General features: G+C 44.9%; 2 protein-coding genes and 1 pseudogene across 22 annotated transcripts; 2 read left to right on the forward strand and 1 right to left on the reverse strand.

The window, feature by feature from the left end:
• Positions 1 to 23,849: 23,849 nt before the first annotated feature.
• Positions 23,850 to 28,853, forward strand: LOC103631799 (uncharacterized). Of its 21 annotated transcripts, XR_004852922.1 has the most exons (8): positions 23,872 to 24,195; positions 24,496 to 24,589; positions 24,744 to 25,183; positions 25,292 to 25,561; positions 26,688 to 26,769; positions 27,048 to 27,219; positions 27,955 to 28,017; positions 28,111 to 28,853. XR_004852922.1 is itself a non-coding variant. In XM_008653368.4 (3 exons), the coding sequence occupies exons 1-3, from the start codon at positions 24,048 to 24,050 to the stop codon at positions 24,854 to 24,856; spliced, it is 351 nt and encodes a 116-aa protein (XP_008651590.1). In that variant the 5' UTR covers positions 23,886 to 24,047; the 3' UTR covers positions 24,857 to 25,184. The 21 variants fall into 21 exon arrangements, 1 of the variants encoding a protein (XP_008651590.1); XR_555479.4 differs by having other exon boundaries at positions 23,857 to 24,195; positions 25,292 to 26,769; XR_004852889.1 differs by having other exon boundaries at positions 23,874 to 24,195; positions 27,925 to 28,853.
• On the reverse strand, positions 29,995 to 40,202 carry LOC103631800 (ribosomal protein SA pseudogene; annotated as a pseudogene).
• LOC100273257 (myosin-like protein) lies at positions 31,754 to 36,218 on the forward strand. Its single transcript, NM_001147699.1, has 6 exons — positions 31,754 to 31,947; positions 32,867 to 32,996; positions 33,088 to 33,148; positions 33,848 to 33,934; positions 34,987 to 35,513; positions 35,745 to 36,218. The coding sequence occupies exons 5-6, from the start codon at positions 35,266 to 35,268 to the stop codon at positions 35,947 to 35,949; spliced, it is 453 nt and encodes a 150-aa protein (NP_001141171.1). The 5' UTR covers positions 31,754 to 31,947; positions 32,867 to 32,996; positions 33,088 to 33,148; positions 33,848 to 33,934; positions 34,987 to 35,265; the 3' UTR covers positions 35,950 to 36,218.

Genomic DNA, 72,089 nt, shown 5'->3' on the forward strand with positions numbered 1-72,089 from the left:
CTGAATAGCCTTTTCATCTTTAAGTCGGCTTCATTTCGTTGCTACCACGCCGAAGCTTTCCTGCTCGCACCTTCGGTGCTGTATCAACCTTCGTATTGTTCTGGTTTGCTGTGATACCGACTTGAGTCCGAAGATACCTGTTCACACATTAAACTCCAGAAATACTGTTAAATCCTGTTTTTGAGGACCTTCGTAAGCCGAAGGCCCCCAACACCAAATTTGCTCCTAAGACTGTAGAAGGCTTTTTACTAGGATATGATTCAAACACAAGGGCATATAGAGTCTTTAACAAGTCCTCTGGACTAGTTGAAGTTTCTTGTGACATTGTGTTTGATGAGACTAACGGCTCTCAAGTAGAGCAAGTTGATCTTGATGAGATAGGTGATGAAGAGGCTCCATGCGTCGCGCTAAGGAACATGTCCATTGGGGATGTGTGTCCTAAGGAATCTAAAGAGCCACCTCAAGCACAAGATCAACCATCTTCCTCCATGCAAGCATCTCCACCAACTCAAGAAGAGGATGAGGATCAAAATGATGAAGGAGAAGATCAAGAAGTTGAGCCACCTCAAGAGGAGAGCAATGATCAAGGGGGAGATGCCCATGATCAAGATGAGGAAGATGAACAAGTTCCAAGGCCGCCACACCCAAGAGTCCACCAAGCAATCCAACGAGATCACCCCGTCGACACCATCCTCGGCGACATTCATAAGGGGGTAACCACTAGATATCGTGTTACACATTTTTGTGAGCATTACTCTTTTGTTTCCTCTATTGAGCCACACAGGGTAGAGGAAGCACTTCAAGATTCGAATTGGGTGGTGGCGATGCAAGAGGAGCTCAACAATTTCACTAGGAACAAGGTATGGCATTTAGTTCCACGTCCTAATCAAAATGTTGTAGGAACCAAGTGGGTCTTCCGCAACAAGCAAGATGAGCATGGTGTGGTGACAAGGAACAAAGCCCGACTTGTGGCCAAGGGATATTCACAAGTCGAAGGTTTGCATTTTGGTGAAACCTATGCACTCGTAGCTAGGCTTGAGTCAATTCAAATTTTACTTGCCTATGCTACTTACCATGGCTTTAAGCTTTATCAAATGGACGTGAAAAATGCCTTCCTCAATGGACCAATCAAGGAGGAGGTCTATGTTGAGCAACCTCCCGGCTTTGAAGATTGTGAGTACCCTAACCACGTATACAAACTCTCTAAGGCGCTTTATGGGCTCAAGCAAGCCCCAAGAGCATGGTATGAACGCCTAAGAGATTTTCTTATCACAAATGGCTTCAAAGTCGGAAAGGCCGATCCTACTTTATTTACTAAAACTCTTGACAATGATTTGTTTGTATGCCAAATTTATGTTGATGATATTATATTTGGGTCTACTAACGAATCTACATGTGAGGAGTTTAGTAGGATCATGACATAGAAATTCGAGATGTCGATGACGGGGGAGTTGAAGTACTTCTTAGGATTTCAAGTGAAGCAACTCCAAGAGGGCACCTTCATTAGCCAAACGAAGTATATTCAAGACATTCTAAACAAGTTTGGGATGAAGGATGCCAAGCCCATCAAGACACCCATGGGAACTAATGGGCATCTCGACCTCGACACAGGAGGTAAATCCGTAGATAAAAAAGTATACCGGTCGATGATAGGCTCTTTACTCTATTTATGTGCATCTCGACCGGACATTATGCTTTCCGTATGTGAAAGTCGCCTAGAGGGGGGGTGAATAGGGCGAAACTGAAATTTACAAAGTTAATCACAACTACAAGCCGGGTTAGCGTTAGAAATATAATCAAGTCCGCGAGAGAGGGTGCAAAACAAATCGCAAGCGAATAAAGAGTGTGACACGCGGATATGTTTTACCGAGGTTCGATTCTCGCAAACCTACTCCTCGTTGAGGTGGTCACAAAGACCGGGTCTCTTTCAACCCTTTCCCTCTCTCAAACGGTCCCTTGGATCGAGTGAGCTTTTCTTCTCAATCACTTGGAACACAAAGTTCCCACAAGGATCACCACACGATTGGTGTCTCTTGCCTCAATTACAAGTGAGTTTGATCTCAAGAAAGAATGAGAAAGAAAGCAATCCAAGCGCAAGAGCTCAAAAGAACACAACAAATCACTCTCACTTAACACTAAAGCTTTTGTGGAATTGGGAGAGGATTTGATCACTTGGGTGTGTCTTGTATTGAATGCCTAGCTCTTGTAAGTGGTTGGAAGGTGGAAAACTTGGATGACTTGAATGTGGGGTGGTTGGGGGTATTTATAGCCCCAACCACCAAACTAGCCGTTTGGTGGAGGCTGCTGTCGCATGACGCACCGGACAGTCCGGTGCGCCAGCCACGTCATCAGGCTGTTGGGTTCCGACCATTGGAGCTCTGACGTGTGGGCCCGCCTGGCTGTCCGGTGGTGCACCGGACAAGCCCTGTAGGCTGTCCGGTGTGCCACCCGCGCGTGCTCTGCTCCTCTGCGCGCGCTGGCGCGCATTTAATCCGTTGCAGTTGACCGTTGGCGCGAAGTAGTCGTTGCTCCGCTGGCTCACTGGACAGTCCGGTGAATTATAGAGAAGCGGATCCCCGAAGCTGGCGAGTTCAGAGTCGCTCTCCTCTGGAGCACCGGACACTGTCCGGTGGTGCACCGGACAGTCCGGTGAATTATAGCGAAGCGCCTCTGAAAATTCCCGAAGGTGCGAAGTTTGGCTTGGAGTCCCCTGGTGCACCGGACACTGTCCGGTGGCACACCGGACAGTCCGGTGCGCCAGACCGGGGCACACTTCGGTTATCCCTTGCTCTCTTTGTTGAACCCGTTTCTTGGTCTTTTTATTGGCTTAGTGTGAACCCTTGGCACCTGTATAACTTATAGACTAGAGCAAACTAGTTAGTCCAATTATTTGTGTTGGGCAATTCAACCACCAAAATCAATTAGGAAATAGGTGTAAGCCTAATTCCCTTTCAATCTCCCCCTTTTTGGTGATTGATGCCAACACAAACCAAAGCAAATATAGAAGTGCATAATTGAACTAGTTTGCATAATGTAAGTGCAAAGGTTACTTGGAATTGAGCCAATATAACTACTCATAAGATATGCATGGATTGTTTCTTTAATTTTTGACATTTTGGACCACGTTTGCACCACATGTTTTGTTTTTGCAAATTCTTTTTGTAAATCCTTTTCAAAGTCATTTTGCAAATTGTCAAAGGTAAATGAATAAGATTTTGCGAAGCATTTTCAAGATTTGAAATTTTCTCCCCCTGTTTCAAATGCTTTTCCTTTGACTAAGCAAAACTCCCTCTCAATGAAATCCTCCTCTTAGTGTTTAAGAGGGTTTTAAGATATCAATTTTGAAAACACTACTTTCTCCCCCTTTTGAACACAACAAGATGCCAATTTGAAAATCATACCAATTGAGAAATTCTTTTTAAAATTAGTGGTGGTGCGGTCCTTTTGCTTTGGGCTCATACTTTCTCCCCCTTTGGCATGAATCGCCAAAAACGGATACTTGAGTGAAATGTTAGCCCTTTATAACCACTTTCTCCCCTTTGGCAAATAAAATACGGGTGAAGATTATACCAACGATGGAGAGTTGCTCGGAGCGATGGCGAAGGATGAGTTACGGAGTGGAAGCCTTTGTCTTCGCCGAAGATCCAATTCCCTTTCAATACACCTATGACTTGGTTTGAAATTCACTTGAAAACACATTAGTCATAGCACATGAAAGAGACATGATCAAAAGTATATTTATGAGCTATGTATGCAATACATCAAAAGAAATTCCTAGAATCAAGGATATTTAGCTCATGCCTAAGTTTGTTAAAAGTTTGCTCATCTAGTGGCTTGGTAAAGATATCGGCTAATTGATCTTTAGTGTTAATATATGAAATCTCGATATCTCCCTTTTGTTGGTGATCCCTTAGAAAGTGATACCGAATGGCTATGTGTTTAGTGCGGCTATGCTCAACGGGATTATCCGCCATGCGGATTGCACTCTCATTATCACATAGAAGAGGAACTTTGGTTAATTTGTAACCATAGTCCCTAAGGGTTTGCCTCATCCAAAGCAATTGCACGCAACAATGGCCTGCGGCAATATACTCGGCTTCGGCGGTAGAAAGAGCTATGGAATTTTGCTTCTTTGAAGCCCAAGACACCAAGGACCTTCCCAAGAACTGGCAAGTCCCCGATGTGCTCTTCCTATTGATTTTACACCCCACCCAATCGGCATCCGAATAACCAATTAACTCAAAAGTGGATCCCCTAGGATACCAAAGCCCAAACTTAGGAGTATAAACTAGATATCTCAAGATTCGTTTTACGGCCGTAAGGTGAGCTTCCTTAGGGTCGGCTTGGAATCTTGCACACATGCATACGGAAAGCATAATATCCGGTCGAGATGCACATAAATAGAGTAAAGAGCCTATCATCGACCGGTATACCTTTTGATCTACGGATTTACCTTCCGTGTCGAGGTCGAGATGCCCATTGGTTCCCATGGGTGTCTTGATGGGTTTGGCATCCTTCATCCCAAACTTGCTTAGAATATCTTGAGTATACTTTGTTTGGCTTATGAAGGTGCCCTCTTGGAGTTGCTTCACTTGAAAACCTAAGAAATACTTCAACTCCCCCATCATAGACATCTCGAATTTTTGTGTCATGATCCTACTGAAAGTCGCCTAGAGGGGGGGTGAATAGGGCGAAACTGAAATTTACAAATATAAACACAACTACAAACCGGGTTAGCGTTAGAAATAAAATCGAGTCCGCGAGAGAGGGCGCAAAACAAATCGCAAGCGAATAAACAAGTGAGACACGCAGATTTGTTTTACCGAGGTTCGGTTCTTGCAAACCTACTCCCCGTTGAGGAGGCCACAAAGGCCGGGTCTCTTTCAACCCTTCCCTCTCTCAAACGATCCACGGATCGAGTGAGCTTTCTTTTCTCAATCACTTGGAACACAAAGTTCCCACAAGGACCACCACAAGATTGGTGTCTCTTGCCTCAATTACAAGTGAGTTTGATTGCAATGAAAGAGTCAAGAAGAAAGAAAGCAATCCAAGCGCAAGAGCTCGAAAGAACACAAGCAAATCTCTCTCTCTAATCACTATGGCGTTGTGTGGAATTTGGAGAGGATTTGATCTCTTTGGTGTGTCTAGAATTGAATGCTAGAGCTCTTGTAGTAGTTGGGAAGTGGAAAACTTGGATGCAATGAATGGTGGGGTGGTTGGGGTATTTATAGCCCCAACCACCAAAAGTGGCCGTTGGGAACCTGTCTGCTCGATGGCGCACCGGACAGTCCGGTGCACACCGGACAGTCCGGTGCCCCCTGCCACGTCATCACTCCCGTTGGATTCTAGCCGTTGGAGCTTCTGACTTGTGGGCCCGCCTGGGTGTCCGGTGCACACCGGACAGGTACTGTTCCTTGTCCGGTGCACCAGAATGGGCGCGCCTGCCATCTGTGCGCGCAGAGCGTGCATTAAATGCGCAGCAGGTAGCCGTTGGCGCGGAAGTAGCCGTTGCTCCGCTGGTACACCGGACAGTCCGGTGCACACCGGACAGTCCGGTGAATTATAGCGGAGCGACTGAAGTGAAATCCCGAGGCTGGCGAGTTCCTGAGGCCGACCTCCCTTGGCGCACCGGACACTGTCCGGTGTACACCGGACAGTCCGGTGAATTATAGCGGAGTCGCCTCTGGAAATTCCCGAAGGTGGCGAGTTGAAGCTGGAGTCCTCTGGTGCACCGGACACTGTCCGGTGTACACCGGACAGTCCGGTGCTCTCAGACCAGAGGGCCTTCGGTTCCCACAATGCTCCTTTGATGAATCCAAAACTTGGTCTTTTTATTGGCTGAGTGTGAACCTTTTACACCTGTGTAATCTATAAACTTGGGCAAACTTAGTTAGTTCAATTGTTTGTGTTGGGCAATTCAACCACCAAAATTAATTAGGGACTAGGTGTAGGCCTAATTCCCTTTCAATCTCCCCCTTTTTGGTGATTGATGCCAACACAAACCAAAGCAAATATAGAAGTGCATAATTGAACTAGTTTGCATAATGTAAGTGTAAAGGTTGCTTAGAATTAAGCCAATATGAATACTTACAAGATATGCATGGATTGTTTCTTTCTTATTTAACATATTGGACCACGCTTGCACCACGAGTTTTGTTTTTGCAAATTCTTTTGTAAATCATTTTCAAAGTTCTTTTGCGAATAGTCAAAGGTAAATGAATAAGAATTGCAAAGCATTTTTAAGATTTGAAATTTTCTCCCCCTGTTTCAAATGCTTTTCCTTTGACTAATCAAAACTCCCCCTAAATAAAATCTTCCTCTTAGTGTTCAAGAGGGTTTTGATATATCATTTTGAAATACTAATTTCTCCCCCTTTTGAACACAATAGGATACTAATTGAAAATATTCAACACTTAAGTTTTTGAAATTGTTTTTTTTTAAATTGGTGGTGGTGCGGTCCTTTTGCTTTGGGCTCTTTCTCTCTCCCCCTTTGGCATGAATCGCCAAAAACGGAATCATTAGAGCCCTCAAAGTGCTATCTTCCCCTTTGGTCATAAATAAATGAGTGAAGGTTGTACCAAAGACGAAGTCCGGTCCTTTTGCTTTGGGCTCATTTCTCCCCCAAAGACAAAGTCCTTTTGCTTTTGAATTCTCCCCCTAAAGATGGAGAGACGCTTGGAGTGATGGCGAAGTATGAGTTACGGAGTGGAAGCCTTTGTCTTCGCCGAAGACTCCAATTCCCTTTCAATATACCTATGACTTGGTTTGAAATAGACTTGAAAAACACATTAGTCATAGCACATGAAAGAGACATGATCAAAGGTAAATAAATGAGCTATGAGTGCAAGTTAACAAAAGAAATTCCTAGAATCAAGAATATTTAGCTCATGCCTAAGTTTGTTAAAGGATTGTTCATCAAGAGGCTTGGTAAAGATATCGGCTAATTGATCTTTGGTATTAATGTAAGAAATCTCGATATCTCCCTTATGTTGGTGATCCCTCAAAAAGTGATACCGAATGGCTATGTGCTTAGTGCGGCTATGCTCGACGGGATTGTCGGCCATCTTGATTGCACTCTCATTATCACATAGCAAAGGGACTTTGGTTAATTTGTAACCGTAGTCCCGCAGGGTTTGCCTCATCCAAAGCAATTGCGCGCAACAATGGCCTGCGGCAATGTACTCGGCTTCGGCAGTGGAAAGAGCAACCGAATTTTGCTTCTTTGAAGCCCAAGACACTAAGGATCTTCCCAAGAACTGGCAAGTCCCCGATGTGCTCTTCCTATTGATTTTGCACCCCGCCCAATCGGCATCCGAATAACCAATTAAATCAAATGTGGATCCCCTAGGATACCAAAGCCCAAACTTAGGAGTATAAGCCAAATATCTCAAGATTCGTTTCACGGCCGTAAGGTGAGCTTCCTTAGGGTCGGCTTGGAATCTTGCACACATGCATACGGAAAGCATAATATCCGGTCGAGATGCACATAAATATAGCAAAGAACCTATCATCGACCGGTACACCTTTTGATCCACGGACTTACCTCCCGTGTCGAGGTCGAGATGCCCATTAGTTCCCATGGGTGTCTTGATGGGCTTGGCATCCTTCATCCCAAACTTGTTGAGAATGTCTTGTGTATACTTCGTTTGGCTGATGAAGGTGCCCTCTTGGAGTTGCTTTACTTGAAATCCTAGAAAATACTTCAACTCCCCCATCATAGACATCTCGAACTTCTGTGTCATATCCTACTAAACTCTTCACATATAGACTCGTTAGTAGATCCAAATATAATATCATCAACGTAAATTTGGCATACAAACAAATCATTCTTAAGAGTTTTAGTAAAGAGTGTAGGATCGGCCTTTCCGACTTTGAATCCATTTGCAATAAGAAAATCTCTAAGGCATTCATACCATGCTCTTGGGGCTTGCTTGAGCCCATAAAGCGCCTTAGAGAGCTTATAGACATGGTTAGGATACTCACTGTCTTCAAAGCCGGGAGGTTGCTCAACATAGACCTCTTCCTTGATCGGTCCATTGAGGAAGGCACTTTTCACGTCCATTTGATAAAGCTTAAAGCCATGGTAAGTAGCATAGGCTAATAATATGCGAATTGACTCAAGCCTAGCTACGGGTGCATAGGTTTCACCGAAATCCAAACCTTCGACTTGGGAGTATCCTTTGGCCACAAGTCGAGCTTTGTTCCTTGTCACCACACCATGCTCATCTTGCTTGTTGCGGAAGACCCATTTGGTTCCTACAACATTTTGGTTAGGACGTGGAACTAAATGCCATACCTCATTTCTAGTGAAGTTGTTGAGCTCCTCTTGCATCGCCACCACCCAATCCGAATCTTGAAGTGCTTCCTCTACCCTGTGTGGCTCAATAGAGGAAACAAAAGAGTAATGTTCACAAAAATGAGCAACACGAGATCTAGTGGTTACCCCCTTATGAATATCGCCGAGGATGGTGTCGACGGGGTGATCTCGTTGGATTGCTTGGTGGACTCTTGGGTGTGGCGGCCTTTGCTCTTCTTCCTCCTTGTCTTCCTCATTTGCATCTCCCCCTTGATCAATGCCATCATCTTGAGGTGGCTTATTTGCTTGATCTTCTACTTCATCAACTCGAGCTTCATCCTCATTTTGAGTCGGTGGAGATGCTTGCATTGAGGAGGATGGTTGATCTTGCGCATTTGGAGGCTCTTCGGATTCCTTAGGACACACATCTCCAATGGACATGTTCCTTAGCGCGATGCATGGAGCCTCTTCTTCACCTATCTCATCAAGATCAACTTGCTCTACTTGAGAGCCGTTAGTTTCATCAAACACAACGTCACATGAGACTTCAACTAGTCCAGTGGACTTGTTAAAGACCCTATATGCCCTTGTGTTTGAGTCATAACCAAGTAAAAAGCCTTCTACAGTCTTAGGGGCAAATTTAGATTTTCTACCTCTTTTAACAAGAATAAAGCATTTGCTACCAAAGACTCTAAAATATGAAATGTTGGGCTTTTTACCGGTTAGGAGTTCATATGATGTCTTCTTGAGGATTCGGTGAAGATACAACCGGTTGATGGCGTAGCAGGCGGTGTTGACTGCCTCCGCCCAAAACCGATCCGAAGTCTTGTACTCATCAAGCATGGTCCTTGCCATGTCCAATAGAGCTCGATTCTTCCTCTCCACTACACCATTTTGTTGTGGAGTGTAGGGAGAAGAGAACTCATGCTTGATGCCCTCCTCCTCAAGGAAGCCTTCGATTTGTGAGTTCTTGAACTCCGTCCCGTTGTCGCTTCTAATTTTCTTGATCCTTAAGCCGAACTCATTTTGAGCCCGTCTCAAGAATCCCTTTAAGGTCTCTTGGGTTTGAGATTTTTCCTGCAAAAAGAATACCCAAGTGAAGCGAGAATAATCATCCACTATAACTAGACAGTACTTACTCCCGCCGATGCTTATGTAAGCAATCGGGCCGAATAGATCCATGTGTAGGAGCTCCAGTGGCCTGTCGGTCGTCATTATGTTCTTATGCGGATGATGAGAGCCAACTTGCTTTCCTGCTTGGCATGCGCTACAAATCCTGTCTTTCTCAAAATGAACATTTGTTAGTCCTAAAATGTGTTCTCCCTTTAGAAGCTTATGAAGATTCTTCATCCCAACATGAGCTAGTCGGCGATGCCAGAGCCAACCCATGTTAGTCTTAGCAATTAAGCAAGTGTCGAGTTCAGCTCTATCAAAATCTACTAAGTATAGCTGACCCTCTAACACTCCCTTAAATGCTATTGAATCATCACTTCTTCTAAAGACAGTAACACCAATATCAGTAAAAAGACAGTTGTAGCCCATTTGACATAATTGGGATACAGAAAGCAAATTGTAATCTAAAGAATCTACAAGAAAAACATTGGAAATAGAATGGTCAGGAGATATAGCAATTTTACCCAATCCTTTGACCAAACCTTGATTTCCATCCCTGAATGTGATCGCTCTTTGGGGATCTTGGTTTTTCTCATATGAGGAGAACATCTTTTTCTCCCCAGTCATGTGGTTTGTGCACCCGCTGTCGAGTATCCAACTTGAGCCCCCGGATGCATAAACCTACAAAACAAGTTTAGTTCTTGACTTTAGGTACCCAAATGGTTTTGGGTCCTTTGGCATTAGACATAAGAACTTTGGGTACCCAAACACAAGTCTTTGACCCCTTGTGCTTGCCCCCAACATACTTGGCAACTACTTTGCCTGATTTGTTAGTTAAAACATAAGATGCATCAAAAGTCTTAAATGAAATGTCATGCTCATTTGATGCACTAGGAGTTTTCTTAGGCAACTTAGCACGGGTTGATTGCCTAGAGCTAGATGTCTCACCCTTATACATAAATGCATGATTAGGGCCAGAGTGAGACTTCCTAGAATGAATTCTCCTAATTTTGCTCTCGGGATAACCAGCAGGGTATAAAATGTAACCCTCGTTATCCTGAGGCATGGGAGCCTTGCCCTTAACAAAGTTGGACAATCTTTTAGGAGGGGCATTAATTTTTACATTGTCTCCCCTTTGGAAACCAATGCCATCCTTAATGCCCGGGCGTCTCCCATTATAAAGCATGCTACAAGCAAATTTAAATTTCTCATTTTCTAAGTTGTGCTCGGCAATTTTAGCATCTAGTTTCGCTATATGATCATTTTGTTGTTTAATTAAAGCCATATGATCATGAATAGCATTAACATCAACATCTCTACATCTAGTACAAATAGATACATGCTCAATAATAGATGTAGAGGGTTTGCAAGAATTAAGTTCAACAATCTTAGCATGAAGAATATCATTTTTATCCCTAAGATTGGAAATGGTAGTATTGCAAACATCTAGTTCTTTAGCCTTAGCAATTAAATTTTCATTTTCTACTCTAAGGCTAGCAAGAGAAATGTTTAATTCTTCAATCCTAGCAAGCAAATCATCATTATTATCTCTAGGATTGGGAATTGAAACATTACAAACATGAGAATCAACCTTAGCATTTAAACTAGCATTTTCATTCCTAAGGTTGTCAATCATCTCACGGCAAGTGCTTAGCTCACTAGATAACTTTTCACATTTCTCAATTTCAAGAGCATAAGCCTTTTTAACCTTAACATGCTTCTTATTTTCCTTAATGAGGAGGTCCTCTTGGGAATCCAAAAGGTCATCCTTTTCATGAATAGCACTAACCAATTCATTTAATTTCTCCTTTTGAGCTATGTTAAGGTTGGCAAAAAGGGAACGCAAACTATCCTCCTCATCACTAGCATTATCATCACTAGAAGACTCATATTTAGTGGAGGAGTTAGATCTAACCTTCTTCCGTTTGCCGTCCTTTGCCATGAGGCACTTGTGGCCGACGTTGGGGAAGAGAAGTCCCTTGGTGACGGCGATGTTGGCGGCGTCCTCGTCGTCGGAGGAGTCGCTTGAGCTTTCGTCGGAATCCCATTCCCGACAGACATGGGCATCGCCGCCCTTCTTCTTGTAGTAACTCTTCTTTTCCTTTCTTCTCCCCTTCTTGTCGTCACCTCGGTCACTGTCACTAGATATAGGACATTTAGCAATAAAATGACCGGGCTTACCACACTTGTAGCAAACCTTTTTGGAGCGGGACTTGTAGTCTTTCCCCCTCCTTTGCTTGAGGATTTGGCGGAAACTCTTGATGACGAGCGCCATTTCCTCATTGTCAAGCTTGGAGGCGTCTATTGGTTGTCTACTTGGTGTAGACTCCTCCTTCTTTTCCTCCGTCGCCTTGAATGCGACCGGTTGAGCTTCGGATGTGGTGGGTTCATCAAGCTCGTTGATTTTCCTCGAGCCTTCGATCATGCACTCAAAACTTACAAAATGCCCGATTACTTCCTCGGGGGTCATTTTAGTATATCTAGGATTACCACGAATTAATTGAACTTGAGTAGGGTTAAGGAAAATAAGAGATCTTAGAATAACCTTAACCACTTCGTGGTCATCCCACTTTACGCTCCCGAGGTTGCGCACTTGGTTTACCAAGGTCTTGAGCCGGTTGTACATGTGTTGTGGCTCTTCACCTTTGCGAAGCCGGAACCGACCGAGCTCCCCTTCGATCGTTTCCCGCTTGGTGATCTTGGTGAGCTCATCTCCCTCGTGCGCGGTTTTGAGCACATCCCAAACTTCCTTGGCGCTCTTCAACCCTTGCAATTTGTTATACTCCTCTCTACTTAAAGAAGCAAGGAGTATCGTTGTCGCTTGAGAGTTGAAGTGCTCGATTTGGGCCACCTCATCCTTATCATAATCCTTATCACCTACGGACGGTACCTGTGCACCAAACTCAACAACATCCCATATACTTTTGTGGAGTGAGGTTAGATGAAATCGCATTAAATCACTCCACCTAGCATAATCTTCACCATCAAAAGTTGGTGGTTTGCCTAATGGGACGGAAAGAAGAGGTGCATGTTTAGAAATGCGAGGATAGTGTAGGGGGATCTTACTAAACTTCTTACGCTCTAGGCGTTTAGAAGTTACGGAGGGCGCGTCGGAGTCGGAGGTCGATGTTGATGAAGTGTCGGTCTCGTAGTAGACCACTTTCCTCATCCTCTTTTGCTTGTCCCCACTCCGATGCGTCTTGTGGGAAGAAGATTTTTCCTTCTTCTCTTTGTGGTGAGAAGAAGATTTCTTCTCCTTCCCTTTGTTGGAGGAGATCTTCTTCTTCTCCCTCCTCTTGGTGTGGGACTCTTCCGATGAAGTGCTCCCTTGGCTTGTAGTGGGCTTTTCGCCGGTTTCCATCTCCTTCTTGGCGTAATCTCCCGACATCACTTCGAGCTGTTAGGCTCTAATGAAGCACCGGCTTTGATACCAATTGAAAGTCGCCTAGAGGGGGGGTGAATAGGGCGAAACTGAAATTTACAAATATAAACACAACTACAAACCGGGTTAGCGTTAGAAATAAAATCGAGTCCGCGAGAGAGGGCGCAAAACAAATCGCAAGCGAATAAACAAGTGAGACACGCGGATTTGTTTTACCGAGGTTCGGTTCTTGCAAACCTACTCCCCGTTGAGGAGGCCACAAAGGCCGGGTCTCTTTCAACCCTTCCCTCTCTCAAACGATCCACGGATCGAGTGAGCTTTCTTTTCTCAATCACTTGGAACACAAAGTTCCCACAAGGACCACCACAAGATTGGTGTCTCTTGCCTCAATTACAAGTGAGTTTGATTGCAATGAAAGAGTCAAGAAGAAAGAAAGCAATCCAAGCGCAAGAGCTCGAAAGAACACAAGCAAATCTCTCTCTCTAATCACTATGGCGTTGTGTGGAATTTGGAGAGGATTTGATCTCTTTGGTGTGTCTAGAATTGAATGCTAGAGCTCTTGTAGTAGTTGGGAAGTGGAAAACTTGGATGCAATGAATGGTGGGGTGGTTGGGGTATTTATAGCCCCAACCACCAAAAGTGGTCGTTGGGAACCTGTCTGCTCGATGGCGCACCGGACAGTCCGGTGCACACCGGACAGTCCGGTGCCCCCTGCCACGTCATCACTCCCGTTGGATTCTAGCCGTTGGAGCTTCTGACTTGTGGGCCCGCCTGGGTGTCCGGTGCACACCGGACAGGTACTGTTCCTTGTCCGGTGCACCAGAATGGGCGCGCCTGCCATCTGTGCGCGCAGAGCGTGCATTAAATGCGCAGCAGGTAGCCGTTGGCGCGGAAGTAGCCGTTGCTCCGCTGGTACACCGGACAGTCCGGTGCACACCGGACAGTCCGGTGAATTATAGCGGAGCGACTGAAGTGAAATCCTGAGGCTGGCGAGTTCCTGAGGCCGACCTCCCTTGGCGCACCGGACACTGTCCGGTGTACACCGGACAGTCCGGTGAATTATAGCGGAGTCGCCTCTGGAAATTCCCGAAGGTGGCGAGTTGAAGCTGGAGTCCTCTGGTGCACCGGACACTGTCCGGTGTACACCGGACAGTCCGGTGCTCTCAGACCAGAGGGCCTTCGGTTCCCACAATGCTCCTTTGATGAATCCAAAACTTGGTCTTTTTATTGGCTGAGTGTGAACCTTTTACACCTGTGTAATCTATAAACTTGGGCAAACTTAGTTAGTCCAATTGTTTGTGTTGGGCAATTCAACCACCAAAATTAATTAGGGACTAGGTGTAGGCCTAATTCCCTTTCACCTACTAAACTCTTCACATGTAGATTCGTTAGTAGACCCAAATATAATATCATCAACATAAATTTGGCATACAAACAAATCATTTTCAAGTGTTTTGGTAAAGAGTGTAGGATCAGCCTTTCTGACTTTGAATCCATTAGTGATAAGAAAATCTCTAAGGCATTCATACCATGCTCTTGGGGCTTGCTTGAGCCCATAAAGCGCCTTAGAGAGTTTATACACGTGGTTAGGGTACTCACTATCTTCAAAGCCGGGAGGTTGCTCAACATAGACCTCTTCTTTGATTGGTCCGTTGAGGAAGGCACTCTTCACGTCCATTTGATAAAGCTTGAAGCCATGGTAAGTAGCATAGGCCAATAATATACGAATTGACTCAAGCCTAGCTACGGGTGCATAGGTTTCACCGAAATCCAAACCTTCGACTTGGGAGTATCCCTTGGCCACAAGTTGGGCTTTGTTCCTTGTCACCACACCATGCTCGTCTTGCTTGTTGCGGAAAACCCACTTGGTTCCTACAACATTTTGATTAGGACGTGGAACCAAATGTCATACCTCGTTTCTAGTGAAGTTGTTGAGCTCCTCTTGCATCGCCACCACCCAATCCGAATCTTGAAGTGCTTCCTCTACCCTGTGTGGCTCAATAGAGGAAACAAAAGAGTAATGCTCACAAAAATGTGCAACACGAGATCTAGTGGTTACCCCCTTATGAATGTCGTCGAGGATGGTGTCGACGGGGTGATCTCGTTGGATTGCTTGGTGGACTCTTGGGTGTGGCGACCTTGGTTCTTCATCCTCCTTGTTTTGATCATTTGTATCTCCCCCTTGATCATTGCTGTCATTGTGAGGAGGCTCATTTGCTTGATCTTCTCCTTCATCAACTTCAGTCTCATCCTCATTTTGAGTTGGTGGAGATGCTTGCGTGGAGGAGGATGGTTGATCTTGTGCATTTGGAGGCTCTTCGAATTCCTTAGGACACACATCTCCAATGGACATGTTCCTTAGCGCGATGCACGGAGCCTCTTCATCACCTATCTCATCAAGATCAACATGCTCTACTTGAGAGCCGTTAGTCTCATCAAACACAACGTCACAAGAAACTTCAACTTGTCCAGAGGACTTGTTAAAGACTCTATATGCCCTTGTGTTTGAATCATATCCTAGTAAAAAGCCTTCTACAGTCTTAGGAGCAAATTTAGATTTTCTACCTCTTTTAATAAGAATAAAGCATTTGCTACCAAAGACTCTAAAATATGAAATATTGGGCTTTTTACCGGTTAGGAGTTCATATGATGTCTTCTTGAGGATTCGGTGTAGATATAACCGGTTGATGGCGTAGCAGGCGGTGTTGACCGCCTCGGCCCAAAACCGATCCGAAGTCTTGTACTCATCAATCATGGTTCTTGCCATGTCCAATAGAGTTCTATTCTTCCTCTCCACTACACCATTTTGTTGTGGGGTGTAGGGAGAAGAGAACTCATGCTTGATTCCCTCCTCCTCAAGAAAGCCTTCAATTTGAGAGTTCTTGAACTTCGTCCCGTTATCGCTTCTAATTTTCTTGATCCTTAAGCCGAACTCGTTTTGAGCCCGTCTTAAGAATCCCTTTAAGGTCTCTTGGGTATGAGATTTTTCCTACAAAAAGAATACCCAAGTGAAGCGAGAATAATCATCCACAATAACTAGACAGTACTTACTCTCGCCGATGCTTATGTAAGCTATCGAGCCGAATAGATCCATGTGTAGGAGTTCCAGTGGCCTGTCAGTCGTCATGATGTTCTTGTGCGGATGATGAGCACCAACTTGCTTCCCTGCTTGGCATGCGCTACAAATCATGTCTTTCTCAAAATGAACATTTGTTAATCCTAAAATGTGCTCTCCCTTTAGAAGCTTATGAAGATTCTTCATCCCAACATGAGCTAGTCGGAGGTGCCATAGCCAACCCATGTTAGTCTTAGCAATTAAGCAAGTGTCGAGTTCAGCTCTATCAAAATCTACCAAGTATAGCTGACCCTCTAACATTCCCTTAAATGCTATTGAATCATCACTTCTTCTAAAGACAGTGACACCTACATCAGTAAAAAGACAGTTGTAGCCCATTTTGCATAATTGAGAAACGGAAAGCAAATTGTAATCTAATGAATCTACAAGAAAAACATTGGAAATTGAATGGTCAGGAGATATAGCAATTTTACCCAATCCTTTGACCAAACCTTGGTTTCATCCCCGAATGTGATAGCTCGTTGGGGATCTTGGTTTTTCTCATAGGAGGAGAACATTTTCTTCTCCCCTGTCATGTGGTTTGTGCATCCGCTATCGATAATCCAACTTGAGCCCCCGGATGCATAAACCTACAAAACATTTTTAGTTCTTGACTTTAGGTACCCAAATGGTTTTGGGTCCTTTGGCATTAGACATAAGAACTTTGGGTATCCAAACACAAGTCTTTGACCCCTTGTGCTTGCCCCCAACATATTTGGCAACTACTTTGCCGGATTTGTTAGTTAACACATAAGATGCATCAAAAGTTTTAAAAGAAATGTCATGATCATTTGATGCACTAGGAGTTTTCTTCTTAGGCAACTTAGCACGGGTTGGTTGCCTAGAACTAGATGTCTCACCCTTATACATAAAAGCATGGTTAGGGCCAGAGTGAGACTTCCTAGAATGAATTCTCCTAATTTTGCTCTCGGGATAACCGGCAGGGTATAAAATGTAACCCTCGTTATCCTGAGGTATGGGAGCCTTGCCCTTAACAAAGTTGGACAATTTCTTAGGAGGGGCATTAAGTTTGACATTGCCTCCCTGTTGGAAGCCAATGTCATCCTTAATGCCAGGGCGTCTCCCTCTATAAAGCATACTACGAGTAAACTTAAATTTTTCATTTTCTAGTTCATGCTCGGCAATTTTAGCATCTAGTTTAGCTATATGATCATTTTGTTGTTTAATTAAAGCCATGTGATCATGAATAGCATTAATATCAACATCTCTACATCTAGTGCAAATAGTGACATGCTCAGTGGTAGATGTAGAGGGTTTGCAAGAATTAAGTTCAACAATCTTAGCACGCAATATATCATTTTTATCTCTAAGATCAGAAATTGTAACATTGCAAACATCTAATTCTTTAGCCTTAGTAAGCAATCTTTCATTTTCATTTCTAAGGCTAGCAAGAGAAATGTTTAATTCTTCAATCTTAGCAAGCAAATCATAATTATCATTTCTAAGATTGGGAATTGAAACATCACAAACATTTGAAACAACCTTAGCACTTAAACTAGCATTTTCATTTCTAAGGTTGTCAATGGTCTCATGGCAAGTGCTTAGCTCACTAGATAATTTTTCGCACTTTTCTACTTCTAGAGCATAAGCATTTTTTACCTTAACATGCTTTTTGTTTTCTTTAATAAGGAAGTCCTCTTGGGAGTCCAAGAGATCATCCTTCTCATGGATAGCACTAATCAATTCATTTAATTTTTCTTTTGTTGCATGTTTAAGTTGGCAAACAGAGTACGCAAATTAGCTTCCTCATCACTAGCATTATCATCGCTAGAGGACTCATATCTAGTGGAGGATTTGAATTTAACCTTCTTCTTTTTGCCATCCTTTGCCATGAGGCACTTGTGGCCGACGTTGGGGAAGAGAAGGCCCTTGTTGATGGCGATGTTGGCGGCGTCCTCGTCGGAGGAGGAGTCGGAGGAGATCTCGTCCGAGTCCCACTCGCGGCATACATGGGCGTCGCCACCCTTCTTCTTGTAGTATTTCTTCTTCTCTTTTCTTCTCCCCTTCTTGTCGTCGCCCCTGTCACTGTCACTAGAAATAGGACATTTTGCAATAAAGTGACCGGGCTTACCACACTTGTAGCAAACCTTCTTGGAGCGGGGCTTGTAATCTTTCCCCCTCCTTTGCTTGAGGATTTGGCGGAAACTCTTGATGACGAGCGCCATTTCCTCATTGTCGAGCTTTGAGGCGTCGATTGGTTGTCTACTTGATGTAGACTCCGCCTTCTTCTCCTCCGTTGCCTTGAATGCAACCGGTTGTGCTTCGGATGTGGAGGGATCATCTAGCTCATTGATTTTCTTTGAGCCCTTGATCATATACTCAAAGCTCACAAAATTCCCGATTACTTCCTCGGGAGTCATTAGTGTATATCTAGGATTACCACGAATTAATTGAACTTGAGTAGGGTTAAGGAAAATAAGTGATCTAAAAATAACCTTAACCATCTCGTGGTCATCCCACTTTTTGCTCCCGAGGTTGCGCACTTGGTTCACCAAGGTTTTTAGCCGGTTGTACATGTCTTGTGGCTCTTCCCCTTTGCGAACCCGGAAGCGACCGAGCTCCCCCTCGATCGTCTCCCGCTTGGTGATCTTGGTTAGTTCATCTCCCTCGTGCGCGGTCTTGAGCACGTCCCAAACTTCCTTGGCGCTCTTTAATCCTTGCACCTTGTTATACTCCTCTCGACTTAGAGAGGCGAGGAGTATAGTTGTGGCTTGGGAATTGAAGTGCTCGATTTGGGCAACCTCGTCCTCATCATAATCCTCATCCCCTACGGATGGTACATGTGCTCCAAACTCAACAACATTCCATATACTTTTGTGGAGTGAGGTTAGGTGAAATTTCATTAAATCACTCCACCTAGCGTAATCTTCACCGTCAAAGGTTGGCGGTATGCCTAATGGAACGGAAAGTAATGGAGTATGTTTAGAGATGCGAGGGTAGCGTAGGGGAATCTTACTAAACTTCTTGCGCTCATGGCGCTTAGAAGTAATGGATGGCACGTCGGAGCCGGAGGTGGAAGGTGATGAAGTGTCGGTCTCGTAGTAGACCACCTTCCTCATCTTCTTTTTCTTGTCGCCACTCCGACGCGACTTGTGGGAAGAGGTCTTCTTCTCCTTCCCTTTCCCTTTGTTGCGGGACTCTTCCGATGAAGCTTTCCCGTGGCTTGTAGTGGGCTTGTCGCCGGTCTCCATCTCCTTCTTGGCGTGATCTCCCGACATCACTTCGAGCGGTTAGACTCTAATGAAGCATCGGGCTCCAATACCAATTGAAAGTCGCCTAGGGGGGTGAATAGGGAGAAACTGAAATTTACAAAGTTAATCACAACTACAAGTCGGGTTAGCGTTAGAAATATAATCAAGTCCGCGAGAGAGGGTGCAAAACAAATCGCAAGCAAATAAAGAGTCTGACACGCGGATTTGTTTTACCGAGGTTCGGTTCTCGCAAACCTACTCCCCGTTGAGGTGGTCACAAAGACCGGGTCTCTTTCAACCCTTTCCCTCTCTCAAACGGTCCCTTGGACCGAGTGAGCTTTTCTTCTCAATCACTTGGAACACAAAGTTCCCACAAGGATCACCACATGATTGGTGTCTCTTGCCTCAATTACAAGTGAGTTTGATCTCAAGAAAGAATGAGAAAGAAAGCAATCCAAGCGCAAGAGCTCAAAAGAACACAACAAATCACTCTCACTTAACACTAAAGCTTTTGTGGAATTGGGAGATGATTTGATCACTTGGGTGTGTCTTGTATTGAATGCCTAGCTCTTGTAAGTGGTTGGAAGGTGGAAAACTTGGATGACTTGAATGTGGGGTGGTTGGGGGTATTTATAGCCCCAACCACCAAACTAGCCGTTTGGTGGAGGCTGCGGTCGCATGGCGCACCGGACAGTCCGGTGCGCCACCGGACACTGTTCGGTGCGCCAGTCACGTCACCAGGCCGTTGGGTTCCGACCATTGGAGCTCTGACGTGTGGGCCCGCCTGGCTGTCCGGTGGTGCACCGGACAAGCCCTGTAGGCTGTCCGGTGTGCCACCCGCGCGTGCTCTGCTCCTCTGCGCGCGCTGGCGCGCATTTAATGCGTTGCAGTCGACCGTTGGCGCGAAGTAGCCGTTGCTCCGCTGGCTCACCGGACAGTCCGGTGTGCACCGGACATGTCCGGTGAATTATAGAGAAGCGGATCCCCAAAGCTGCCGAGTTCAGAGTCGGTCTCCTCTGGAGCACCGGACACTGTCCGATGGTGCACCGGACAGCCCGGTGAATTATAGCAAAGCGCCTCTGAAAATTCCCGAAGGTGCGAAGTTTGGCTTGGAGTCCCCTGGTGCACCGGACACTGTCCGGTGGTGCACCGGACAGTCCGGTGCGCCAGACCGGGGCACACTTCGGTTATCCCTTGCTCTCTTTGTTGAACCCTTTTCTTGGTCTTTTTATTGGCTTAGTGTGAACCCTTGGCACCTGTATAACTTATAGACTAGAGCAAACTAGTTAGTCCAATTATTTGTGTTGGGCAATTCAACCACCAAAATCAATTAGGAAATAGGTGTAAGCCTAATTCCCTTTCAGTATGCATGTGTGCAAGATTCCAAGCCGACCCTAAGGAAGCTCACCTTACGGTCGTAAAACGAATCTTGAGATATTTAGTTTATACTCCTAAGTTTGGGCTTTGGTACCCTCGGGGATCCTCATTTGATTTAATTGGTTATTCGGATGCCGATTGGGCAGGGTGTAAAATTAATAGAAAGAGCACATCGGGGACTTGTCAGTTCTTGGGAAGGTCTCTAGTGTCTTGGGCTTCAAAGAAGCAAAATTCCGTAGTTCTTTCTACCGCCGAAGCCGAGTATATTGCCGCAGGGCATTGTTGCGTGCAACTACTTTGGATGAGGCAAACCCTTAGGGACTACGGTTACAAATTAACCAAAGTTCCTCTTCTATGTGATAATGAGAGTGCAATCCGCATGGCGGTTAATCCTGTTGAGCATAGCCGCACTAAACACATAGCCATTCGGTATCATTTTCTAAGGGACCACCAACAAAAAGGGGATATCGAGATTCCATATATTAACACCAAGGAACAATTAGCCAATATTTTTACCAAGCCACTAGAAGAACAAACTTTTAACAAACTTAGGCATGAGCTAAATATTCTTGATAAAAGGAATTTCTTTTGATGTTTTGCACACATAGCTCATTAATATACCTTTAATCATGTCTCTTTTATATGCTATGACTAATGTGTTTTTCAAGTATATTTCAAACCAAGTCATAGAATGAAAGGGAATTGGAGTCTTCGGCGAAGACAAAGGCTTCCACTCCACACCATCGAATTGCTCATCCTTCGCCGTCGCTCCGAGCATCTCTCCAACTTTGGTATAATCTTCACTCATATGTTATTTACCAAAGGGGGAGAAAGTAGTTTCAAGGGCCTATATTTCACTCAAGTATCTGTTTTTGGCGATTCATGCCAAAAGGGGAGAAAGTATTAGCCCAAAGCAAAAGGACCGCACCACCACCAATTTCAAAAATATGTTCAAATAATGATAAAATTCTTCAATTGATATCTTATTGTATTCAAAAGGGGAAGAAAGTAGCATTTTCAAAATTGGTATCTTAAAACCCTCTTGAACACTAAGAGGAGGATTTTATTTAGGGGGAGTTTTGTTTAGTCAAAGGAAAAACATTTGAAACAGGGGGAGAAAATTTCAAATCTTGAAAATGCTTCTCAAAAACTTATTCATTTACCTTTGACTATTTGCAAAAAGAACTTTGAAATGAATTTACAAAAGAATTTGCAAAAACAAAACATGTGGTGCAAGCGTGGTCCAAAATGATAAAGAATATAAAGAAACAATCCATGCGTATCTTATGAAAATATTTATTGGTTCAATTCTAAGTAACCTTTGCACTTACATTATGCAAACTAGTTCAATTATGCACTTCTATATTTGCTTTGGTTTGTGTTGGCATCAATCACCAAAAAGGGGGAGATTGAAAGGGAATTAGGCTTACACCTATTTCCTAATTGATTTTGGTGGTTGAATTGCCCAACACAAATAATTGGACTAACTAGTTTGCTCTAGTCTATAAGTTTTACAGGTGCCAAAGGTTCACAATTAGCCAATAAAAAGACCAATAAAGGGTTCAAACAAAGAGAGCAAAAGACAACCCAAAGGCACCCTGGTCCGGCGCACCGGACTGTCCGGTGTGCCACCGGACAGTGTCCGGTGCACCAGGGCACTCGACTCTGAACTCGCCACCTTCGGGAAAATCAGAGGGCACTCCGCTATAATTCACCGGACTGTCCGGTGAAGCACCGGACAGTGTCCGGTGTCACACCGGACTGCCGGTGTGCCAGCGGAGCAACGACTACTTCGCGCGCAACGGTCGACTGCAACCGCATTCAATGCGCTACAGTGTGCGCCAGAGTCAGAGCACGCGCAGTTGGCGCACCGGACAGTCTACACGACTTGTCTGGTGCACCACCGGACAGCCCAGAGGCCCCACAAGTCAGAGCTCCAACGGTCGAACCCTAACGGCTGGCTGACATGGCTGGCGCACCGGACAGTGTCCGGTGGCGCACCGGACTGTCCGGTGCGCCATCTGACAGCAGTCTTCCAACGGCCATTTTTGGTGGTTGAGGCTATAAATACCCCAACCACCCCACATTCAATGGCATCTAAGTTTTCCATCTTCAACACATTACAAGAGCTATAGCATTCAATTCTATACACTCCAAAGAGATCAAATCCTCTCCCAAGTCCAAATACAACTCCAATCAATAGTGGCTAGTGAGAGAGTGATATTTGTGTTCATTTGAGCTCTTGCGCTTGGATTGCTTCTTTTATTTCTCATTCTTCTTGTGACAAACTCAATTGTAACCGAGGCAAGAGACACCAATTGTGTGGTGGTCCTTGCAGGAACGTTGTGTTCCGTTTGATTGAGAAGAGAAGCTCACTCGGTCTAGGTGACCGCTTGAGAGAGGGAAAGGGTTGAAAGAGACCCGATCTTTGTGACCACCTCAACGGGGAGTAAGTTTGCAAGAACCGAACCTCGGTAAAACAAATCATCGTGTCTTGATCTTTATTTGCTCACGATTTGTTTTGCGCCCTCTCATTCGGACTCGTTCTTATTTCTAACGCTAACCCGGCTTGTAGTTGTGCTTAAGTTTATAAATTTCAGATTCGCCCTATTCACCCCCCTCTAGGCGACTTTCACTGGGCCACCTCTTTGAACGATCGTCGCCCGGGAGGACCAGTGACCTCACCAGAGATGTCCGCTGGAACCGCCTCTAGAGAGACCAGACTCACCTCTGCCCACTGCTGTGCCTTGGACCGGCCAGCCGGCATGAAGGGACGAGCCTGAGGAGACAAGGCTGAGGGGGAACCCGGCGCCACGGGGGAGGGTGAGGTGGTCGCTGGACCCGGAGTGGGCACCGGTGAGAGGCTGGTGGGAAGGGAGGGGAGGGGGCGGGCGCCGAAGCGAAGGAGGAGGGAGAGGGAGGCGGAGAGCCGAGGAGCCATTGCTCTTCACAAAGGAGAGAAATTTCTTTTACTAGGGGGGGCATTTATTTGCACAAATAAAATGCAATTGAGAAAGGGAAGAATTCTTCAAAACTTAGAAATGCTTGTGAAAATTCAATTCTTATACTTTAGGCCAAAAGCAAATCACCTTGAAAAGTTTTTATCAAAAGTTTGCAAAATCAAATGCAAGTGGTGCATATGTGGTCCAAAATGTAAAATATTCAAAATAAATAAAATATTCAAGATCACGTTGAAAACTGCTTTCACATAGTATATTATGAACATCTGAAAGATTGCAAACTAAAGTTTCAATTCCAAAATTTCTATTTGCTTTGATTGTGTTGGCATCAATCACCAAAAGGGAGGGATTGAAAGTGAAATGGCCTTAAACCATTTTCTATATCGATTTTAGTGCTTGATGAACATTACACTCATATGGACTAACTAGTTTGCCAAGACTTTGATTCATATGTAGGGGTGGTACTGGATCACGATCCAAATATTTCTTCATCTGCCTCGGAACCCTAGCTGTGGCACGCACCCAGGTTGTCGTCCTCCCCACCGCACCACCACCACGGCCACTGCTGCGACGATGACGAGGGTGACCGTCGATGCCTGTCTGCTGCCACCTGACCAGTACGGTCGCGTGCCCGTCGACCCGGATCCGTACGCCCAGCTTTCGTGACACCGATGCGGCACCCAAGGAGGGTGCCTCGCGGGGGACCCAGACCTCCACCTCTTCGTCGTCTTCAATGGCTGGTTAGTTCAACTAAGATATTACATGTTTACAGACATGCTCTTTTCCCCCTTTTTCCTATTTAATTTACAAAATACTCAGATCTTTTAGTGAGTGCAATGTTAGCTCACAGTTTAGGGTTTAGGGTTTTCTTTTTGCACATAAGTTGTGGCTCATGAGTTAACATGTTTCTCTCTTCAGCGCTATCTGTGTTAACATGTGTGGTGCACGATGCCTAAATGCTTGCAGTGATAAAAATGTGATAGTTCTCCTCTTGATGACATATTTGTGGTTTCCATAATATGTGTAAATTAAATACAAAGGTAGTGATGTGGCGTCTCTGTTGCTGCAATTGCCAAGTGGATGAAACAGATCGGTGTGAGAGTCATGTCAAGGCCACAACCAACAAAATTGACGGTATGTTCATTTCAATGTACTTGTACCGTCTGTTCATACGTTCATAACTTGTTGCCAGTTACTAAAAATGTGAAACATCCTTATGCTGCTGTATTTGAAATTCCATCTTCTAAAGTCTACAGAAAATTTGATGTTATTGTATCCTTTTCTCCAGGGGTGACGAAGGGTTTGAGGGATTCTGCTACTGCAAAAGTCGAGCCACACGATGATGCTCCCCCTATCGATGTCGATGTTCTATCCTTGGATGATCTGATAAAAAATTGTTGACTTTGGTTCAAGAGCCTTGATAGGTGAAGGTATTTATGGGACATTGTACTATGCAACTCTTGGTAATGTAACAAAAATGACAGTAAAGAAACTTTACTGAAAATGAACCCATTGTCGAGTTCTTGGTCGAGGTTGGTGTTGCCATTGATTATTGATCACGGGGGTTACTACCAAACAATGATGCTTACTTCTGATACCAAGTCTCATTGGTTTCAAGGATGACACATGAAAACTTTGTTGACATGTTGGGGGACCGTATCAAGCGTAATCTTCGCATAGTATCCTACGAATTCGCGACCATGGGTTCTCTCCATGATGTTCTACATGGTATGATTTTGCACATCCTCTGCATCTTGCTGCATAACTCCACAGTTAATTGAACACTATTGTTTCGACTGGTAACTTGCAATATTGTTTTCTAATTCATGTCAATAGGAAGAAAAGTATTTCAAGGTGCTCGACCTGGCCCAACGTTTGGTTGGATGCAGCGAGTGCAAATTGTTGTTGACGCTACAAAAGGACTCGATATTTTCATGGGAAAGTTCATCAGTCCATTGTCCATAGGGATAATAGAACAATTAATATCATCTTGTTTGAAGGCTTCAAGGCAAAGATAGTAGACTTCAGATATGGCTGTCCACTTGCACTTGAACTCACATCAAGCCTTCGGATATCATGCCGCACAATAATAATCCTTTTTTTAAAGTAACTATTTGTGTTACTTAACTTTAGTTGTGCTTTCTGCTTTTGCATGTATTGTCTGATTAGTTTTCGATTAGGACAACAAGTTGGATGGTGTTTGTTTCTTAATTGTGTGATTATTTTTTTAAAAGCATGCCTTTTTATTACTGAAGTTAAGCATAAAAGGAACACATTATGATTTGTTTTCCCCTTCGATAGAATTTCTTATGATGTTAGATGCAGGCAATCTCGTTGTACAAGCAGGTGCTAGAAGCAAACATTTTGTTTGGTCCATAAAGTACGCAAACATTTACTATATTGCAATGTGGTATTAACTATATTCAGTGAAAGCCCCATTTATGTTGGGCAAAGGCTTTGGAACCCCTCCAACACCCAAACCCCTCACCAACGTCACCTCTATGACCAAAAGTAGTAGAGAAAAAAGATTAGGACACTGGCATAACTGCAATGACATATTTTAAATAAAAACTAGAGTCTAAATCCTGCTGAATAGTTGCTTTAGGAACAGCTCTAGGTGCTCAAATGATGCACATTGCCCTTGGTCCTTGTTGTTTTCCTTATAACTCAATAAATGTCAACTTTTTGCTTGTTCCTGAGCTCTAATCACAGCTTGTACAATTAGCTTGGCTAAACTGATTGCCTTGTGTGCAAGGAGGCGTTATTTTTACTAATATCATCATTTAACTATTGCGTGCGTTGGGTTAATTTGGTTCATTGATTCTTTTTCTTTTTTAAGCAATCAAGCTTAAATGATTAGCTTCATAGATTAGGCAATCCGTTCTGAACAAAGTTTTGCAAAAGGCCAACATCACATTGTCATTCTGTCATACACTTCATACAGGAAAGCATTTCGCTAGATCATGTTGCATTCCTTTTTTTGTTTAATTTAAGTTGGCGGCATAGTAGCAGTGCTTTTAGCTGGAGTTTCTGAAATTGCTAAGGCTTCATTTTTCACATGTCCTTTCTTCCACATTTATAGCTATGGAACAAACTGTGTCCTTTCTTCCACGTTTATAAGATTGATTGATTAGCAAAAAAACAAAGAACACTTCAATAAATATATTATATATGCGCTTGTCATGAATTCCCGTTGTATATAATGCCTAAACAGTACTACTTGCTTAATTAGGGCGATGAGGCGGCTAAACTAAATAGAGTGGGGTTAAGTCCCTAATTGCCTTGCCTGCAGTTGACTTGCAACATTTTCCCTGGTGAGTCTGTCAACATTCATGAGTTCAAGTATCCTTTGGGCACAGTTTCTGCATAAAAAATTAGATTGTAGAATAAACTATGGTAAATAACTTAACAGCAGCAAAGCTGAAAAAAGAACATCAGGTGGTAGTGGGACTCATTGTCAATTCCTAGTTGATTGGCATGGATGCCTTGTAGATATATAAGAGCACCACTGTATAAAAGCCGCATATTACCATCAACAACAGTGAGAGTCGGTCACCAGTAAGCTATAACATTTTGGACTTACTAATGACAGGGATGTCCATTTCAAGCCCCACAAGCTCTAGAAGCTTAAAGCCATCCATGTCTGGCATGTGCACATCGCTGATACAAGATCAAACAAGTTCTTGTTTTGACTCAACATGGTCAAGATCACAACAGTCTGATTCATCGTTGTGACTGCAAATACGAAACAATGTGTCTTACAGGTGAGTAGCTATAGCAAAAGCCAGAACAAGAATTTGTACATATTGCATGAGAAACTACCTAACTACTTGTAGTAAAAGCTCCCAAAAAATGCAGCATTCAGTTACATGGTGATAGTGTGATCATCAATTTAGTGCTTAAATATTTTGGCCATTTGATGCAAACAAATCTATGGTTGTGGGCATATAAAAGTATAATCTGCAATAAAACTTAGCAAATGGTTTATCAAGTAGAAATATTTGTTAATGGTAGTAGAATCAAACGAGGTACCTGTTTTTTGGCTGATCTCCATACACAACACTTCTATGAACTTGGCTAGAGAAGAAATAATAATATACAACTGGAGTAGAGAAAAATCCATTAAGATAGAAGCACGGTAAGTTGCAGTTTATGAGTTCAATTCTAAGCAAATAAGAAAACAATGGCAAATCTTGAGCAACGCCAACCTTCAATAAAACCTGGCATCAGCAAGAGGGTATAATAGCAGGGGGCTAGGAACTGTCGGATCCATCTATAGCCTATCCTGCATAAATTTAACAAGTTATTACAATAAACTGGCCAAAAGAATGTAGGCTCGTACAAGGTTGTCTGAATACACTTCCAATCAACTTATATCTAGAAAATATCACTTAGAACTTAGATGATGATAAATATAAAATGTCACACAAATTGTCTGTTTTTTCAACACGAGCATTCTTTCTACTCAGACAAATTTGCAAATGTCATTGAGCACGTAGGTGCAACAGGAGAGCAAGCAAAGCACAAGCAAAAGTGCAAAATTGTCCGAAGTCCAAGTAGAGGTTGCAGTACCCCAAGCAAATGCACGAGTTCCCAACAATTCAAATTAGCACATTGATGCATCATACATTGATCCATTGATGCATCTTCACCAGGAGAGCAGCGGAGTTGATGCGTACCCAAGGTAGCGGAGGAGGATCAGCCATCAGGGTGAGCCTCGTGAGTAGGAAGGTCTCGGCACGGCCCGACCGACTTCGCGACGTGGACCACGGCGTGGAGTGCGCACAACACAACATGCTGACTTGTACTTGTTTTGCTTAAACAATAAACCATTTCTCAATAATTTTCCCATTATACTGCTTATGAAATGTTCATTGTGCACATGATTTCCTGTACATCGGTTAGTGCTTATTTTCAAACGTTAGTACCACTCCTTGTGTTACCATGGTATCAAGATGATGTGAATGGCTATTTATCTTCTCTTCAAATTAGTTATTAGGAACAAAATGAGCTTTAGTGAATAGTTATGTCTTGGATTTTCTCCCCATTCAATAGACTTAGACTTCTCATTGTTCGGCCTCAGCAGCACACCTTGGTGTTTTATCAGGCCTCCAAGCCGTCCCTCCCTCTAGCTGCTTCCCGCCAAGCCTGATGCTCACAAGTTTGCTGTAATTCCTCATGCCAGCTGAGATCTTGCTCTGGAGCAAGTTGTTTGAGATGTCAAGATATCATAGCCGGTGCAGACTGCTGGCGCTTGATGATTGAAAGAAGTTGAAACGGCATGGATGCAGTGCCTTCGTTTGCTACTAGCACAAAGATCTGAACCAAGTATATTTGTATGTATATCAACAAGTTGGTTGCAACTACCTTGTAAATTGATCTATCTTCTTTGGCTGAATGTTTGAGTTTTTTTCGAGCCACAAACACCTGATTTTGAGAGCTATTATTGTGTCAGGTTCCTCCACGTTATCAGAAGTGTTGTTTAATCAATGAAACTAAAAACATTAAGTTCTACATAGTAATCCTACTTATATGTAATAATATCACTAAGCTTCCTAGGTGCGTTGTTACGGAATAAATATGTAATCCTACCTATATGTAATAATACCACTAAGTTCTACATAATAAATATGTAATAATATCAATAAAACAAACACCTGATTTTTTCAGTTTCTTGTTCAGTTCATCAATTGTAACTAGGTGTGTTGTTGCAGAATAAATATGATAAAATACATTGATATGCAAGAACACAAATTATTATTATATACTTTTATTACTATCACTAAAAATGAATGTTTGCATACCTTAAAAGATATAGTAAGGTGCTCGTGTGTTGCTACGACTATCTTATGTTTATATACATATAATTGTTTTGTAAACTAAATTGTTTAAAAGGAATCGACGTTATATGATACGCCCATTCTAATTTTAGAATTCGCATAATTGACAGAGCTGACGTAATCAGATAAGGACATGAACACATAGAAAGTTTCTCCAGTTATATTACCCATCCTCAAAAATTTAAACCAGCAATGATATCATACATACAAAGCAAAAAAAAAGATACCAACATACTTGCAAGAAAAAATCGTAGAAATAAGTAGTCATTGTCTCGTTGCAGTAACAAAGAAATCTAAACCCTAGAGCACCTTGTTGTATCTTTTAAGATATGTAGACCTACACTTTTAGTGATGCTAACAAAACTATAAAATAATAATTAGTGTTTTTATGTATCAATATATTTTCATCATATTAATTCTATAGCAACGCACAGACATATACCTGGTAATTTATTAATTAAGCTAATATCTTAAACATGATGGGTTATATATGCTAAATAATAAAAAGAATAACAAATCCACATAGTATATAATGGATGGTCTTCCCTTTGTATTTAATCAAAATTTAGGTATTACAAACCCTAAAACAAATATTATTTTGGGACAGAGGGAGTACATACATTTCTTGAACTTTACGCCTTTTATACTAGAACGGAGGGAGTATAAACAACATTTTCTCAATCGACAGAAGGCATATCATATAGAAGTAGAACATGGAACCATGAAACGCGATCAACACAAAACAGAAGGGCTACTTATACCACATCTTCACAAGCTCTTTCACAGCAGCAATTTTAAAAAACAAAACAGGGGCGCCAGTTCAACTAAAAAGCCCTAAAACAGAAGTGTTCAAAGCATAGCTAGTTAGCTACAAAAATGTTGTCTGACTTCGGACACACGTACTTTGGAATAATACTGAACTGAAGCCCCAGAAAAAACGTCTGAGTGATGACTCTACGCCTACTCCCAGCCTTGGGCAGTGGGCTGGGCTGCTTGATCCCAACCAGTAGGAGCAATCACAGGAGGAACAGCGCCATCAGCAGGTACAGGGGCCCCAGTTTGATCCCAGCCATCACCGGTAGGAACCGGAGCTGCAACAGAGAATGATAATCCTTCATGTTATCACCACAATGAAATTGCAGAAGAGTAACTCAGTGTAAACTACAATGTTTGTTATAGTGCTTGTCTAAACACAATAATGTCATCTAAATAAGTTTCATACCAAAGATGAGAAAATTCTATAAGCAGGTTACCTGGAGCAGCACCCCATTCAGCACCAGTAGGAGCAACAGATGGCGCAGCCACATCAGCGGTCCACTGGTCACCACCCACCCACTGATCAGCCCCTTGGTAATCAGTGATTGCGGCAAACTCAGGGGCCACGGCAGCTTCCTCCTCCTGTTCCTTTGCTTCCTCTGGATCTCTGTAGAAGAATAGATCAACCTGCAAACAACATTATTGTCATATAAGAATGCAGAGTTTACCAATAAAACCTGGAATCATCACAATGTCATTTTGAACAGCATCATAAGCTAGCATACCATGACTTCCCACTTGTGCCCAGGGAGGATAGTGCCCCTCATCTGCAAAACCATCCTGGCCAAAAGCCAAAACAGGCATCCAATGCTGTTCCTCCCTTTGTTGTTGGCTGGGATGCCGATATCAACATACCGCATGGGAGAGTCAGTGTCGCAGAAAGCAATGGTCGGGATGTTCCCCAGAGCAGACTCCTTGATTGGCTGCAAACAATTACGCATAACTATTAGTTCACCATCACAATGCAGCACCCACTCAATGCATATATTTCTTAAGAACTTTGAAACAAAACTTCTCTTCACCTGGTGGTCAGTCCTTGGGTCAGTAAGGATGAGCAGGCGAGGCTCACTGAAGGAGGTCTGGAGCTGATTGGTGAAGGTACCAGGGGTGTGCCTCCCAGCGATGGCATGGGCGCCAGTGTACTGTGCAAACTTGAGGACAGCACGCTGGCCGTAGGGGCGGGCAGACTGAACGATCATGTCTTGCGGGTTCTCGATGGCAACGATAACTCTTGCCGCGAGCTGGAGCTTCTCCCATGTCTTCCCAAGGTTGATGATGTAGATGCCTGGTAAAAAAATAGTAAAATGAATGCATATCACACCAAACAATTCATCTTGATTTTGAAGCGCTATTAAGCTGCTACCAGGGGCGGATGTACAGTGTTAGTTGTGGTGTCCCATGACACCAATAATTTTTCTAAGTCATGTGTACATTATAAAATTTGACTATGAAGGACACCATAAAAAAAATTAGGACACCATTAGCCATCCCTTCGGCCCATCAACAGGTGGTCGGATGTGGCGTGCGGACGCAACACGCAAGCAGCCCAAAGCATATTTTTTTATTTCTTCCTAGGCTCTCACCGTTTCACGCCTAGCGGCCTGCTCGACCAGTCGACCTGACGACCTCTCGGCCTCGAATACGCGTCTACGGTCTACCCTACTCGCCGCACGCCGCCGCAGACCGCAGACTGCAGTCCGCCACTCGCCGCCAGCCGCCAAGCCCTGCTCGCCGCACGCCGCTGCAGTCTGCAACCATCAGCCAATATCCAGCGCAAATAGCAGAGAACAACAGCGATCCGCGTTCCGCGAGACCAGGATCGCGACGAACGATCAGGTGAAAATTCTTTTCCCTAATCCCCACCAGAATCCCCAACTCGTTTTTTCTCAAGCGGTGCTAATGGCTTTTGCCTTTTGATCTTTATTAATTTTGTTCTTAATATATATATATATATATATATATATATATATATATATATATATATACTACTCTATAAGACAGTAGTGTAGACTCCACACCCGTGGTGCACGGTTCTGCCCCTCTGCTCCGCGATCCTCCCCTCCCCCGCATCGCGTGTTGCCCGCCGTGATTCCCGCCGGCGTGATGGCCATGCTTGCCCTCAGCCGTGACTCCCGCCGCCGTGATTCTAGGACCCGCCATCAGCTCCTTCCTACCGCGATTTCAGCAGTCAGATGCATGGTTGCAACTCTCCATGGAAGGCGACATCCTCCCCTAAACCTCGCCCCGGCTCTCTCCATGGAAGGCGACATCCTCCCCTCGCCACCTCCCCCGACCCCGTCGTGCCTTGCATCCAGGCCACCGCGCGCACCACCCCTCCCCCTCGACTGGTTGCAACTCTGTACCAGGCTATACCAGCAGCAGCAGAGCAAAGAGACAACATGCTTGAGACTTGAGAGAGGAAAGTGACCGGGGTGCCGCTCCGGCCAGGTCAAGGTGAGCCCCCATCCCCTGATCCGACATATCTCCCTATCCTCCCCTCCCCTCATCAGGACGCCGCCTCACCCCCGATCCCCTATTCCACCACCTCTGGATTTTGAATCGATCCACCCCTTCCGCCCCTCTCTTTTGGCGGATCCAATAATGAGCCCCCTTGCACTATCAGATCTTCCTGCCCTCGATCTTCTCTCTAACGGCTGCGTGGATCGGGCAGATCACGCGCTATGATTCACGTCCATCGTATGGTAGACTTGGGGTGAGCTCCGAGCGGAATGATCAACGGTTGGCGATTCTGCAGGTGGTGAAGGAAGTGGGTGCGAAGGAAGTTGGGGCTCGCGTTCGGAAAGCTTTTCAGCCTCTCTTCGCCAAGAAGGAGATTCCGATTTTTGGCGCCCACACGCATGTTGTACAATGGCTTGTTCGTTCTGGTACGCATGGATTTGATTGAGTTCGGTTAGTCGGCTCCTATTTTAGACTCAGTTAATTGGTTTGTTCATTTGGTGATGATTTTGGAGCCAGTTGCAGTATCTTATTCTTGCGGTTTCGGAATGTAATCCAGCTCTGATTCAAGATTTATTAGGTATGGCTTCTTGTTTAATGAGAATTACCTTGCCATATATGAATAGTGAATATTATACTCAAGGATATTGAAGTATGAATGTAATTACTTCTGGTTTGTTTGTTTCTATATATGTGAATTTGCTTACAAATAATTGCTACTCCAGTGGATGATACTGTAATGTGCAGCTTAGGTGGAATTTTGTTGGCATTGTAATTCCAAAATTTCTTTTTTGGATTAATTTGATAGCTTTTGAGATTATTTTATCGTAATATTGTATTGGTGAGCCATGGTTGTATGGTCAAACAGCTTGTCCAATGGATCAAATTATAGAAATGAAGTTGTGCTCTAAATGTATGCAAGCATATTGTTTGTACAAACCATCATTTCATTCAAATGGTTATTGGTTTCTACCTTTCAATGCTTCTTGGGTATTTGGATTGGCAAGCTAGATCATTTCTGCAGATAATACCACTCATTGCCTTTTTTAGCACCCAACTCTTGCCGCACTTTAAAAAGCTACATGTGGCTACACAAAGCTTATTCTGTTAAATTTTAGCTTACAACTAGAATGAGTTGATGCCTGAACCATATATTTCTTTTTCTTCGAATGACTGCCATTTCTATTCTTTTTGTACTAATTGTTGATAACAACATTCCCTACATATCTCTTCTTCATCATTAGCTTAACACTCTCATATTTTTATTAACATTTCCTAGGCTGGAGAGATTATTTCTCGCTTTGAGAAGACAAAGTTTTTGTTGAAATGCTAAAAACTTTTCCAGTGCACCAAAGACTTGGGTCAGGTTTGCTTTCCAAAACACATCAATACAATTTCTTTGAAGGAATAGAAATGAAGTTGTGCTCTCCTTTAACTGGAGAGATTATTTCTCGCTTTGAGAAGACAAAGTTTTTTGTTCACTCTATTGGATTTGGACATCATGATTGGATAGCTTGATATCTGATAACATCTGCTGATTTAATTTAAAGTGTAGTTGCTTTCTCTTTTTTGTGCAAACATTTTTACGGTTGTGCAATTTCTACTGTGCAACCTCCAAACCACATGATTTGTGATTTAGATAATCACACACTAATTTTGTAACCTTTTTTGCACAATCTTTTAAAGATTGTGGAACTTTTACTCTGCAGTAGGTTTTAATGATTTAGATTGTGAGATGTAGTAGGTTTTTTTAGTGTAATCTTTCAATGATTGTGGAATTTCTATTTAGTAGTCAACAAGCCACATGAATTACAAGTGCAACCAATATATAATTATGCACCTTTTTTAAGAACGTGCATGGGCACATGATTTATTTAGAAGGAAGCAGAGAGAACAAGCCCATTGTGCCCCTCTAAACAATGTGTTGGCAGTAGTTACAGTATGTGATTACACAAGGATGGATACAAAGCAACCCAGAGCAAAATAAGAGAACAATGAGAACATCAGCCCAGCAGTAGCGTATCTAGGACCTAGGCTGCGGGGGCTGCAGCCCTGGTCTTGGACAAGAAAAAACCAGTAGAGCTATTTAATAAAAGGTGAAGAAGTTATAAAATTACATAGATTGTTTTATGGTGGCAAACAGCTAAATGAGCTAATCCTTTAATTTATTGCTTTATGAAATACCAGAACTTCTTTTTACCTTAGGTGTGTTTGTACCATGTCATATCATGTTGTTTTGTGTACTGAAATGAAGTCATGCTTGTTTGGAAATGATACGCAGTTTTGCATATCCAGATCCACAGTCACATACTTATGTCATTTCAACTATTCAAGATAGTTTTATTTTTTTATCCCATGTTATTCAAGCATATCCATCCATTCATATGCTGTGGGTCCTCTTCTTTCACACCATTGCAGGCACCATCAGAAAACCACATGGCTCGGCAACCTTGGAGCAATAATGGTCATAGAAATTCCCCTTCAAATTCATTAGATGGAGGAGTTCCTGGACCCATGCCTCTGCTCCCTTTCCAGGACGAACTTGCAGTTGGTTGTTAAGAGATTTGTAGAATTGCTGCTAATAATACTCTTGTGCTAGAGGATATTTTGGGCCTTAGGCAAGAATTAGCTGTCATTGAAGACGAGATCCATATACTTGCCAAACAAACCATTCCTAGACTTCGTGTTGATAATGAAATGGAATACAGGGATATTATCCAGGGAGGCATGAAGTTAGAGGAACATATGCATGCTCTTAAACTTATCAAGGAAGAAGTGTTGGTCCTAAGTTCTGAAAAGATGGAGTTGGAAGCTTTGTGCAAAGAGCTATTTGTGAAGGTTCAGTCATTGTACAGGGAGCTGGAGCAGATCCAATCCGAGAACAAGCAGATACCTGCTATAAGAGAAGGGTTGCATGATATACAAGAGGAGATTTCGAGGGCCAGGTTTGTGTTTTGTGATCTTATGCATGGTGCATTGATGTGGAAAATGTCTCCATAATGTTATGCTTTCGTTACATTTTTTTTGAAAATGTCTCCATATATATTACTAAAGCATGCATGTTTTTAGAATTAAAAATACCAATAATTTCTGCTTTGTTTATCTTTCTAAATGTACCAAGGTTTGTAGGTATTAAACTACTGATAATGCTCCACATGGCTAAAATTCGTTTCTAGGATGGCATACGAGCATGAGAAACGTGCAAAAGTTGAGCTTCTTGAGGAGAGTCAGGCCATAGAGAGTGATTTTATCAACATAAAAATAGAAGCACAGAGATTACGGACAGAGCTGGAGAAGCGGAGGTCTGGTGTGTTCAAGCATCATGCATTTGGCTCATACTATAAAAAGATAGAGCATGGCATTGCATCCTCCAACTGGTAGGTGGGTGTCACAAAGCGTAGCTAAGGGTTTGGTGTCTATCAGAGAAATTAGTCGAACTCAGGAGTCAAGACCAAATGCGTTTGTCTTTCGGATGAGCAGCTGATAGTTATTTGCGAACACATTGCTATTACTATATCTCATTATTAAGTAGGAGTACAAATTGGACGATTGAAAGAAGAATATTATCAATTTGGTCTTTATTGTACTCCTACTTATTTTTTTCTCTCGAGAAGTACTCCTACTTATTTTTAATGGATGTTTTATGTCTTATTATCCACTTCTACACTGTCCTTTGTTTTTCTTAAGATAAATCAACTGCGAGACACTCTTTTGGATGTCTTCATTTTTATGTTGATAAGGACATGAAGCTGGACGACAGCTCTGCTTGCTGCCCAGGAGCTCCGCGTAGCTGCTGCAAGGTCCAGGGGAAGCTGGACCGAGTGATAGGATCTAGGAGCAGCAAGGCACTGATTAGTGAATAGAGGCTGTCGTCCAGCTTTATGCCAATTTCATTTCTATCGTGACTGGTAGTCTAACAAGCAGTTTGGTCCATTATTCATATTGATTAAACTAGCTCCTGTCAGGCACTAAATTATTTGTTAAGACAGTTTTATGCCAATTTCACTTCTTCTCACAAGCACATACAAGATGCCTGTCATGACCGGTAGTCTAAAAAGCATAATCCAAAACAGCGAACTATTTTTTCTCCATGGTTGTGCGATCCGAAAACTAAAACATTTGTTGTCAAACAACGAAGAAAGTATCAGCATGTACGTCGGAAAGCCTCGATTTGCAATTATGTGCCGTCACAGGGTATGAGCACTTAACTATGGTATTATATGTTTCCGTTGCAACGCACGGGCACTCACCTAGTATATATATATTTCTTAATTCTTGTATCGCAGACGCCAGATGATTCCTACAATGGAGCGGTTCTTTAAAAGAAAATTGTCATCAACCAATGATGAACGGACTTCAGAAGGAAATCAAGATGCACCAAACATAAATGTCAGTAGCCATTCTCAGCCTGCCCAACATTCTTTGGTGCTGTCACCAAAAGATGTCAATTTAGATGAACTTCCATATGATCCGGCCGATAGGAGGAGAATCACAGATTATCCTGGGCTTAAGCTGCAAGATCAGATTAGAAGAAGGTACTTGGTTAAAGGTCCTCACAGACCACAACCTAGTTTTAAGTATCCACAAAAAAATCATAGTGGGCAAGCCACGTCGATTTAACCCAGCATGGTTTGATGAGTACAGTTGGATTGAATATAGTGAGAAGGTGGATAGAGCTTTTTGTCTTTACTGCTACTTGTTTAGAGATTGTATTGAAGGTCAGGCCGGAAATGATGCTTTTGTAACAAAAGGTTTCTCTTCCTGGAACAAGAAAGATAGATTAGATGTTCATGCAAGCAAGTTAAATGGTTTTCATAATGCTGCTGTGAAAAGGTGTAACAATTTGCTAAAGCCAGACCAATCAATTATTGTTGGCCTTAATAAGCAGAGAGATGTTGCAAAAGAGGATTATTTTATTCGACTAAGTACCTCCATAAATGCAACTAGGTTCCTACTCCATCAAGGATTAGCATTTCGGGGTCATGATGAATCAGAAACATCTATTAATCGGGGGAATTTTCTAGAGTTGATAAAGCTTTTGGCGGAGCAAAATGAAAAAATATGAAGGTTGTGCTAAGAAATGCTCCTGAAAACCATAAAATGGTGGCTCCATCAATTCAAAAGGACATTGATCAATGCTTTGGAGAGGTAATATTGTTGCATGTTGTTTTTATTTTTGTGATATTGATTGATGCATCAACTAAAAAATGGTTTTACATTTGTGAAGATCATAGTTGAGTCTATCATCAAAGAGATCGGGGGTGATGTGTTTTTCTTATTGGTTGATGAATCTGCTGATGTTTCAGACAAGGAACAAATGGCTGTGGTTTTGCGATATGTCGATAAATGTGGAGTGCTCAAAGAAAGACTAATTGGTGTAGTTCATGTCAATGAGACAACATCTTTATGTCTCAAAACCAACATTGATAAATTATTTGCCAAGTACAAATTGAGTTGGAAACAAGTGAGGGGACAAGGTTATGATGGAGCAAGCAACATGAGAGGTGAGTTCAATGGCTTGAGAGCTTTGGTTTTGAGAGAGTAAATCAGCATATTATTATTATATTCACTGTTTTGCTCACCAACTCCAATTAGTGATAGTGGCTGTGGCTAAAAAGAATGATGACATTAGTGACTTCTTTGACATGATATCTCTCCTTCTTAATGTAGCTGGAGCTTCATGCAAACGGAAGGACATGATTCGAGAAAGTCAACAAGAGTAAAAAATGCAATAGGCACTGGACATATTTGTAGCGGTACAGGATTGAACCAAGAACAATCACTTCAAAGACCTGGAGACACTCGGTGGTGTTCTCATTATAAGACTCTTAAGAGTCTAAACAGTCTATTTCCTTCTGTTATTGAGGTGCTAGATTATGTGGAAAAAGATGGTCCAAATGATAAGAAAAGGAGACAAGCCCGCGAGCTCATAGATTATCTTCAGAATTTTGATTTTGTGTTTCATCTGCAATTGATGTTGATAATATTGGGAAATGCAAATGCTCTATCACTTTGTTTACAAAGGAAAGACCAAGATATATTGGCAGCCATGTTAGAGGTGGAGTCAACGAAGCAAAAAATTCAGAAGCTTAGAGATGATGGATGGGATTCTTTATTGCAAAAAATATATTCCTTTTGTGAAGAACACAATATCCCTCAATTAAATATGGAAGCAGAGTATATTGATTGACATAAACCAAGGAAAAAGTCAAACCGCACAAATTATCAGCACTATAGATGGGACTGTTTTAACCCTGTTATTGATTTGCTACTTATTGAGTTTAATGATTGTTTCAGTGAAACAAATTCCAATCTTATTACTTACATGGCTGCTTTTAGTCCCAAGAATTCTTATGGTGATTTTAAGTTGGAGAGCCTAGTGGAATTAGCTAAGCTTTATCCAGATGACTTTACTTCAGAAGAACTAAAGGATCTTGCTCATGATCTTGAGATCTACATTGATAATGTACAAGCTGATGACAGATTTTCCAACCTGAATACCTTAACCGAACTTGCTAAGCTGATGGTTGATACAAAGAAGCACCTTGCTTTCGGTTTGGTTTATCGACTTTTAAAGTTAGTTCTTGTTCTGCCAGTTGCTACTGCATCCGTGGAGAGGTGTTTTTCAGCAATGAAAATTGTGAAGACAATAATTTGTAATTGTATTGGTAACAATTTTATGAATGATTGCATCATTTGCTTTGTCGAGCCTACCTTCCTAGCTACAATATCAAATAATATTTTGATAGATCGATTTCATAAGATGAATGATCGCAATCGTAGAATGTTTTTATGAGATTATGATAGGTATGTTTCAGTTCCCATGTGAAGAAAAAATTAAATTATATCATGCTATCTATATTTAAATATAGTTTTATAACACGTTGATTTCATCTTTCAGGTTGCTTTTGTATCCTAATTTTGATGTTTGCTTGGAAGCTGGAGCTTTTGAGTCACGGTAATTTATCTACACGGTACTTATTACCGGAGTCTAGATGTATGGACAAATTAATCTAAATTGATTGGATTTTTGAGGTACTTTTTATATACATTGATATAATGATATATCTATTTAAACCTTATTATGTATTATTAGTTGCTCAGAGTTTCTTTAAGAACTACCATTGCTATTAATTTGTCAAAAAAGAATTGCAATTATAGATGGTGACACCATCGTCCTAAAATCCTAGATCCGCCCCTGGCTGCTACACTGCACCACAGTTTACAACTAATCACTAGATTCCCAGTACAAGCCTCATGCTGCCATAGCACTAGCCTTCCGAAAGCTGAATTACTAAGAACATCTCTCTGATGATTACTGCGAACCATCTAAAGCTCATAGAACACACTACAAATACGACGGGACAAGTTCATAGCCCATTCACACAGGATACTCACGCCCGGAACTATAACACTGGGCACCAGCGGCCTCCTTGCTGTCATCTACATGATTCGCATGCGAAGGGGGGGGAGGCAGGGATGCGGGAGTGAAGAAGACACGTACCGTCGGTGCGTCGCTTAAAAACGTAGCGCTCCATCTGGAAATCGCAGTTCTTAGTGCCGAGGTGGACGTCGGCAGCGAGCATCATCTGTATGTCCTGCTCCTTCTGGGACAGCGGGCGCACCGCACCTCCGACTGCTGCCGCCGCCGCCATGGTTGAAGGGGATGTCAGTGATTGGGGCTGGCAGCGCGAACGAAGAGGAGGAGATGGATAGCCGGATCGGGATCAGTGTCTGGAAGTGGCCGCGTTCAAGGGGATGCAATGAGTTATGAGGGGATCTGATAAACCCTAGGAAGCTTCTGCAGAGACTAATGCGCGTTGGGCCGTTGCGAAATATGGGTCATATCTAAAGAGTTTCCCATCTAATCCGTACCATATTTCGGTCCAGCAGTGATGCGCATGCAGCCTGTGCCACCAATCGATTATTTTCTCAATAGTCGGTTGCTCGTGCATTCCGACGACTCACAACAATACCCACGTAAATTATCCACAAAAAAGATCTCAAGATTTTTTATTAATTGTCTCCTCTCTTCGTATAATATTTTTTAATTTGACTAACTGATGTTGTTTACTCCATCCAATTCCAATATGTCTTGTTATAATACGACCAATGAAGGGAGCGATTAGAAGAGAGTTCACAACGACTGACTGGATCAATTCAGCAACCTCAAACGCTATGGAGTCCATTGCGTCAATATGGTCTCAGAAACGACCTAATGCATGCAAGAGCCAAGAACACAAGGGATGAGCACCTTGTGGTAGTGCCTGCATAGATCTCCAAATCCTAACACATATTTTGCATGATACATGAGCCATCATTGGAAGAACACAAACCATGTGCAGACAATAAATAAAGTATTAGCACACCCAATTTATGTCCAGTCCTTAGCACAACAAAAAACTAACACCCAAAAAACCAGAGGAACAACACAATAATTTTTGCAATGACACAAGGATGTGTGACAGATACATAGAAGTGGTAGAAGCATACCGAGTCGAAACCATGGTAAGGGAAATGTCATGTAGACAGGCGATGCCGAGCCATCGAGCAGGTACCATAGGCAGCAAATAAGGGACCACTATCCCTGGCCTCCCCCACTTCCAAGGTTTCATAGAGAAGGAAGGGAAGGGAAGAGACAGGCAGACCTATTCGTTGCCGGAGGACACAACGAAGACCTGGGCATCTGGAGGCGACATAGGTAGTATACCACTAGATACATATAGGGAGAGAGCACGCAAGCGGAGATAGAAGCCAGGCGGAGCAGCTCCAAACTGAGAGGCACTCGCACCAAGCGTCAGTCCGAGAAGGGTGAGAGAATGCGAGTGCCTTCACAGCCCTGGACCCGCCACCAATTTCATAGCATATGCCGACTGTTGCTGCGCTATGGGCCTTGTGTAACACCCTGAATTTGGGGGTATAAAATTTCTTTTATGATATCCACCAAATTCAGGTGTTACCTTCTCTTCCCTCGTATTTTCGTTCTGTTTTGTCTCTTCCAAAGTAGTAAGAGTCATCCCGATGTTATTGAAAACCCTAAAAGAGTTATTGTTGTTGCATCATGCTGGGATACATTTATTATGTTTGGCATGGTACCTAGTTGTGCATCCATATAATATGTGGCTTTATCCGGTGAATAGATTTAAAAATAGAGGTGAAATAGGAAAAAGAAAGGGAATAAGGCCCAACCCTACCCCTCGGCCCACCTGACCGGCGCCCCCGGCCCGGCTCGGTGCCACGGCCCCGCGCGGCCCACCTCACCGCGCCCCGACCCACGAGCGTGTGCACGCTCCCGCGGCCCAGCCCGCACCCGGCAGCCGCCCCACCCAGCCGGCGCGTGCGCGCGGGCGGTTTTACTGTCGCCGCCGCTGCCCGTTGGGGCCTGCCTGTCATTGCCTCAACCACCTATTGTTTGTCTCTTCCATCTACCTCCCCACGACGTGCGCACCCACATCCCTCTCTCTCCTTTGCTCCTTTCTCTCCCCCGGACGCCAGTTCACGCTCCTCCCTCTCCCCCACACTCCGCCCAACCTCCACGGTCGTCCTCGCCGGAGCGCTATCGTTCGTCGTCATCTGCCCGAGGTAAATCCCTCCCCTTCCCCTCCCCATCCCTCCTCCTCTCCCCTTGTCTCGTCCATGGCTCCTGACCCCCCAGTGCGACGTGTGGCCCCCCAACTCGCTTGCTGCCGCCGCGACCAGCGCGGCCTCGGCACGGTAGCCTGGCCTGGCCCCGGCGCGGCTGGCGTTCGACTCAGGCTACGTCCGACGTGGCAACCTGACCTGGCCCCCGCGCGGCCATGGCGCGGCGTGGCTCGCCCATGCGCGCGCAGCGGCCCGGCACGGCCCGCTAGCGCGGCAGCTCGCGGCCAACCGGCGCGGGCAGCCTAGCGTGTTGGCCGGCGTGGCTCGCCAGCGCAGCAGCCCACGGCCAGCCGAGGCGGCCAGCCCCGACGCGGCTCGCGCCCCACGGCGCGCGGTTTGCGCGGCTCGCCCGTGCCCGCCCGGCGCCCTTGCGCGACCCGCGGCCGGTGTGGCTCGGCGCGGCTAGCGCGGATTGCCCGTGCTCGGCCGGCGTCCCCGCACGGTCGTCCGCGGCCCTCGCACGTCCCTAGCATGTTCGTGCGCGGCCCAGTGCCCCAGCGTGCTTCGCGCGGCCCTGGTACAGCTCTCGTGCGTGCCGTTCGTCGAGTCGCACCAGTGCCCTCGCTCGACGACATCGTGCTTCTACCCCTTGTCTACCGCTAGACGTAGTAGTCTACCATTATCGGTGTCTGCACATAGTGCGTTGAAGTCAGCGCGTGCCGTGCGTGTCGTTCGCACGTGTCGACGCGCCCCATCGCTTGAGCTATTCCACATTTACCGCACACCTAGTTTAGTGGGTCGCACGCCTTGTCGCGTGGCAATAAACTATTTTACCTAGAATCGCTCACGTTAATTAATTTACGTAATTAAAGCGGCGAGTAACCGAGTAGCAATCCCATCAAAGCTAAGTGTCAATTGTATCTATGTGATAATTATCTGTTACTATGACTAGGTAGTGTTAAAATATTGTAATCAATATCCGCTTAGCATGCACACGATATCTCTCGACCGTTGTGTCGATCGCCTCAGTTCCTCTCCCGTGCGTATCTCGCGTGTCGATCACGTGTGTCGCGCGACGTCTGCGCATGATAATAAATTGTTTTCGCTTATAAACTCTCATGTTAATAACGTTAATTCGTCGAGTCACATATTTAAATAATTTATTTAATGTTTGCTCGACTAACGTTGATTAAATTAATATTCCAATTAGATTATGTATAGTTTTCAACTTGCGCTTTGATAATAAACATTAGCAGGGTTAATGTTAACTTAAATATCTTTTATTTACTTAATATTTATTTAGTACAAATGCATCACCTATTTAGATTCTCGCCTGTCGCGCGTGTTGTTCCGCACGTGGTAACGTGCTGGTTCACGTGTTGTTCGTGCCGGTCGCCCGCACTGTTTCGTGCTTCGTCAGCGTGCTATGTCGCGCGTGTCCGCGCGTCGTTCCGCACGCTGTCGTGTTGTTTCGCGCGTCGTAAACTCGCCTCGCTTAGAATCTCTTGTGCTAATTATATTAGTTATTTAATTGACAGCTGTTGGTGTAGCAGATTTAATCAAAACTAAATAGCAGTTATAATTTATATTTGATCATGTCGAATTAAATGTCCTGACCTTTACTTGTGTAGCATAAACGTTACGACTTCTCGGCCGTAGCTTCGAACGTCGCGTTTCTTATCTTCGCGTAACCGTAGAAGCGCTCTCTTGTTTTTATAATGCTTGTTTTGATAATATTTTATCTTGTATGGTGTAATGTCCTTATGCAAGTATATGTTTGCTTGTGCCTGTTTGTATTCGTTGCGCGTCGCGAATAGATCGTGAGTTGTTCCTGAGCTTCGAGGAATCGACGATCAAACTTTGACGACCAAGTGGTCAGGTTCTTCGAGTTCTACAGAGCTGAAGACACTGAGCATCTGTTTGGTGAAGGCAAGTGTCCTCTGACCCATTATATCTTGCATACTTTATAATTCACCGTCTTGTGTTACATTATTAAAACCTAAGGATTGACTAGTCAGCATTTACTTATCCTTGTTTACCTTTTGGGTTATCATGGTTAGCTTTATGTTGTTGCTTTAACTTAATCAATGAACATGATGTGAATATTTATGATACGATGATGTTATCCCGATGATAATCTTGTGATACTTTAGGGGACTCAGGCCATTTTCCTGAGTACCTCTCCGTAAGGACCTGTTCGGGGAGTGACAACCCGGGAAAACAGTGCAACCATGAGGGTGATATGGGACACCCTTGGCCAAGTAATTAGGGAAGTCTTATGTTGGGTGCTGGTTTTGGTCATTGGGGAACAGAGGCATCTTTTATGGCTCATATATTCTCGCTCAGGGATCTGGGTACGGGCATCGTCCCACGGCTTTTTCCTAAGGGCAGAGGTATAGGTTTTGGGACGTCAGATGGACTTTATGCAATGGTTATTTCCAACATTCGCATAGTGAGGACCCTAGGGAAAAGCCATGTAGTGAGACCCTGCCAGTTCACCTTGGAAGTGATCAATGGGGAGTCGCGATCCTCGGGCAGAAAGGGAATCACGACTCATGGGTAAAGTGTGCAATCTCTACAGAGTGTTATGAAACTGATATATCAGTTGTGCTCACGGTTAAGAGCGGCCTTGGGATCCTCTTTTATTATAGTTACAGATGATCTGAGATTCAATGGTTCTATTAATGGTTTTGGTTCGATGATGATAATGATTTTTCCTCGATGAGGAAATGGTTCACGAGTTGGCTATTACTAAAACTTGGCTTCCACTAATAATAAATACCTGACCAACTAAAAGCAACTGCTTGAGCTTAACCCCACATAAAGCTAGTCCACCTCAGCCAAATGAGACATTTGCTGAGTACGTTGATGTGTACTCACCCTTGCTTTCACAAAACTCTAGGTTGCCTTTGGTGCAATCTATGCTCAGGTACAGAAGAAGGCGTCGATGCGGATCTCCAGGAGTTCCAGGACTTCGACAAGTTCGAGGATTAGGCTAGCGACCTCCCCGAGTCAGCTGCTTGTGGTGGGTTTATTTACGTTGGCTACGTTCCTATTATGTGCACTTTGATTCATATTATGTAAATGACTCTAGTCTTTAATATTATTACTTACTCTTTATTGTAATTCGAAGCATTGTGCTATGATGAGTCATTTATGTAATCACTGTGTACGTGAATTTCTGATCCTGGCACGTACATGGTTCACATTTGGTTTACCTTAAAGACTGTGTGTGACACCTTGGTTGTTCAATATCTCAGACCTAGACTCCTCATCGCCAAGATAACGTAAGCATGATTGGCGCCACCATGTCCTCCTCGAAGGCACGCACGGAGAAAGGCGAGGAGCAAGACTGACTCGCTCCGTACCCGCGTCGACGAGCGTAGGACGGCTCGCGACTGCGACCGTGGGCGGGGGCAGCAGGTTGGGGAGGAAGAATAGGGAGAAGGCCGGGAAGACGAATGGGACATCAGACGATGGTGAAAATGATGGTGTGTGCATGCTATGAAACGTCCTCATGGACGTGCAATAGCCACTGCACGGGTCGGTGTCAGGGCTGGTGTCGGACGAATACGGGAAGGAGGTGCCTGCTCCCACGCCCTCTGCCGAGAATGGGGTGGCGTGGAGGCAAAGGCGGAAGCATGAGGGGAGAGAGTAAAGAAGCAGGATGGCGAACGAGGCGGCAACAATTGAGGCGAAGACCATCATTATCGTGCAAAGGTATAGATGGCCAAATGGGCCATGTCTGGCGGGTCGGCCCGAGGCACGACCCATTTAATAAATGGCCAAATGGGTCGTGTCATCACCAAGCTACGCCCGGACATGTACGCACCATACAAGACGTGCGCCAGGGAGTCACCATTAGTAGAATGGAACGCCACCCCAAACGGTTTGGGTGTACCACAGCTACCTTGTGGGGTCGATCAGAACAGACCTCAGCACCAGAGTATCAACAATGACACACATACCATAAAGGACCGGTTTGTGCGCCATACCGAGCGTATATATGTCCGTATACGGTGGAAAGCGACGGGAAGCTCACAATGATGGCCCAGGCCACGTCAAGTATGATCGTTCCATGAGACTGACTCATGGGACCCTCCACGCACTACAGCCAAGACGTCAGCAATAGACTCGCTACAGGGAGCCAACACAATGGACGACGCCATATCGGGGGTATGGCCATGCACGACCCTACAGAAGACCCATCACATCGACCTAGGAAGATATATGTTTCTCTTTATCTCTCTTGCTTGTCAAAAGTAAGGCACCTATGTAAGGTTTCTCCCTTGAAATATAAAAGGGACGACACTCCCCCTACTCACACACGAGCACACTAGTTGTAACATGCCACAAAGCAATACTACGATCAGCACTATACTGGACCAGGGCGTGAGCCTAAACCAGTATAACCCCACTATCTTAAACCCACGTTCGAGCCTCAACGATTCACCATTCGGAGTGAGCCTATGCTATCATCCCCACAGAACACAAATCCTATTGTCCCTAATTTCCAAAACCACGACAGTTGGCACACTAGGTAGGGGGTCGTTAGCATGCCAGTATACATCTTCCACTCCGATGGCCCGATCCTCTATGTTCGCTAGAGGGGAGACTTTTGCTCCTAGAGGGCGCATCACATTTGGCTCCCTCGACTTCCTCGCCACCACCGCCAGCGAACTCACCTCACCAACCCCGACATACCACTGTTGCAGGCATGGAACCTGCACGCTTCAACAAAAGTGAGAGCACCTAGAGGGGGGTGAATAGGTGATCCTGTAAAAATCAAACACTAATAGCCACAAAACTTAGTTATAAGTGTTAGTACGGCTAAGTAGCTTGAAGCGAGTTCTTGTGAACACAACAATCATAGAGAAAGCAACACAAGACACACGATTTTTATCCCGTGGTTCGGCCAAGTAGCACTTGCCTACTTCCACGTTGTGGCGTCCTAATGGACGAGGGTTGCACTCAACCCCTTTTAAGTGATCCGATGATCAACTTGAATACCACAGTTTTTCCTTTAGAGTATCGTTCCCATTTGCGAGGAATCTCCACAAGTTGGAGCCTCTCGCCCTTACAATAAAGATCTCAAAGAATGCACAAGAGTAAGGCTAGGAGAGCAACACACACAACACACAAATCCGCAGCACACACGCACACAAGCCAAGACTTGAGCTCCAAACGTAGCACAAAGAGTTCACAACTCGAACGGAGCTCAAATCACTAACACAATCGATCAAATGCGCGGAGATGGAGTGTGGGAGTCTTAGAATGCTTAGTGAATGCTTGGTTAACTCCTCCATGCGCCTAGGGGTCCCTTTTATAGTCCCAAGGCAGCTAGGAGCCGTTGGAGGCCAACTTGGAAGGCCAAACTTGCCTTCTGTCGGGTTGTGCACCGGACAGTCACTGTAGCTGTCCGGTGCTCAATCGCCTTCCAAATCAGGCGCATCCGACCGTTGGTCCTCAGGGTCGGTTGGCTCACCAGACACTGTCCGGTGTGCCCAACTGACTGTTGCTGCGGGCCACGCATCGCCCGCGGATTACGCGGCCGATCGTTGGCGCTGGTGACCGTTGGCTCACCGGACAGTCCGGTGCACCACCGGACATTCCGATGAATTATAGTCGTACGCCTCTGCGTTTTCCCGAGAGCAGCCGGTTCACCGCCGGCCAGCCTGGCGCACCGGACACTGTCCGGTGCACCTGGCCAGCGTTGGTGTTGGCTGCACACAGCCAACTCTTTTCCTTTTCTTTTCTTCTTCTTTTGTCACTGTTTCTAGCACTTAGACAAACACATTAGTATACAAAATAATATACTAAGTCTAGAAACATACCTTATGCTTTGATTTGCACTCTTCACACATTTTGCATATAAGTACTCAAATAATGTGTTGGACATCTAATCACCAAAATACTTATAGAAATTGCCCAAGGGCACATTTCCCTTTCAATCTCCCCCTTTTTGGTGATTTATGCCAACACATCAAAAAGCAACAAAAGAAGTACAATATCGGTTCAAATTGAAGACCAAATTGTTATTGCACAAGATTTGACATATTTGGATCATTCTTTGCCACCACTTGGTTTGTTTTTGTAAATCAAATCATTTTTCCTATCTCTAAGTCAAACACACTTGTTTGGGCAAATCAAGAGATATTCCAATGGGAATAATTGATCAAGTGCCAAAAACTCTCCTTTTCCCATAATAAAAAATTCTCCCCCACAAGAGACCAAATTTTGCAATAAGAGCATTTTGGACAAAATCAAAAGTTCTAACTCTATTGTTTTCGAAATTCACAAGTGGTAGCTGATCAATTTGCTTTGGCCTTAATTTCTCCCCCTTTGGCATTAAGCACCAAAACGGGATCATTCTTGGCCCTCTAACCCCATTGCCTCACCAAAATGTCAATTAAGAGCAAAAAGGCAAATAGAGCATAAGAATGAACTTGGAATTAATTACACTAATACTGGAGTGCAGTGGAAGTCTTTGCATCATCCAAGTCCACATTTCCCTTTCAATGCACTTTTGAGACTACATCAAGTATACTCAAACACAAAGATTAGTCTCAAAGGGTCAAATTGTAGCATATCTCCCCCTAAATATGTGCACCATTTGCATATGGACTTGTGAGGTCCAGGGAGGTCTTGTACAACTTGGGCACCACAAATATACAACGAGTAATGTAAATGCTTCAAAGTAACATGATCAAAGGGCATAGAACACATGTATGCTATAGATCAATCCAAGTTACGTGAATCTAAGACATTTAGCTCACTATGCAACCTGCAAAAAGTTTTCTCATCCAACGGCTTGGTAAAGATATCGGCTAGCTAGTTCTCGGTGCTAATATGGTACACCTCGATATCTTCCTTTTGCTGGTGGTCTCTCAGGAAGTGATGCTAGATGTCTATGTGCTTAGTGTGGCTGTGTTCAACAGGATTATCCGCCATGCGGATTGCACTCTCATTGTCACATAGGAGTGGGACTTTGCTTAGATTGTAGCCAAAGTCCTGGAGGGTTTGCCTCATCCAAAGTAGTGGCGCGCAACACTGTCCTGCGGCAACATACTCGGTTTCAGCGGTGGATAGGGCAACAGATGTTTGTTTCTTGGAACTCCAGGACACCAGGGACCTTCCTAGAAATTGGCAGGTCCCCGACGTGCTCTTCCTATCAACCTTGCACCCGGCATAATCGGAGTCTGAGTATCCAATCAAGTCAAAGGTAGACCCCTTTGGATACCAGATCCCGAAACAAGGCGTAGAAACAAAATATCTAAGAATTCGCTTAACGGCCACAAGGTGACATTCTTTGGGGTCGGATTGATATCTAGCACACATGCATACACTTAGCATAATGTCCGGTCTACTAGCACATAAATAAAGCAAGGAACCTATCATAGACCGGTATGCCTTTTTTCAACGGACTTATCTCCTTTGTTGAGGTCAACATGCCTGTCGGTTCCCATCGGTGTCTTTGCGGGCTTGGCGTCCTTCATCCCAAACCTCTTGAGAAGATCTTGTGTGTACTTCGTTTGGGAGATGAAGGTGCCGTCCTTGAGTTGCTTCACTTGGAACCCAAGAAAGTAGGTCAACTCGCCCATCATCAACATCTCGAACTTTTGTGTCATCACCCAGCTAAACTCCTCACAAGACTTTTGATTAGTAGAACCAAATATTATGTCATTGACATAAATTTGGCACACAAAAAGATCACCATCACAAGTCTTTGTAAAAAGAGTGGGATCGGCTTTCCCAACCTTGAAGGCATTAGTAATTAAGAAATCTCTAAGGCATTCATACCATGCTCTTGGGGCTTGCTTAAGTCCATAAAGCGCCTTAGAGAGCTTGAACACAAGGTCGGGGTACCTGTCATCCTCAAAGCCAGGGGGTTGTTCCACGTATACCTCCTCCTTTATTGGCCCATTGAGGAAAGCGCTCTTCACGTCCATTTGAAATAGCCTGAAAGAGTGGTGAGCGGCATAGGCTAATAAAATTCGAACAAACTCTAGCCTAGCCACAGGAGCAAAAGTCTCCTCGAAATCCAAACCTGTGACTTGGGCATAACCTTTTGCCACAAGTCGAGCCTTGTTTCTTGTCACCACCCCGTGCTCGTCTTGCTTGTTGCGGAACACCCACTTGGTTCCCACAACATTTTGCTTTGCACGTGGCACCAGGCTCCAAACTTCATTTCTCTTGAAGTTGTTGAGCTCTTCCTGCATGGCCAACATCCAATCCGGATCCTAAAAGCCTCTTCTACCCTGAAAGTCTTAATAGAAGAGACAAATGAGTAATGCTCACAAAAGTTAGCCAATCTTGAGCGAGTAGTTACTCCCTTGCTTATGTCACCTAGAATCTGGTCAACGGGGTGATGTCGTTGGATTGTTGCTCGGACTTGAGTTGGAGGGGCACGTGGTGCTTCTTCCTCCATCACTTGTTCTTCTTGTGCCCCCCTTGATCCTATCCCTCTTCTTGAGGTACCTGTTCACCGTCTTGAGTTGGAGGATGCACCATTATGGAGGAAGATGGCTGATCTTGCTCCTGTTGTTCCTGTGGTCGCACATCACCAATCGCCATCGTGCGCATTGCGGCCGTTGGAACATCATCTTCATCTATGTCACCAAGATCAACTTGCTCTCTTGGAGAGCCATTAGTCTCATCAAATATAACATCGCTAGAGGCTTCAACCAAACCCCATGATTTTTTGAAGACTCTATACGCCTTTGTATTTGAGTCATACCCTAGTAAAAACCCTTCTACTGCCTTGGGAGCAAATTTAGAATGTCTACCTTTCTTCACCAGAATGTAACATTTGCTCCCAAATACATGAAAGTAAGAAATGTTGGGTTTGTTACCGGTAAGGAGTTCATACGAGGTCTTCTTGATAAGGTGATGTAGGTAGAGCCGGTTTATGGCGTGGCAAGCTGTGTTCACAGCTTCCGACCAAAACCGCTCGGGCGTCTTGAATTCTCCAAGCATCGTTCTCGCCATGTCGATAAGCGTCCTGTTCTTCCTCTCTACCACACCATTTTGATGTGGTGTGTAGGGAGCGGAGAACTCGTGCTTGACTCCTTCTTCCTCAAGATACTCCTCCACCTGTAGATTCTTGAACTCGGACCCGTTGTCACTTCTTATCTTTTTCACCATGAGCTCAAATTCGTTTTGAGCCCTCCTTAGAAAGCGCTTTAGGGTCCCTTGGGTTTCTGATTTATCTTCCCCCGATGCTATGGTAGGCAACGGGTCCGAAGAGGTCCATGTGAAGAAGCTCGAGTGGTCTGGATGTTGTCATCACATTCTTGCTGTGATGAGTGCTTCCCACCTATTTCCCTGCTTGACAAGCTGCACAAGGTCTATCTTTCTCGAAACAAACATTGGTTAGTACTAACACATGTTCTCCCTTTAGAAGTTTATGAAGGTTCTTCATCCCAACATGTGCTAGACGGTGATGCCACAGCTAGCCCATACTAGTCTTAGCTATTAAGCATGCATCTAGATCGGCCTCCTCTTTCGAAAAATCAACTAAGTAGAGTTTGCCGTCTAATACACCGTTAAAATCTAATGAACCATCACTTCTTCTAAAGACAGATACATCAACATTTGTAAAAAGACAATTGTAACCCATGTGACATAATTGACTTACAGACATAAGGTTGTAACCAAGCGACTCTACTAGAAATACATTTGATATGGAGTGCTCGTTGGTGATGGCTATCTTTCCCAAACCCTTGACCTTGCCTTGATTTCCATCTGCAAAGATAATCGTATCCTTGGAATCCTTGTTATTGACGTAGGAGGTGAACATCTTCTTCTCCCCCGTCATGTGGTTTGTGCATCCACTGTCGATAATCCAGCTTGAGCCCCCGGATGCATAAACCTGCAAGGAATTTAAGCTTGGGTTTTAGGTACCCAACTCTTATTGGGTCCTACAAGGTTAGTCACAATAGTTTTTGGAACCCACATGCAGGTTTTGTCTCCCTTGCATTTGGATCCAAATTTCCTAGCCACTACTTTTGCATTCTTACATGAAAGAACAAAAAAGTGTTGCAAGCATGGAAAACAGTAGTAGATTCATTGCACATTTTCCTAGGCACATGATGCACAACATGATTTCTCCTAGGCCTACTTCTATCATGAACAAAAGTAGAACTAGAGGCAAACATAGCATGTGAATTAAAAGCATCATGATCATAACTCCTATTATAATGAGCATGATTAGCAATTTTCCTATCATAAATAAAAGCATGGTTCCTTTAAGGATTACTAACCATAGGAGCCTTCCCTTTCTCCTTGTTGGGAATGGGAGCCCTTTGGCTTTTTAAGTTCTTGGCTTCCTTTTGAAAACCAAGCCCATCCTTAATTGAGGGGTGTCTACCAACGGTGTAGGCATCCCTAGCAAATTTTAATTTATCAAAATTAATTTTGCAAGTCTTAAGTTGAGCATTGAGACTTGCCACCTCATCATTTAATTTGGTAATAGAAATAAGGTGATCATCACAAGCATCAACATCAAAATCCTTACATCTATTACAAATAACAACATGCTCTACACATGAACTAGTTTTGTTGACTTCCTCTAGCTTAGTATTTAGTTCATCATTTAAACTCTTTAAACTAGAGACCGATTCATGGCAAACAGACAATTCAGAGGATAACATTTCATTTCTCTTAATTTCTAAGGCAAGGGATTTTTGCACACTAACAAATTTGTCATGTTCCTCATATAAAATATCCTCTTATTTTTCTAACAATCTATCTTTTTCATTTAGAGCAACAATAAATTCATTAATGTTTTCTACTTTAGCTCTATCTAAACCTTTAAATAAACTAGAGTAATCTACTTCATCATTGGAGGATTCTTCATCACTAGATGAAGTGTACTTGGATGTGTCCCGAACACATACCTTTCTCTCCTTGGCCATAAGACATGTATGGTGTTTGTTGGGGAAGAGTGAGGATTTGTTGAAGGCCGAAGCAGCGAGTCCTTCGTCATCGGAGTCGGAAGAGGAGCAGTCCGAGTCCCATTCCTTTCCAAGGTGCGCCTCACCCTTTGCCTTCCTGTAGTTCTTAATTTTCTCCTTCTTCCCGTTCTTTTCTTGTCCCTGGTCACTATCATTATCGGGACAGTTTGCAATAAAGTGACCAGTCTTACCGCATTTGAAGTAGGAGCGTTGTTCCCTTGTTTTATTCCTGTTGGGGTACTCCTTGCGTCCTTTGAGTGCGGTCTTGAAGCGCTTGATGATAAGCGCCATCTCGTCTTCATTAAGTCCGGCAGCCTCCACTTGAGCTACCCTGCTTGGTAGCGTCTCCTTGCTGCTCATTGCTTTGAGAGCAACGGGCTACGGCTCGTAGATAGGTAGTGGACCGTTCAAGGCGTCATCCACATATCGTGCCTCCTTTACCATCATGCGCCCGCTCACGAATTTTCCGAGTATCTCCTCGGGCGTCATCTTTGTGTACCTGGGGTTTTCATGGATAAGATTCACAAGATGGGGGTCAATAACTGTAAATGACCTAAGCATGAGTCGGACGACATCATGGTCCGTCCATCTTGTGCTTCCATAGCTTCTAATCTTGTTGACCAGGGTCTTGAGCCTGTTGTAGGTTTGTGTTGGCTCTTCTCCCCTGATCATGGCGAATCTCCCTAGCTCGCCTTCCACTAGTTCCATTTTGGTGATCATTGTAGCATCATTTCCCTCATGTGAGATCTTGAGGGTGTCCTAGATTTGTTGGTGTTGTCCAAGCCACTTACTTTATTATACTCGTCCTTGCAAAGAGATGCTAACAACACAATAGTAGCTTGGACATTCTTATGGATTTGCTCATTAATAATCATAGGGTTATCCATACTATCGAAATGCATTCCATTTTCCACTATTTCTCAAATGCTAGGATGGAGAGAAAATAGATGACTGTGCATTTTATGACTCCAAAATGAGTAGTCCTCTCCATCAAAGTGTGGAGGTTTTCCTAGAGGAATAGAAAGTAAATGTGCATTCGAATTGTATAGCATGCGAGAATAGTCAAAAGAGTAGTTTTGATTAACTGTTCTATTTTTCGACGAAGAGTCGTCGTCGTCGTCTCTTGGTGAAGAAGAAGATGCATCGCTGTCGTAGTAGATTATCTTCTTGACGCGCCTCTTCTTCTTCCCGTCCTTCTTCTTGTGACTCGAGCCTCAGTCAGTGGGCTTGTCATCTCTTGGCTCGTTGAAGATGGACTCCTTCTCCTTATCGTTGACCACCATCCCCTTTCCCTTAGGATCCATCTCTTCGGGCGGTTAGTCCCTTAGATGAAGAGTACGGCTCTGATACCAATTGAGAGCACTTAGAGGGGGGGTGAATAGGTGATCCTGTAAAAATCAAACACTAATAGCCACAAAACTTAGTTATAAGTGTTAGTACGGCTAAGTAGATTGAAGCGTGTTCTTGTGAACACAACAATCACAGAGAAAGAAACACAAGACACGTGATTTTTATCACGTGGTTCGGCCAAGTAGCACTTGCCTACTTCCATGTTGTGGCGTCCCAATGGACGAGGGTTGCACTCAACCCCTTTCAAGTGATCCAATGATCAACTTGAATACCACGATTTTTCCTTTAGAGTATTGTTCCCGTTTGTGAGGAATCTCCACAAGTTGGAGCCTCTCGCCCTTACAATAAAGATCTCAAAGAATGCACAAGAGTAAGGCTAGGAGAGCAACACACACAACACACAAATCCGCAGCACACACGCACACAAGCCAAGACTTGAGCTCCAAACGTAGCACAAAGAGTTCACAACTCGAACAGAGCTCAAATCACTAACACAATCGATCAAATGCGCGGAGACGGAGTGTGGGAGTCTTAGAATGCTTAGTGAATGTTTGGTTAACTCCATGCGCCTAGGGGTCCCTTTTATAGCCCCAAGGCAGCTAGGAGCCGTTGGAGGCCAACTTGGAAGGCCAAACTTGCCTTCTATCGGGTGGTGCACCGGACAGTCCGGTGCACCACCGGACAGCCACTGTAGCTGTCCAGTGCTCGATCGCCTTCCAAATTAGGCACATCCGACCGTTGGTCCTCGGGGTCGGTTCTCACCGGACACAGTCCGATGTGCCCAACCGACCGTTGCTGTGGGCCACGCGTCGCCCGCGGATTGCCCGGCCGACCGTTGGCGTTGGCGACTGTTGGCTCACCGGACAGTCCGGTGCACCACCGGACAGTCCAGTGAATTATAGCCGTACGCCTCTGTGTTTTCCCGAGAGCAGCTGGTTCAACGCCGGCCAGCCTGGCGCACCAGACACTATCTGGTGCACCACCGGACAGTCCGGTGTGCCTGGCCAGCGTTGGTGTTGGCTGCACACAGCCAACTCTTTCCTTTTCTTTTCTTCTTCTTTTGTCATTGTTTCTAGCACTTAGACAAACACATTAGTATACAAAATAATATACTAAGTCTAGAAACATACCTTATGCTTTGATTTGCACTCTTCACACATTTTGCACATAAGTACTCAAATAATGTGTTGGACATCTAATCACCAAAATACTTATAGAAATTGCCCAAGGGCACATTTCCCTTTCAAGAAGAAAGGCAGGAAAGCGACGCCTCAAGAGGCACGCCACCACATTACAGTGGCGCCCCAGCAAGATCATTGCCACCATCAAGTAGTGGGCGAAGGAAGCCCCGCCATCCGCGCTCATGGTTGTCGTCGGTCATTGACGAACATTCGGCAGCAAGCGCCTTCACGAATCGGCCACACAAGAAATACATATGGCAGAACCCGTCACCTAGCGGTACCTCCAATGGTCAGAGTTCCCAATCATCTTCGATTGTTGTGATCACCTAGACGAGATCCCGCATCCTAGGACCTACCCCCTCGTGATCGATTCATTCGTGGGCTCAAAGCGCGTCTCCAAGGTACTCATTGATGGGGAAGTGGCCTCAATGTACTCTATATTAAGACCTTCGATGGCTTGGGGATCGCACGCTCCACGTTGCGCCCTAGCTTGGCGCCGTTTAACGTCATCATGACCGGCCGTCAAGCCTACCCGCTCAGACGGATCACTCTACCCGTCACATTCGGTGACCCCGCCAAATTTTGCATCGAGCGACTACAATTTGATGTGGTGGACTTCCTAGGAGTCTACAATGCCATTCTAGGGAGACCATGCTACGTCAAGTTCGTGGTCGTCCCCAATTATACATACCTCAAGTTGAAGATGCCTAGTCCCTGTGGGATCATTACGATGTTTGCCTCGTTCGAAGCGGCTTACACCTGTGAGCAAGCCAATGGTGAGCTTACCTCGATGATGGCCGCCACAAGAGAGCTAGTTGAACTTCAGAAAGTCATCATCGCCCAGGGGGGCCCGGACGCTCCTAAGGCCGGCTCCGGCACATTCAAGTCCACCATGGACACGAAGCATGTCTAGATCAACGCCACTGATACATCCAAGCGTGTTCGCATCGAGAAAACACTCTCTAACAAATAGGAAAGCGTGCTCATCGACTTCCTCCGGGATAACTGCGACATCTTCGCTTGGAAACCCGCGGACAAGCCGAGAATCCAAAGAGAAGTCGCCGAGCATTCCCTAAACATCTAGTCGACGACAAGGCCGGTCGCATAGCGGCTTCGTGGTTTCAACGAGGAGAAACAAAAGGCCATCAACGAGGAGGTCGCAACACTCTTGGCGACAGGATTCATAAGGGAGATACACCACCCAGAATGGGTTGTGAATCCTATGCTCATTAAGAAGAAGAACGTGAGCTGGAGGATGTGTGTCAACTATACGAACCTCAACAAGGCATGTTCTAAAGATCCATTCCATCTCCCACGCATAGACCAAGTCGTAGACTCCACCGCTGGGTGCGAGCTCCTTTCTTTTCTGGATGCCTACTCAGGCTATCACCAGATTGCCACGGAAGAAGCTAATCAACATGCCACCACCTTCATCACCCCTTTCAGAACATTTTGTTACGTCTCCATGCACTTCGATCTGAAGAATGCTGGAGCCACGTACCAATGTTGCATGCTCCAATGCTTCACTAACCAAGTCGGGCGCAACGCAGAGATCTATGTCGATGACATCATCGTGAAGGCAAAGAAATCTAACGACCTCATCGTCGGCCTGGAAGAGACGTTCGCCAACCTCCAAAGGTTCCGGATTAAACTGAACCCTAAAATGCGTCTTCGAGGTCCCTAAGGGTAAGCTCCTAGGCTTCATGGTCTCTGACTAGGAATCGAAGCCAACCAAGAGAAGATAGAGGCCATCCGACGCATGGGTCCCATCCAAAACCTCAAGAGGGTCCATCTAAAACGTACACGATGAAGCAACAAATCTTGAAAATAAAAGCATAAAGATACAAATTGGTTTATATAGATGAAATACAACCTGCAACTTGCTACACGATGGTAGGGGCCTGCCTCCCTGTTGAGCACTGGCACGTGGTTGCGCTGTCAGGTGGATCCAAACACTCGAGTAGCAGGTGAGAGCTCAGGTGCACAACGAAACAAACTGCGGGTAACTGTAGCTTCTCGTTATGCACGTCTCATCCCGCTACAGGATGGGGGTATTTATAGGCCTGTTCGAGGGTAGGTGGTCAAAGTACGACTCTACCCCTGGCTACCAACTATATTCGAGGGATATCTCGTATAACAGAGTAATTACAGTTCTGCCCATACAGTAATCCGCGCACACCAGACAACACATCCACACGCTACACTGATGGATGGGCCCTTGGCGATGTCTTCTGGTGCACCATGGGAGTACAGGATTGACCTGTAGCCTCCGCCCCGAGAGCTTTCGCGTCAACGCCCCCTGGTCACGACTCGCTAGGTGAGTCTTCTAGTCAATGTGGAGGCGCAGGTCTCGGCTATCGACGACTTGTTGTGATTGCCCGTCGGATCGAAGACCCCTCCACTTATGATCCTGTGTATGGTTAGTACAAAACAAAAAGTATGGTCTTCACCCTATGATCGAGGTCGTGTTCGTTTTTCGGCTACTCGGCCATCCTGAGGACTCCGTATGACGTAGTCCCTCCGTGGCATTCTATCAGGTAGGATGGCTGCTTCGCGCATGGATCTACGAAAGCTGTTAGGATAGAAATAGATCTTCGTTCGATTAGTTGATGGGTGTTCGGCCTTCGCCCAACACTCCCCCCAACGAGCGGTGGGACCATTATGTAAAAAAATTCTTTTAGGTACATGTTGGCCCATCCCTGAGCGGCAGCACCTATAACTATAGTTTTTTTAAATCAGGTTATAGAATTATAATTTCAACTATTTTTACATAAAAAAGAAAAAAGTTAGCCACCAGAGTCTAGGCTGCGGTTGCTTTTTGCTTCTTGCTTCCAACGGCCCGGTCAACCCCCTTTCCATTTTCCATAGCTAATCGATTTCTTAACTTCTACACCGATTCACGTCCACCAAACACAAACAGGCAGACCAGCAGCAGCTACGTCCTAGTCTAGGTGCAAAGTAACTAGCTAGTAGCTGCCGTGTCCTTGTACTCTCCCGCGGTGCTAAACTATTTCTCTTGGATTATTTGTGTACAAGTTCTCTCCCTGTTCCAAAACACGGGGTGTATTCTGACCTAAAAAATCAACCAAAGTCCATAAATTCTAACCAACAGTTACTTAGGGCATATACAACCCTGAGACACCAGTTCTGTTTTCTAAATCCAAATATAAGAAACGACTAATAAATTGCATGATACAACTTTACAACTATAGATTATCAATGCAGCTAAAAGTCAACGTGTATAGAAAGTCATTGTCGGAGAGGAAATTCTCCGGCCGGGTGGCGGAGTGCACCCGCCCTAAGTCCTAAGATGAGGAGGGGCCTAAGCGTTTTGCTTGTTGCGAGATGAAGGAATGAACATAAGAACACGCCAGAGTTTAGAGTGATTTGGGCCGCCGGAGCGTAATACCCTACTCCACTGTGTGTTGTATTGCTTAAGAGCTTGACTTGTCTTGGATGACTTGGGTCTAAGCCTAAAGATTGAGCTTGTGTTGTAACGTCGCATGTCTCCCCTTTTATAGCTAAAGGGGTACATATACAAGTACTGAGCCCCGACATGTGGGCCCAGGAACACGGCGGATGTAGCTACTAATACTTGCTGCTGGAGCGATCTTCTTGCGCCCTAACACCCAAGATCTGTATCGCCTCGGTGTGCAGGGGGAAGCTTCTCGTATAAGGGATGAGTACAGTGCACCGCGCAGCACGGGCGCACTGTTTCGGCAACGGACTGGACAGGTGCGCCGTCTGCAGGGTGGCCCTGGCGCCGTCTGCCAGTGGAATGGACAGGACGCAATAAATGCCGTGGGGGCACATCGCCCGTCAGAAGGGTGACAGGCGGCGTGTCCTCTCCGCAATAAATGTGAGGGCCGCGCGGCCCAGAGCCCTTACGTCATACTCCGCCCGCTGGCCTACGTCACGGATAATAAGCCATGTGACAGTATTAGACCCTCGACCGAGTGGGGAGCGGAGGTGCTCCGGATAGAGCCCGGACACACGTCAATACCGGACCCATGCCTAGGTCACGACACTTCCTTTCCTGGGACCTTGTTATGGGTGGTCCGGAGCTCACTTGGTGGGGTCCGGACCCTATCCAACGGCTTCGGGCTGCTTTACTTCGGGGGTCCGGGTTGTGCGCACAGGGGTCCTGTGTCTTCTGGGCCCGATGGCGTTGTCTCCGAGAACGCCACCTCAACCGCTCACGAGATACTCCTGGGGCTGTTCTCCGCGCGGCTAAGGGTAGTCGCAGAGGCATCGTGTCTTCATACCGTAGTAAGGGGTACCCCTAATCCAGGGTACCGACAGTGGCCCCCGGGCCCGCCTCAAGGGAGGATGCGAGCCTGCAGGTGGGGCCAGAGTTTGACTGGCGATCGGCTCGCTGCTCCTGCACACCCGTTGATGCAGTTACTGCCGGCCCGCCTATGGTCACGCCGACTGCCACGCCTGCCCCTGCGGCTGACTGGCCCGTGACCTCCGTACTTAATGTCTTTGTTGGGCCATGCGCGGGGTGCCTCGAGTCGCTGCATCGGTTTTGAAAATTTATCTTCTTAGTCTTCTGTGACGGCCTCGAGGAGGCGCGGTATTGGCGCGAGCGGCGGTGTGACCTCCCTGCACCTAGGAACCAGCGCGCCGGATGTATGACTTGTGGGCCTGGGCCCCCATGTCAGAGGTTGGACCACCGGTTGTAGCGAAGTTAAGGGGGAGCGCAACCGCGTGGCGGTTGCATGCTCCTTGTGCGGCGGTTCACTCCTTGACCGCTGGTTGTGGTGAAGATGGAAGGGCAAATAACCGCAGGACGGTTGCACGCTCCTTGTGCGGCGGTTCTCCTTCTTGACCGCTGGTTGCGGCGAAGGTGGAAGGGCGTTGAAAGTCGCCTAGAGGGGGGGTGAATAGGGCGAAACTGAAATTTACAAATACAAACACAACTACAAGCCGGGGTTAGTGAAAGGGAATTAGGCTTACACCTAGTTCCTATATAATTTTGGTGGTTGAATTGCCCAACACAAACAATTGGACTAACTAGTTTGCTCTAGTGCATAAGTTATACAGGTGTAAAAGGTTCACACTTAGCCAATAAAATGACCAAGTGTTGGATTCAACAAAGGAGAAATGTGGCAACCGAAGGCCCTCTGGTCTGGGAGCACCGGACTGTCCGGTGTACACCGGACAGTGTCCGGTGCACCACCGGACAGTGTCCGGTGCACCAGAGGACTCCAACTCGAACTCGCCACCTTCGGGAATTTCCAGAGGCGACTCCTCTATAATTCACCGGACTGTCCGGTGTACACCGGACAGTGTCCGGTGCGCCAAAGGTGGTCGGCCTCAGGAACTCGCCACCTTCGGGAATTTCCAGAGGCGACTCCGCTATAATTCACCGGACTGTCTGGTGTACACCGGACAGTGTCCGGTGCGCCAAAGGTGGTCGGCCTCAGGAACTCGCCAGCTTCGGGAAACTCCAACGGCTAGTCCGCTATAATTCACCGGACTGTCCGGTGTGCACCGGACTGTCCGGTGCGCACCGGACTGTCCGGTGCGACTCCGGAGCAACGGTCTTCTCCGCGCCAACGGCTCTCTGCCGCGCATTTAATGCGCGCTCTGCGCGCGCAGATGGCAGGCGCGCCCACTCCGGCACACCGGACAAGGAACAGTAGATGTCCGGTGTGCACCGGACACCCAGGCGGGCCCACAAGTCAGAAGCTTCAACGGTCGAATCCAACGGCAGTGATGACGTGGCAAGGGGCACCGGACTGTCCGGTGTGCACCGGACTGTCCGGTGCGCCATCGAACAGACAGAACTCCCAACGGCCACATTTGGTGGTTGGGGCTATAAATACCCCAACCACCCCACCATTCATTGCATCCAAGTTTTCCACTTCTCAACTACTACAAGAGCTCTAGCATTCAATTCTAGACACACCAAAGAGATCAAATCCTCTCCAAATTCCACACAACGCCATAGTGACTAGAGAGAGTGATTTGCTTGTGTTCTTTCGAGCTCTTGCGCTTGGATTGCTTTCTTCTTTCTTGATCTTTTCTTTGCAATCAAATTCACTTGTAATTGAGGCAAGAGACACCAATCTTGTGGTGGTCCTTGTGGGAACTTTGTGTTCCAAGTAATTAAGAAGAGAAAGCTCACTCGATCCGTGGATCGTTTGAGAGAGGGAAGGGTTGAAAGAGACCCGGCCTTTGTGGCCTCCTCAACGGGGAGTAGGTTTGCAAGAACCGAACCTCGGTAAAACAAATCTCCGTGTCTCACTTGCTTATTCGCTTGGGATTTGTTTTGCGCCCTCTCTCACGGACTCGTTTCTTCATTACTAACGCTAACCCGGCTTGTAGTTTGTGTTTATATTTGTAAATTTCAGTTTCGCCCTATTCACCCCCCCCCTCTAGGCGACTATCAATTGGTATCGGAGCCCGGTGCTTCATTAGAGCCTAACCGCTCGAAGTGATGTCGGGAGATCACGCCAAGAAGGAGATGGAGACCGGCGAAAAGCCCACTACAAGCAACGGGAGCACTTCATCGGAAGAGTCCCGCACCAAACGGAGGGAGAAGAAGAAGAGCTCCTCCAACAAAGGGAAGGAGAAGAAATCTTCTTCTCACCACAAAGAGAAGAAGGAAAAATCTTCTTCCCACAAGCCGCATCGGAGTGGGGACAAACAAAAGAGGATGAGAAAAGTGGTCTACTACGAGACCGACACTTCATCAACATCGACCTCCGGCTCCGACGCGCCCTCCGTAACTTCTAAACGCCAAGAGCGTAAGAAGTTTAGTAAGATCCCCCTACACTACCCTCGCATTTCTAAACATGCACCTTTACTTTCCGTCCCATTAGGCAAACCACCAACTTTTGATGGTGAAGATTATGCAAGGTGGAGTGATTTAATGCGATTTCATCTAACCTCACTCCACAAAAGTATATGGGATGTTGTTGAGTTTGGTGCACAGGTACCATCGGTAGGGGATAAAGACTATGATGAGGATGAGGTGGCCCAAATCGAGCACTTCAACTCTCAAGCGACGACAATACTCCTCGCCTCTCTAAGTAGAGAGGAGTATAACAAAGTTCAAGGGTTGAAAAGCGCCAAGGAGGTTTGGGATGTGCTCAAAACCGCGCACGAGGGAGATGAGCTCACAAAGATCACCAAGCGGGAAACGATCGAAGGGGAGCTCGGTCGGTTCCGGCTTCGCAAAGGGGAGGAGCCACAACACATGTACAACCGGCTCAAAACCTTGGTGAACCAAGTGCGCAACCTCGGGAGCATAAAGTGGGACGACCACGAGGTGGTTAAGGTTATTCTAAGATCACTTATTTTCCTTAACCCTACTCAAGTTCAATTAATTCGTGGTAATCCTAGATATACTAAAATGACCCCCGAGGAAGTAATCGGGCATTTTGTAAGTTTTGAGTGCATGATCGAAGGCTCGAGGAAAATCAACGAGCTTGACGAACCCACCACATCCGAAGCTCAACCCGTCGCATTCAAGGCGACGGAAGAAAAGAAGGAGGAGGCTACACCAAGTCGACAACCAATAGACGCCTCCAAGCTCGACAATGAGGAAATGGCGCTCGTCATCAAGAGCTTCCGCCAAATCCTCAAGCAAAGGAGGGGGAAAGACTACAAGTCCCGCTCCAAGAAGGTTTGCTACAAATGTGGTAAGCCCAGTCATTTTATTGCTAAATGTCCTATATCAAGTGACAGTGACCGAGGCGACGACAAGAAGGGGAGAAGAAAGGAGAAGAAGAAATACTACAAGAAGAAGGGCGGCGATGCCCACGTTTGTCGGGAATGGGACTCCGACGAAAGCTCGAGTGACTCCTCCGACGATGAGGACGCCGCCAACATCGCCGTCACCAAGGGACTTCTTTTCCCCAACGTCGGCCACAAGTGCCTCATGGCAAAGGACGGCAAAAAGAAAAAGGTTAAATCTAACTCCTCCACTAAATATGAATCTTCTAGTGATGATAATGCTAGTGATGAGGAGGATAGTTTGCGTTCCCTTTTTGCCAACCTTAACATAGCTCAAAAGGAAAAATTAAATGAATTAGTCAGTGCTATTCATGAAAATGATGATCTTTTGGATTCCCAAGAGGATTGTCTAATTAAAGAAAACAAGAAACATGTTAAGGTTAAAAAGGCTTATGCTCTAGAAATTGAGAAATGTGAAAAATTATCTAGTGAGCTAAGCACTTGCCGTGAGATGATTGACAACCTTAGACATGAAAATGCTAGTTTAAATGCTAAGGTTGATTCACATGTTTGTAATGTTTCAATTCCCAATCCTAGAGATAATAATGATTTGCCTGCTAGGATTGAAGAATTAAACATTTCTCTTGCTAGCCTTAGAGTAGAAAATGAAAATTTAATTGCTAAGGCTAGAGAACTTGATGTTTGCAAAACCACAATTTCCGATCTTAGGGATAAAATGATATTCTTCATGCTAAGATTGTTGAACTTAATTCTTGCAAATCCTCTACATCTATTGTTGAGCATGTATCTATTTGTACTAGATGTAGAGATGTTGATGTTAATGCTATTCATGATCATATGGCTTTAATTAAACAACAAAATGATCATATAGCAAAACTAGATGCTAAAATTGCCGAGCACAACTTAGAAAATGAGAAATTTAAATTTGCTCGTAGCATGCTTTATAATGGGAGACGCCCTGGCATTAAGGATGGCATTGGCTACCTAAGGGGAGACAATGTCAAACAAAGTGCCCCTCCTAAAAGATTGTCAAATTTTGTTAAGGGCAAGGCTCCCATGCCTCAGGATAACGAGGGTTACATTTTATACCCTGCCGGTTATCCCGAGGACAAAATTAGGAAGATCCATTCTAGGAAGTCTCACTCTGGCCCTAATCATGCTTATATGTATAAGAGTGAGACATCTAGTTCTAGGCAACCAACCCATGCTAAGTTGCTTAAGAAGAAAATTCCTAATGCATCAAATGAACATAGCATTTCATTTAAAACTTTTGATGCATCCTATGTTTTGACTAACAAATCCGGCAAGGTCGTTGCCAAGTTTGTTGGGGGCAAACACAAGGGGTCAAAGACTTGTGTTTGGGTACCCAAAGTTCTTGTTTCTAATGCCAAAGGACCCAAAACAGTTTGGGTACCTAAAGTCAAGAACTAAACTTGTTTTGTAGGTTTATGCATCCGGGGGCTCAAGTTGGATACTCGACAGCGGGTGCACAAACCACATGACTGGGGAGAAGAAGATGTTCTCCTCATATGAGAAAAACCAAGATCCCCAAAGAGCGATCACATTCGGGGATGGAAATCAAGGTTTGGTCAAAGGTTTGGGTAAAATTGCTATATCTCCTGACCATTCCATTTCCAATGTTTTTCTTGTTGATTCTTTAGATTACAATTTGCTTTCCGTATCCCAATTATGTCAAATGGGCTACAACTGTCTTTTTACTGATATTGGTGTCACTGTCTTTAGAAGAAGTGATGATTCAATAGCATTTAAGGGAGTGTTAGAGGGTCAGCTATACTTGGTAGATTTTGATAGAGCTGAACTCGACACTTGCTTAATTGCTAAGACTAACATGGGTTGGCTCTGGCATCGCCGACTTGCACATGTTGGAATGAAGAATCTTCATAAGCTTCTAAAGGGAGAACACATTTTAGGACTAACAAATGTTCATTTTGAGAAAGACAGGATTTGTAGTGCATGCCAAGCAGGGAAGCAAATTGGCACCCATCATCCGCATAAGAACATAATGACGACCGACAAACCACTGGAGCTCCTACACATGGATCTATTCGGCCCGATCGCTTACATAAGCATCGGCGGGAGTAAGTACTGTCTAGTTATTGTGGATGATTATTCTCGCTTCACTTGGGTATTCTTTTTACAGGAAAAATCTCAAACCCAAGAGATCTTAAAGGGATTCTTGAGAAGGGCTCAAAATGAGTTCGGCTTAAGGATCAAGAAAATTAGAAGCGATAACGGGACGGAGTTCAAGAATTCCCAAATCGAAGGGTTCCTTGAGGAGGAGGGCATCAAGCATGAGTTCTCTTCTCCCTACACCCCACAACAGAATGGTGTAGTGGAGAGGAAGAATAGAACTCTATTGGACATGGCAAGAACCATGCTTGATGAGTACAAGACCTCGGATCGGTTTTGGGCGGAGGCGGTCAACACCGCTTGCTACGCCATCAACCGATTGTATCTACACCGAATCCTCAAGAAAACATCATATGAACTCCTAACCGGTAAAAAGCCCAACATTTCATATTTTAGAGTTTTTGGTAGCAAATGCTTTATTCTTGTTAAAAGAGGTAGAAAATCTAAATTTGCTCCTAAAACTGTAGAAGGTTTTTTACTTGGTTATGACTCAAACACAAGGGCATATAGGGTCTTTAACAAGTCCACTGGACTAGTTGAAGTCTCATGTGACGTTGTGTTTGATGAAACTAACGGCTCTCAAGTAGAGCAAGTTGATCTTGATGAGATAGGTGATGAAGAGGCTCCGTGCATAGCGCTAAGAAACATGTCCATTGGGGATGTGTGTCCTAAGGAATCCGAAGAGCCTCCAAATGCACAAGATCAACCATCCTCCTCCATGCAAGCATCTCCACCAACTCAAAATAAGGATGAGGCTCAAGTTGATGAAGTAGAAGATCAAGCAAATGAGCCACCTCAAGATGATGGCATAGATCAAGGGGGAGATGCAAATGATAAAGACAAGGAGGATGAGCAAGAACCAAGACCGCCACACCCAAGAGTCCACCAAGCAATCCAACGAGATCACCCCGTCGACACCATCCTCGGCGACATTCATAAGGGGGTAACTACTCGATCTCGTGTTGCACATTTTTGTGAACATTACTCGTTTGTTTCCTCTATTGAGCCACACAGGGTAGAGGAAGCGCTCCTAGATTCGGATTGGGTGGTGGCGATGCAAGAGGAGCTCAACAACTTCACTAGGAATGAGGTATGGCATTTAGTTCCACGTCCTAACCAAAATGTTGTAGGAACCAAATGGGTCTTCCGCAACAAGCAAGATGAGCATGGTGTGGTGACAAGGAACAAAGCTCGACTTGTGGCTAAGGGATACTCCCAAGTCGAAGGTTTGGATTTCGGTGAAACCTATGCACCCGTAGCTAGGCTTGAGTCAATTCGAATATTATTAGCCTATGCTACTTACCATGGCTTTAAGCTTTATCAAATGGACGTGAAAAGTGCCTTCCTCAATGGACCAATCAAGGAAGAGGTCTATGTTGAGCAACCTCCCGGCTTTGAAGACAGTGAGTATCCTAACCATGTCTATAAGCTCTCTAAGGCGCTTTATGGGCTCAAGCAAGCCCCAAGAGCATGGTATGAATGCCTTAGAGATTTTCTTATTGCAAATGGATTCAAAGTCGGAAAGGCCGATCCTACACTCTTTACTAAAACTCTTGAAAAAGACTTGTTTGTATGCCAAATTTATGTTGATGATATTATATTTGGGTCTACTAACGAGTCTACATGTGAAGAGTTTAGTAGGATCATGACACAGAAGTTCGAGATGTCTATGATGGGGGAGTTGAAGTATTTTCTAGGATTCCAAGTAAAACAACTCCAAGAGGGCACCTTCATTAGCCAAACGAAATACACTCAAGATATTCTAAACAAGTTTGGGATGAAGGATGCCAAACCCATCAAGACACCCATGGGAACCAATGGGCATCTCGACCTCGACACGGGAGGTAAGTCCGTGGATCAAAAGGTATACCGGTCGATGATAGGGTCTTTACTCTATTTATGTGCATCTCGACCGGATATTATGCTTTCCGTTTGCATGTGTGCAAGATTCCAAGCCGACCCTAAGGAAGCTCACCTTACGGCCGTGAAACGAATCTTGAGATATTTGGCTTATACTCCTAAGTTTGGGCTTTGGTATCCTAGGGGATCCACATTTGATTTAATTGGATATTCAGATGCCGATTGGGCGGGGTGCAGAATCAATAGGAAGAGCACATCGGGGACTTGCCAGTTCTTGGGAAGATCCTTGGTGTCTTGGGCTTCAAAGAAGCAAAATTCGGTCGCTCTTTCCACCGCCGAAGCCGAGTACATTGCCGCAGGCCATTGTTGCGCGCAATTGCTTTGGATGAGGCAAACCCTGCGGGACTACGGTTACAAATTAACCAAAGTCCCTTTGCTATGTGATAATGAGAGTGCAATCAAAATGGCCGACAATCCCGTCGAGCACAGCCGCACTAAGCACATAGCCATCCGGTATCATTTTCTTAGGGATCACCAACAAAAGGGAGATATCGAGATTTCTTACATTAACACTAAAGATCAATTAGCCGATATCTTTACCAAGCCACTTGATGAACAAACTTTTACCAAACTTAGGCATGAGCTCAATATTTTTGATTCACGCAATTTTTTTTAGATTGCACACATAGCTCATTTATATACCTTTGATCATATCTCTTTCATATGCCATGACTAATGTGTTTTCAAGTCTATTTCAAACCAAGTCATAGGTGTATTGAAAGGGAATTGGAGTCTTCGGCGAAGACAAAGGCTTCCACTCCGTAACTCATCCTTCGCCGCCACTCCGCGCTTCTCTCCATCTTTAGGGGGAGAATTCAAAGCAAAAGGACTTCGTCTTTGGGGGAGAAAGTAAGCCCAAAGCAAAAGGACTTCGTCTTTGGTATGATCTTAACTCATTCATTTATGACCAAAGGGGAAGATTGCACTTCGAGGGCTCTAATGATTCCGTTTTTGGCGATTCATGCCAAAGGGGGAGAAAGTAAGAGCCCAAAGCAAAAGGACCGCACCACCACCAATTTCAAAAACTTAAGTGTTGAATCTTTTCAACTGGTGTCCTATTATGTTCAAAAGGGGGAGAAAGTAGTATTTCAAAATGATATATCAAAACCCTCTTGAACACTAAGAGGAGAATTTCTTTTAGGGGGAGTTTTGTTTAGTCAAAGGAAACGCATTTGAAACAGGGGGAGAAAATTTCAAATCTTGAAAATGCTTTGCAAAATCTTATTCATTTACCTTTGACTATTTGCAAAAAGAACTTTGAAATGATTTACAAAAGAGTTTGCAAAAACAAAACATGTGGTGCAAACGTGGTCCAAAATGTTATATAAGAAAGAAACAATCCATGCATATCTTGTAAGTATTTATATTGGCTCAAATTCTAAGCAACCTTTACAAACTAGTTCAATTATGCACTTCTATATTTGCTTTGGTTTGTGTTGGCATCAATCACCAAAAAGGGGGAGATTGAAAGGGAATTAGGCTTACACCTAGTTCCTATATAATTTTGGTGGTTGAATTGCCCAACACAAACAATTGGACTAACTAGTTTGCTCTAGTGCATAAGTTATACAGGTGTAAAAGGTTCACACTTAGCCAATAAAATGACCAAGTGTTGGATTCAACAAAGGAGAAATGTGGCAACCGAAGGCCCTCTGGTCTGGGAGCACCGGACTGTCCGGTGCACCACCGGACAGTGTCCGGTGCACCAGAGGACTCCAACTCGAACTCGCCACCTTCGGGAATTTCCAGAGGCGACTCCGCTATAATTCACCGGACTGTCCGGTGTACACCGGACAGTGTCCGGTGCGCCAAAGGTGGTCGGCCTCAGGAACTCGCCACCTTCGGGAATTTCCAGAGGCGACTCCGCTATAATTCACCGGACTGTCCGGTGTACACCGGACAGTGTCCGGTGCGCCAAAGGTGGTCGGCCTCAGGAACTCGCCAGCTTCGGGAAACTCCAACGGCTAGTCCGCTATAATTCACCGGACTGTCCGGTGTGCACCGGACTGTCCGGTGCGACTCCGGAGCAACGGTCTTCTCCGCGCCAACGGCTCTCTGCCGCGCATTTAATGCGCGCTCTGCGCGCGCAGATGGCAGGCGCGCCCACTCCGGCACACCGGACAAGGAACAGTAGATGTCCGGTGTGCACCGGACACCCAGGCGGGCCCACAAGTCAGAAGCTTCAACGGTCGAATCCAACGGCAGTGATGACGTGGCAAGGGGCACCGGACTGTTCGGTGTGCACCGGACTGTCCGGTGCGCCATCGAACAGACAGAACTCCCAACGACCACATTTGGTGGTTGGGGCTATAAATACCCCAACCACCCCACCATTCATTGCATCCAAGTTTTCCACTTCTCAACTACTACAAGAGCTCTAGCATTCAATTCTAGACACACCAAAGAGATCAAATCCTCTCCAAATTCCACACAACGCCATAGTGACTAGAGAGAGTGATTTGCTTGTGTTCTTTCGAGCTCTTGCGCTTGGATTGCTTTCTTCTTTCTTGATCTTTTCTTTGCAATCAAATTCACTTGTAATTGAGGCAAGAGACACCAATCTTGTGGTGGTCCTTGTGGGAACTTTGTGTTCCAAGTAATTAAGAAGAGAAAGCTCACTCGATCCGTGGATCGTTTGAGAGAGGGAAGGGTTGAAAGAGACCCGGCCTTTGTGGCCTCCTCAACGGGGAGTAGGTTTGCAAGAACCGAACCTCGGTAAAACAAATCTCCGTGTCTCACTTGCTTATTCGCTTGGGATTTGTTTTGCGCCCTCTCTCACGGACTCGTTTCTTCATTACTAACGCTAACCCGGCTTGTAGTTTGTGTTTATATTTGTAAATTTCAGTTTCACCCTATTCACCCCCCCCCCCCTCTAGGCGACTATCAGTTAGCGTTAGTAATAAAGAAACGAGTCCGCGAGAGAGAGCGCAAAACAAATCCCAAGCGAATAAGCACGTGAGACACGGAGATTTGTTTTACCGAGGTTCGGTTCTTGCAAACCTACTCCCCGTTGAGGAGGCCACAAAGGCCAGGTCTCTTTCAACCCTTCCCTCTCTCACACGATCCACGGATCGAGTGAGCTTTCTCTTCTCAATCACTTGGAACACAAAGTTCCCACAAGGACCACCACAAGATTGGTGTCTCTTGCCTCAAATTACAAGTGAGTTTGATTGCAAAGAAAGGATCAAGAAAGAAGAAAGCAATCCAAGTGCAAGAGCTCGAAAGAACACAAGCAAATCACTCTCTCTAATCACTATGGCGTTGTGTGGAGTTTGGAGAGGATTTGATCTCTTTGGTGTGTCTAAAATTGAATGCTAGAGCTCTTGTAGTAGTTGGGAAGTGGAAAACTTGGATGCAATGAATGGTGGGGTGGTTGGGGTATTTATAGCCCCAACCACCAAAAGTGGCCGTTGGGAGCCTGTCTGCTCGATGACGCACCGGACAGTACGGTGCACACCGGACAGTCCGGTGCCCCTGCCACGTCATTACTGCCGTTGGATTCTGACCGTTGAAGCTTCTGACTTGTGGGCCCGCCAGGGTGTCCGGTGCACACCGGACATCTACTGTTCCTTGTCCGGTGTGCCGGAAAGGGCGCGCCTGACATCTGCGCGCGCAGAGCGCGCATTAAATGTGCAGCAGGTAGCCGTTGGCGCGGAAGTAGCCGTTGCTCCGCTGGTACACCGGACAGTCCGGTGCACACCGGACAGTCCGGTGAATTATAGCGGAGCGACTGAAGTGAAATCCCGAGGCTGGCGAGTTCCTGAGGCCGCGCTTCCTTGGAGCATCGGACACTGTCCGGTGTACACCGGATAGTCCGGTGAATTATAGCGCGCTGGCCTGGAAAATTCCCGAAGGTGGCGAGTTCGCGTTGAAGTCCTCTGGTGCACCGGTGGCGCACCGGACACTGTCCGGTGTACACCGGACAGTCCGGTGCTCCCAGACCAGAGGACCTTCGGTTCCCACTTTGCTCCTTTGTTGAATCCAAAACTTGGTCATTTTATTGGCTGAGTGTGAACCTTTTTCACCTGTATAATCTATACACTTGGCAAACTAATTAGTCCAATACTTTGTGTTGGACAATTCAACCACCAAAATCAATTAGGGCTAGGTGTAAGCCTAATTCCCTTTCAATCTCCCCCTTTTTGGTGATTGATGCCAACACAAACCAAAGCAAATATAGAAGTGCATAATTGAACTAGTTTGCATAATGTAAGTGTAAAGGTTGCTTGAAATTGAGCCAATATAAATACTTACAAGATATGCATGGATTGTTTCTTTCTTATATAATATTTTGGACCACATTTGTACCACGAGTTTTGTTTTCGCAAACTATTTTGTAAATCCTTTTCAAAGTTCTTTGGCAAATAGTCAAAGGTAAATGAATAAGATTTTGCAAAGCATTTTCAAGATTTGAAATGTTCTCCCCCTGTTTCAAATGCTTTTCCTTTGACTAAACAAAACTCCCCCTAAAAGAGATCCTCCTCTTAGTGTTCAAGAGGGTTTTGATATATTTCTCCTCCTTTTGAACACAATAGGAAAAACAATTGAAAATATTCAGCACTAAGTTTTTGAAATTGGTGGTGGTGCGGTCCTTTTGCTTTGGGCTCATTTCTCCCCCTTTTTGGCATGAATCGCCAAAAACGGAACCATTAGAGCCCTCTAAGTGCTATCTTCC

The sequence above is a fragment of the Zea mays genome, chromosome 1, assembly GCF_902167145.1.
Source record: "Zea mays cultivar B73 chromosome 1, Zm-B73-REFERENCE-NAM-5.0, whole genome shotgun sequence".
Classification (NCBI taxonomy): Eukaryota; Viridiplantae; Streptophyta; class Magnoliopsida; order Poales; family Poaceae; genus Zea; species Zea mays.

Excerpts from the sequence above, each read along its gene's own strand:
- LOC103631799 (XM_008653368.4), top strand. The coding sequence starts at position 24,048 with ATGCCTGTCTGCTGCCACCTGACCAGTACGGTCGCGTGCCCGTCGACC. Across the intron at positions 24,196-24,499 it reads TTCGTCGTCTTCAATGGCTG|TGATGTGGCGTCTCTGTTGC; the intron begins GTTAGTTCAACT and ends ATACAAAGGTAG. Across the intron at positions 24,590-24,743 it reads CACAACCAACAAAATTGACG|GGGTGACGAAGGGTTTGAGG; the intron begins GTATGTTCATTT and ends CCTTTTCTCCAG.
- LOC100273257 (NM_001147699.1), top strand. The coding sequence starts at position 35,266 with ATGGAATACAGGGATATTATCCAGGGAGGCATGAAGTTAGAGGAACAT. Across the intron at positions 35,514-35,744 it reads GAGGAGATTTCGAGGGCCAG|GATGGCATACGAGCATGAGA; the intron begins GTTTGTGTTTTG and ends ATTCGTTTCTAG.